Genomic DNA, 53,618 nt, shown 5'->3' with positions numbered 1-53,618 from the left:
CAACTGCCTCCAGTACGTCCACCTGCAGAACTGTGTGTGACACCGTGCTCTGCAGCACAGGAGCTCCACAGGGGACCTTTCTGTCAAAAATAAGGACATTTCTAAGTGACCCCTAACTTTTGAACAGTAGTGTAAAATGGGAAGGAAGTCGTAGGGGTTTCATTATATGGCTTTCATTATACCTCGTGGGCCACACTCCAATCCAGAAGGTGGCGGTAATGGACCAATAAGAGTTATTTTCTAACCGCCAATGAACTCCAAGAAGGAGAACTACAGGAAGCAGACGATATGGCATCTTTGAGAGCGTCCAAGTGGAACTAGCTTTGTTTATACGACTGGAGCTTTGCATAAGGACACTTTCAGTGAAAGCCAAAGTCCAAGCAGATGCTGGACATGATTTATCTAATTTTGATTTCCGCGTTATCTGGAGTAGTGTTTACGTTGATATTACAATTCTCGTTGCTATACCGGAGGAGCCCCGAGCCCACAGAGCGGACAGTGCAGTATGTCAACGTAGTGCCTGACAACGCATTAAAGGATTACTTTAATACTCAGCATGTCGAGCCAGGCCTGCAGCAGCAGGACAGCACAGCATCCGCTGGATCAAAACAACAGGAGGCCGCCTCCAGGCTGCAGGAAGCGGCTGCCAGCGGCGGCAGCGAGTCAAGCGACGACACCAAGCCCGAGACGTGCAATTTCCTGAATGCTATCTTTTTGTTTCTGTTCAGAGAGCTGAGAGACACCCCCGTCGTGAGGCACTGGCTCACAAAAAAGATCAAGGTGGAGTTCGAGGAGCTGCTGCAGACCAAGACAGCGGGTCGGCTGCTCGAGGGACTGAGCCTCAGGGATATCTCCCTCGGAAATTCTTTGCCGGTCTTTAAAACGGCCAAACTCATGAAACCAGTGCATTTAAACGAGGACGGCATGCCAGAAGAACTCAACTTCGAGGTTGACATCGAATACAATGGCGGCTTTCACCTCGCCATCGACGTCGAGCTGGTGTTTGGGAAGTCAGCCTACCTATTCGTGAAGATGAGGCGCGTGGTGGGCAGGCTGAGGCTGCAGTTCACCCGCATGCCGTTCTCCCATTGGTCGTTCTCTTTCCTGGAGGACCCGCTGGTGGACTTCGAGGTGAAGTCACAGTTTGAAGGACGACCTCTGCCTCAACTTACGTCCATCATAGTCAATCAGCTGAAACGCGTTATCAAAAAGAAGCATACTTTACCTAACTACAAAATCAGGTATGTTGCGGACGTGTCATGTGTGTGTATATATATGTATGTTTATTTTTTTTAGCTTTCATCATAGAGCAAAGGAAATACTGTAAATGAGAAGTAGAAAAAAACAAAATCAATGTAGAAATACTGCATTGACGTACATACGTAAAAACCACAACACATGGAATTGTAATTTTGTAATAGATTAAAATATACAGAAGATGCAGAATTAGTTCACTGTAGAGTTTGAGAAATTTAAGAAAATAGCTTAGTTGGTCCTACAATTCATCAAAAAAAAAATCAGTTTAAGTGAAACATGAAAGCTGGCAATATTTGTAAAAATGTTGTGCTTTAACAATCAGATGATGGCCTGATAAAAACCACAAACATTGTCACTGACCAATTATGATATCCAGGTAATATGCACAATTTTTAGAATTTAGGTTTTGCTTTTCTTTAGCAATGTTTGAGGGATGTAGATGTTTAGTGATTGCAAATAGGATTTTGTAAAGATGAGTGAATCTTATGAAATATCTTCTGGCAGCACTAACTCTAACCTGTAGTAAACTTGAATGAGTGTTTTTAATACCCTCCATTTTGACAACAACACTATTAACTGACACAGTTGGATACATGCTTACTCATCCACCCCCTCCTTCCCTTCCACCTATTACTACCTGTCATTGGACTGTGGGAGGTAAGCAGAGAAAACATACAGACACGAGGTAGAATATGCAAACTCCACACAGAAATGCACCTGATCGACCTTCTTGCAGTGAAGTGAGTGTATTTACAAGAAAATGTATGTACATTAAAAATAGTTAAGGATGACAAAATTTGGAAATGCACATATAGTTGAATAATTATGTTTAATGAGACAGCTTTGCTGTTTAGCAGTCATATTTTACATCATGACTGGTCAGTGAGAGGGTTTATATTGAGTGGTTATCAACTTGTACTTTAGCCATATGTTTTCGAAATAAAAGCACACATTTATAGAACAAGTCAAGTCTGTTCTATCTGTTGTTTTTATTTTCTTGAAAAAGATAAGATGTTTCAGCAACTGTTACATGTTTGTTGGGGAATTAAGTCAGCCTATTAGCATTTTAATATTGATGCATTGTCTTGCAACTAGTTTAAAACCACTTAGACCCCAGCATTTTGGGTGTGGTTCAGGCCTTTCCAATTGTATTGTGTAGTCTGTGTTGAGCTATTCACACCTAAACCCCCAGTACCAAAGTTGTTACTGCAGTGATTAATGCATTTTTGTTTTTTATGTTTGAGGGAACAGAGGTAATTGATTAGCACATGTAAAAGTTATACTAGTTCTTGTAGTTTTATGCTTAAACACTATCTGTAAATGTATGTCCTTTCTACATTAGGAATCCTAAATTCAGTTTACTTGGAATGTTTTCTGTCTGCATTTTCAGATACAAACCCTTTTTCCCATTCCAAGTACAGCCTCAGTTGAGCTTTGTTAGTGACTTGGACCTGTCAGTCCAGGACAGCAGACTGGTGGAGGGACGGCTTAGAGTTACCCTCAATGAATGCAGCAGGTAAGACCTGTTCCTACACACTACATTATACAACACTTAAACCCAGGGGTCACTAATATGGTACCCATGGGCAACACCTGCAAGGACCATGAGTTACATGCCTTTTCTAAAAATAGCTTAGCATAGCACCACCTTCCACAGAGCTACATCAATTTTCTTTGATGCTGTTCTTTATGTATAACACACTAAAAAGTGTTTTATATTAAATCATGATGAACTAGATAAAGCATTTCCATAAGAAAATGCACATTGAATGCTTCCATGCTGAATGTATTCATGAACAATTGCTGAAAGTAGCTGAAGAATGTAAAGCATAGATGAATGTATCTGAAGAATTAGGAGTTTAAACAGCCGAATATTTGCAGAAGAAGCTAAAGTAGTTAAATTTCAAATGGAGAAAACTTTAAAAAGATTTGCTGAAATTAAAGATTTAAATGAATGATGATGATTGAAATGAATGAAAATAAATGAAGTGTGTAAAGCTTTGCTTAGTTTGATGGAATATAGCTTAATGTATCAAAACATTATTATAATTGAATAGTCTTGAGTCAGCTGAAGGAATAGCTCAAAGTGGTGGAAATAGTCACTATAGCTGAAATTAGCCGCAGAGAAGGCAGTTGAATTTTAAAATGAGAAAAGTTGGCAATTTAGAGAAAACGTGTGCAGGAAATTGCTACAGTCTCATTAATTAATTCTAATTAGGCAGTCATAAGTAGAAATAGTGCTATTAAAGGTAAAGATTTGGATTGGTGCTTTTATTTTGAAAGGATGTTCAGGAGGTGTATGTCCTAAATTGCCAAACTGTAAAAAAGGCTCATTAAGTAATCATAATTAACCAGTCAAAACCAGAGATTTGGATTGACGCTTTTATTTAGAAAAGATTTGGTACAAGTGTGTGTGGGTATAAATTAGTCTCATTAAGTAAAAAATCAGAAATCTTAAAGTTAAAGTTTTACCTTGATGCCTTTATTTTGAAAGGATCTGGAGGTGTGTGCAATTGCAAAACATTCTTATTAATTAGCAGTCATTACCCATTCAGAGGCAAAAAATTGACTAAAAGAAGCTAAAAAATTGAATTGGTGCTTCTATTTTGAAAGGATGTGGAGGGAGCCTGTGCAAGTAATTGCAGTAACAGTATAGTAGTCTAATTAACTAGTCATACGAAATCAGTTGAAAGCAGAAATATTGCTATTTTTAGCTAAAGATCAGGATTGGGGCTTTATTTTGAAAGGATTTGGAGGAAGTAGATGTTGGTAATTAATAAACTATAAAATAGTCTCATTAAAGGTCCCTGCACATGCAGAATTCACTTTTTGGACATTCTGACACATTTATATGACTCCCTTCTTCATGTTAAGACACTCCTGTTTTTTTAGAAAGACACTTCCTACTTATTTCACATTTTGCGAGTTTATCCAATCTGGTTCAAGAAGCATCGGTTTCAAGTTTGGCGGACTATGTACGACTGCAATATTTTAACCACTCACGGAACCAGCTTCGGCCCTGCCCAGACAAACCTGGACCCCTAAATGTACCTGCAACATTGCGTTTCAGTCACTCACTGTGCACTGTAGCATAGTAGGTGGCGGTAATGCACTTTTGGTTGCCACCTGCCAGTTAGTTTACTCACTGTGACACGAACTCACATGGCGCCATTAGGGTTCAAAAAGTACTCCGTTGTTGGTTGTTCCAACCGGCATCGCACCCTTTTCATTTTACCAGCAGAGCAAGAAAAGAGAACTTTATGGATTAATTTTATTGTGAATGGACTGGTGCCAGCACCGCTGCCTAAATGCTTGTTCATGTGTGGACACTATTTCACCTCTGTCTGCTTTAAAAACGAGGGTATATTTATAACTGGGCTTGCGTTGAAGAAGCGCTCCGTTCCTACAAGATGTGACCCACTTGCTGCTTCCCCAAACGTAAGTACATGCTTGATACTTATTTGCTGTATGTACTCCAGAAGTTTCTTTGGTTATAATCTAGCTTCCCTCCTGTGTGTGGAATGCTAATTGCTAGAACCGTTGAATCCAACAGCTACAGCGACAGAGAGAGACAGTGTTGCAGGGTGCTGCCACGCAATTTAGATGAATCCAAACCTCTCCAGCATTTGTCCGGTTCGAATCGTGTGATGTATGGTACTGAGGTCATTTACTGAACTGCTAGCCCCACGTTAGCCGCTAGCGCAGTGTTAACATGGTGCATGGCCCCCTTGGTGAAGGGGGGATGTAAATATATAGACAATATTATTGTCTATATATTTACTCTGTATCCAGTTGGTCAACTTATTTTGATATTTTAGTCTGTTTATGGGTAATTTGCAATTTGTAATTCTCGTGTTATTGTGCAGATTATGTGGAAAACCTGATGGAGACCATCTTCAATAAAGTCCTGCCTGACCCAGGTCGTTATATGGGGGACCTTGTGAACATCCCTGTCCCACCGTCCCTCTGAGCAGAATTTGAGCAGCCTGACAGAAAGAAGGGCATTAATGCCGTAACATATCCAGCATTATAGTGCTGGTGCATTGGTTGACCATAAAGTTGGCTTTGACTCTTGCTGTTTCACAAACAAATGTTTTATAATATTTTATTATAATAACACAAAATAAAAGTCAAAATATTGAGTTATTTTTTATTTATTTATTTTGTATTGTAACAAAAACAGTAATTTAGTTATGGTATAGTTATTATCCACAGGTGGTCTAAATCCAACATAGGTGCCTTGCCTTGTCCCTCAGAAAACACTACCCTGATCCACAAGACCAGGGAAGATGGAATGACAATTGGACCTTTCACTCTAGAAGTCCCCAGTACCAGCTGACAAAACTTCTCTAGGCTAGATACCTGCAACGACTTGAGATACACACAGACATAGTACTGTCAAATTTATGAAGAAAAATTAACTAACTAACTAATTTCTATTAGTTAATTAGTAAACCAGAGTTCCCAGGTAGGTTATGGTGTGATTAATCTGTAAATAGTATAATGTTCTAATGTTCATTCACTGTTCCCACATTGACACTTAATTACAGACTGTGGTGGAAATTTTGCAATAAAGGCAGATGAGAGAGAGTTGTCCTTTTGTGTGATTTATTGAAATAATAAAGAAAATAAAAATAATGGGGAAAGCAAATAAAAAGCATGGATGTTGATCGTGCACATCAACAAACCAAAAACCAGCTGGGGAGATCAGTGCACACACCACGGAGGTGTAATGCAAAGAGTCCCCGATCCTCAAGTTGCTTCTGCCTTTTAACCCCTTTCTCTGGCTCTGGTGGAATGTCTCTCTGCAGCAATGGAATTGTTTGTGCCACCTTATCTTGCTGTGAGTGAGAATGTTTGCTTTCTCACTTCTGCATCGTCATGTCTTGTTATCCAAAGGAAGGAACAACGAGCTTTCAAGACAAGATGCATTCGCTTTAACAGCCTTGGGTCTGGTGGAGAGTCAGATAGGATGGAGCCAGAGTCCGGGTGTAAAAGACAAACATATATCATAAATTATTAGTCAGTCAAATGGAACATCAGATGTTTAGACTTGACGTACGTCAGGGCACAAGAGATTATTTGTTTGTGTAAGAATGTTCAGTATTGCACCTAACCAGCACATGACGAGTGTGTTGGATAAGAAACAGCACTAAGGTAGAATTTTTCCATTACAAGACAAATACAGCAAAATATAGGCTGCAGCTAAAGACCCCATTATGGAAAAATTATTTTGACACAGCAGCAGCACGAGAAAGACAAAAACGTCTAAAAATGAGTTTATATTAGTTTATCGAGCTATGCTCCCAAACAAGCTATAGTCATGTTATGAATATTCTGTTAATTAATTCAGGCTGCTTATTGGCAACCATTAGTATTAGCATTAGCAGCCGCTAATTGAGTTGGATATTATCTAAATCAATAAATTAAATTAAATGTGAAATTGCCATTTAGATGTACCTTGCGCCAGTCAAAGTGTAACCACCTCAACAGCCTGCCATTCGACTTCAAACATGTGGTTTAACTCCACTACGAGGACGAGAGCCATTTTTGCTGTGTAGCGGATTCAAATTATTAATAGTTTTATATTAATGCAGAAACATTAATATACCTTGAAGTTGGGGCACCAGGTTTGTTTTAAACCTGAAACCATGCAATCTAGTCAACGCCAGATGTCAATTCAATGAGTTACCAGTTATGAACAACAATAACAACTTTCTTGTGATAAAACCAAATCAGTCTCTTATGCTGTGAATTCTTGTCGCGGTTCAGTGACCTCTGCTTAAATCTGAAGAACAATGCACACAAAACCAGATTCCTTTTAACGTTTTATTAATCTAACACTACTGGATATATGAATAACATAATATGGAAATACTCAAATAAACAGAACAGAAAATGAGAGAACGATCAGAATGAGAGATCAATGAGATCAGAATGGGATGATGAACAGTGAATGAATCAATGAGTGAAAACCCAAAGAATGGTCAAGACCTGAGTGTGTGATGGCTTTGGTCAAGCGAAAGAGTATTTGTCTCTAACTAATTCAAATCTAAGGATAACTAATGATAATAATAATGTTTAATTTTAGCGCCTTGAGAAACACCAGACTTCTCAGAGGATCAGAGATGTTCGTCTTGCCTTAGTTTGGAGCTGTCGGCCGCTGTACAGCGTCTCCCTTTACCGGTTGGTTGAGCAGACGTGCCCTCTCTGGTCCAGGTGCCACGGCCTCTGGGCCAGGAATCGTCGCCCGCGTTGATGATGACGGCTCGGGGTCAGCAAAGTAACAGTAACTTGATGACTTTCTAACGTTACAAAATTTGTTGTTCGTTCGTGTTTCTAAGTTTACTTAGGTTTACAAAATTTAAGAACAAAGGAAAATTAAAGAAAAGTAGTGTGACGCAAAAAGAAAAGGTGACAGAAGTTTGAAGATAGAGGGAAATCCGATTCCACTAGGGTGTCACTGGTTTAAATACCCGTGGGGCAGTGGTCACTGCAGGGCGAGAAATTAGTTCAACCAGTGGTGAAGAGTTCCACCTCTTCAGATCAGGAATCAAACTATTTGATTTGGATTACTCCTAAATCTGGGATAACTAAGCTTTCCTCTTTTCATCAAGCTCAAAGTTCCATCACATCATAACACAGTACACATGTAACGGTCACTTTGGCACTCAAATAAGCAGAGAAGTCAGAATGGTTAACAGCAATATTAAATGCATAAATTATTATGGTCTTATACATGGTCCCTTACAACGCCGTAACAAATTAAATGTTATTCATGATGACTGGTCTTGTCTTATGTAACACCCAATAAACACTAAACATACACGAATAATAAATGCAAGCAAAGTCAAATTATAAATGACCTAATCTGGACATTACTAATTAAACAATTGTAACACTTAAAAATGTAATACAATAATGAGGATACCGAATTGTAGCTGGTGGACATAGTCTATGTGTATGTTGCACAGATTAAAAGAAGTAAAGAAGGTGAGTATCTGTATTTCAACTTTGTGCCTACACACAAAGGAAAGCATGGTGATAAGTTGAAGTCCCTTTGTAACTTTAGGAATTTCCTGGCAAATCTGTGGATCAGGCATTAAACATCACACACAAAACCAATCTAATATCAATTGAAAACATTTTGTCCACAGAATACAATGGAATCAGTTTCATGGAAGTTGGAAGTTCTGGTGCATCTGAACCAGAACTTGTGTCCAAATGAAGTCTCTTGTTCTTGAGCACATTCCACATTTTATGGCTGGTGGTCCCAGTTCTGGGAGAGACAGCTTCTCAGTGATAAATGTGACAGCCTGTATTTTCGGAATGATATGCAGAGGTGGAATCCTGTGAGATTTACAGGTAGATCAACAAAGTGGACTCATGGTTCTTTGATATGGACATTTGAGATGTTGGCGCCAATTGGTGCCTGTTGTGATAGAAACCAGTCTCCTGTGGTGGAGAAAGATTCAGGGTCCCTTATCTCTGGGTACTGGAAAGGACGTAGAAGCTCTTCAATAGAGGGATTTAAGTTCACATGTAGGTCAGGTTACCTCAGTCCAGACATGGATTGCTACAGCTGTTACAATGAATTCAGTGACCGTGACTTTTGATACCCATGGCGGATCATGGCTATGCACTTCCTCAAAGGGGTGTGGCGATCAACTTTGCTTGCGACACACCCCTAAAACAGAGCGTTGTGGACGATAGCTTAAAACACATGTTTTCAGACGGGCCGTGTGGGTGATCTACAGAGCTTTTTGGCATGAAAAGTTACAAACTCCTTATTGAGACATCAAGGTCCAATTCTTTAGGATTATGTAGCATGAAAAAAGCATGTGCATGAACCTTTAAGTAGTCATACTTAACCAGTCAAAACCAAAAATCCTCTTATAAAAGTTAGTTTTAGATTGGTCATTTTTTTTAAGTGTTTGGAAAAGGTGTGTGGACAATTGCTAAACTACAAAACAGTCTTATTAATTAGCAGTAGTTATCCATTCAGAGGCATAAAAATGACTAAAAAAGCTGCTAAATTGAATCTGTGCTTTTACTTTGAATGGATATGGAAGAAGCACATGTAAGTAATCGTTAAATTGTAAAATAGTCTCATTTACTACTCCAATTGAAAGCAGAAATATTGTATTTTTAGCTAAAGATCTCGATTGGCGCTTTTATGTTATAAGGATCTGGAGGAAACTTGTGCATGTAATTGCTAAACAGTAAAATAGTTTCATTAACTAGTCATAAGAAACTAGTTGAAAATGGAAATATTGCTATGTTTAGCTAAAAATCTGAAATGGTGCTTTTATTTTGGAAGGATATAGAGGACGCAGGTAAGTTTGGAAATTGTGGAGGTGTGGAAATATTCAGAATAGATGAAAGTAGCTACAGAGGTAGTAGAATTTTAAATTGAGTTAAGTTGGCGCTTTGGAGAAAGCATCTGCAAGTATTTGCTAAGCAGTAAAACAGTCTCATTAATTATTCAAAATCAACCAGTTAGAAGCAGTTTGGTGCTTTTAGTTTGAGAGGATTTGGAAAGGGGTGGGCAGTTGCTAAAATGTAAAATAGTCTCATTCATAAGGAGTCATTACCCAGTCAGACCCAAAACTAATGAATTTAATTGGTGCTTTCATTTTGAAAGGCTATTGAGGAAGCATCTGCAAGTAATTGCTAAACTGTAAAATAGAAACCATTAACTACTCCAAAATAAACCATAATAAATAACATAATAAATAAATTTAAAGCAGAAATATTGCTATTTGTAGCTAAAACTCTGGATTGGTGCTTTTATTTTGGAAGGATATAGAGGAAGCAGGTAATTGTAAAATAGCCCCATTAACTACTCATAATTAACCAGTTGAAGCAGAAATATTGCTTTTTTATCTGAAGATCTGGATTTGTGCTTTTATTTTGATAGGTTATAGTGGAAGACTCTGCAGGTAATTGCTAAACAGCAAAATCGTCTCATTAACTGGTCATAACAAACCAGTTGAAGGTAGAAATATTGCTATTTATAGGAATTTGAGGAGCTGTGTGAGCTAAACTGTAAAATAGTCTCATTAACTAGTCCCAATTACCCATTCAAAAGCAAAACTAGTGTTATTAAAGCTAAAAATTTGGATTGGTGTTTTTAATTTTAAATGATTAAGAGGTGTCTGATTATTAATAAATAATCAGTATATTATTATTATTAATAATAATAAATAATCAGTTTAATTAATTAATCAGTAATATACAAAGAGCTGCTACACTGAGCATCAGGAGTGTGACCTGTCAGCCATTGTCATAGAGACAAAAGGCGGGAAAATCAGAAATTCAGTTTCATTCTGCTTTGTGAAAGCAGAGTTGCATCCCTGCTAAACAGGCTTCTTCTTCTCATAATACCTATCACAAAAAAACAAAAACTTTAATGATCAACTGGTGTGAGTTTTAGGTTTTAAGACTAAAAATTGTGGCCACAGTCGCAATTTCAAAATGTAGTACTTCTGCGTTTCTCCTAAAAATTCTCAGACAAATGCATTAGAGTCAATAGGAAGAATTCTGGAACTTTGAAGCAGATACGGACTAAAATATAGGTATGAGCTGCTTCAACGCTGCTTAACCAGGCACATCATTAGAAAGAAGACAAGTATGTATACAAAGTATACAAACGAGGGAAATATGTTCACAGAGTAAAAACTGTGGCTGCCGTGACGAGTTGCAGTGACATAATCTCTGGCTTAAAAAACATAGCCTCACACTCTAGCTGTGACATCACTCACTCTACAGTAGCTCATGCAATACACACTAATGGAAAGGCTAAAAATTTACAAAAAACGACTATATTTAAACTGCTATAAATCAAAAACTATTAAAGATATTCAAAATCTGAACAGAAGATAAATAGTTAAATAGTTGAAGATTGTTTCAGAGTTCAGCTGGAGAGTATTTGAAAAAGGTTTTTCATTAATTTTGAAAATAGGTTAATAACTTGAAAAATATGAAAGATATGGAAAAGGTAAATGATCCGCACCAAATTTGAAAAAGCTACATGTTTGATTATTTGAATGGTTTCAGTAGCTTAAAGTATGCAGGACTAGTTAAGTGCAGAAAAACATACAAAAGGACTATAACAACAACAACAACAACAACAACAACAACAACAACAACAACAACAACAACAACAACAACAACAACAACAACAACAACAACAACAACAACAACAACAACAACAACAACAACAACAACAACAACAACAACAACAACAACAACAACAACAACAACAACAACAACAATGCTTTGAAGCATTCACTGAGACTATAAAGATTCCAAATAACAATGATAAGATTCAAATCTCACACACACATATACGTATGCACAGATGCGAGCCTTGCTGCAGCACACTTTACTTCCTCTGTTCTAAGTCTTAGTGCACTTAGAGGTGCACCCTCTCTGATCATGTTGTTCGAGGGAGTTTTTTTTTAATTGTTTTTTTTTGTTTGGATTCATACTTTTCCTTATCCGTAAAGCTGGTGTGCAAGAGTAGACGATACACCAAGCAAACTTTGGTTACACCAAAATATTTGACCTCGACAGAAACGTCAAGCTTCCCCAAAAAAATAAGGAGGAAAACAAGGGGATGCAGAGGACATTAAAAAAATTAATGGAGGGAACAAACACCGAAGAAAGGCGATGCGCAAAGAGGTGAGAAGATTTAAGCTGCATCTTTCTTTTCTGATTATGGGCAGGGTGAGGTCACTGAATAAATGAAATGGATGAACTGACAGCACAGAGGAGAAAATTTTTGCTGAGTGCAGTTTGATGTTTTTCATGGAGACCTGCCCCAGAATCCAGCATTATTATGCTGTGCCGTGCACTTTGACAAGTACTGATTGGGGAGCCACCTTGAATTAAAAGAAGAAAGCCTTCAGGTCCGGGGACAGGGTGAGGGGTCTATGGACAGGGCCAACGAACTTAATAACTTCTTTAACAGATTTCAGGTTGGCCCTCTAAATTCCCCCTGCTCACGATAGGCCCCCTTCACATCACCCACAGGGATCATCTACCACTTCACACACAATCACAGCAGATCAGGTAAGAAAGAGCTGAACAATCTTCATCCAACAAAGACGGCAGGACCTGATGGAGTCAGCCCAAGGGTGTTTAAAGTCTGTGCTCCCCAGCTATCTGGTGTCCTCCAATACATCTTCAACCTGAGCCTGCAGCTGGAAAGAGTCCCTCTTGGGTGGAAAACGTCATGCCAGAGACTTCAATGACTTCAGACCCATGGCCCTGACCTTTCACATCATGAGGCCTTTTTGAGAGGCTGATCTTGGACTCCCTGCGTTCTCTGGTCAAACCCTCAGTCAACCTCCTCCAGTTTTCATATCAACCACAACTAGGAGTGGATGATGCCATCATACAATCTTACTACAACCACTTGGACAAGCCTGGTGCCTCAGTGAGGATCATGTTCTTCGATTTTTCTACTACATTTAACACCAGCCAGCCTCTGCTCCTGAGAGAGAAACTGTAGGACATGAAGGTTGAGCCCCCCAGATCTCATGGATCATGGACTACCTCACCAACCGCCCCCAGTACGTCCGCCTGCAGAACTGTTTGTCTGACACTGTGGTCTGCAGCACAGGTGCTCCACAGGGGACAGTCCTTTTTTCCTTTCCTCTTCATCCTGTCTACCTCAGATTTCAGGTACAACTCAGAGTCCTGTCATCTCCAGAGGTTCTTTGATGACTGTGCTATTGTAGGATGTATCCAGGGTGGGGACGTCACAGAGTACCAGGGAGTGGTGGACAGCTTTGTGGACTGGTGGGGACAGAAGCACCTCCAATTGAACATCAGTAAAACTAAGGAGCTGGTGTTAGACTTTAGGAAATCTAGGAGTGCTGTCACCCTTTTCACTATTAAAAAGGAAGAGGTAGAGGTTGTGACAAGGTACAAATACCTGGTAATGTACCTGAACAATAAACTGGACGGGAAAAATAACTCTTCATCTGTGAACAAGAAGGCTCAGAGCAGGATGTACTTTCTGAGGAGGCTCAGGTCCTTTAACGTCTGTAGCACCGTGATGAGGATGTCCTATTAGTCTGTGGTGGTCAGTGTTGTGGTTTATGCTGTGGTCTGAGGCAGCAGCATGAATGTAGCAGACGCTAACAGACTGGACAAACTGATCAGCAGGGCTGGCTCTCTTCTACATCCTACATGCTGTAGCTGAGGAGGAGGATGCTGGTCAAACTCCTCTCTATCCTAAACAACACCTCCCACCCCCTACACAGTGTGCTGGCTGGACAGAGGAGCACCTTCAGCCAGAGGCTGATCAGCATTAGGTGTTCCACAGAATGCCACACCTTCCTACCAGTGGCCATCTGTTCAATTCCTCCTCCCTCTGTAAGTGAAGATCTTCATCCAGGCAGTATCAAGTATAATAAAACTGTAGCTAGTAATTAGAAGTATTTTTTTATTTATATTCAATCCACTTTTATTTTTATGCGCCAAATCACAAGGTTATCTCAAGGCACTGTACAAGGTAAGGTTTAGGACCTTACACAACTAAACCCAACAAATCCCACATTCAGCAAGCCTTTAATTACATTTGACAGCAACAGTAGAGAGGAAAAACTCCCTCTCTAACGTGGAAGAAACCTTCAGCAGAACCAGGCTGGATATAGGCTTAGTTGAACAATGGAAAAATGATGGGAGGTTATTAAATAGAAGAGATAGAAGGAAACAGGACCTCAGTGTATAAATTAAGTCCCCCTGCAGTCTATGTCCATTGCAGCTTAACTACATAGGAGATGGTTCCTGTGACTAACACATATTGCCAGTTACCTGAACCATCTTTAACTATACACTTTATCAAAAAGGAAAGTTTTAAGCCTGATCTTAAAGGTGGCAAGTGTGTCAGCTTCTCGACAGGAAGCTGGTTCCACAGGAGAGGAGCTTGGTAGCTAAAAGCTCTTCTTCCTATTCTACATTTAAAGACTCTAGGAACCACAAGTAGCCCAGCGCTCTGAGAACGAAGTGTTAACCTATTCACACTCACATTTACACACTGATGCAAGTAGGGAGGGAAGCCTGAGTTATCTTTTTGTATGGGGACCTGAGAAACGGGAAGCTGTGTTTAATCATATTGATTTTGTTCCATATTTATTTTACTGCTGTTGTCTTACATCAATCCTTTTATTCTTTAGTAGATAGGCAATTCACAAGTTTAACAGACCGGAGATGGAAGGCCCAAAAGCTTTTGGAAAAAGTGTGTATTATGCCATAAATGTCCAGTAGAGGGTTGTATATTCCCATTTATTTAATGTTAAAGCATGGCAAGAAAACACTTAAATATTTTGAACTATAAAAGCGTCTTAGTATTTAAGATCATTACTTATCACTACTAGTTAGTACAACTATTTCTGAAGCATTTAGTAACATACAGGTAATTTAAAGTTCTCTGTGCATGTGGTAGTAAAGGATTAATTTTTCAGCTGCATTGGAGAAGGAAACTACTCTGGTGCATTGATATCTTAAGCACCACAGGGGGCAGTAATGGCTATTGACAACATGTACTGTTTTTCTCTGCCAGTCAGGTTCAATGAACGGTTTTGATGCAATGTTTTATTTTGGGGCTCCCGAATAGGAACACAATTAGAGAGACAGAGAAATTATTTAGTGGCCAATAGAGCTAAAAGGATACATTTATTAATTAAGTGGTAAACAAGCATTGTGCTAGTGCTCTAAATGGTAATATCTTGTTTAATTATGAAAATCAACACAAATTGACTGAAATTGATAGTCTCATTTTTTTGCATGATTATTTATTTTACTATACTTGAAATTAGTAATCATCAGAAATAATGAACACTAAATATTGGAACAAACAATCCTCTATTGCAGCAATTACAGCATTGCAGACCTTTGGCATTCTAGCTATTAATCTGGTAATCTCCATTGGCCTTCTGACACAATGAGCAGACACATTGTACCATTACAGCACTGTAGTGATAGTTGCTGGAAATGGGCCTCTATACAACTATGTAGATATTGCATTAAAAACCATACATTTGCATTTAGAATACTCATTTACCACATTAGCAATGTATACAGTGTATTTCGGTATAGTTTAAATATATTGTCATTGTAAAAAAACTCTTTTCTCTCAAAAAGACCCCAAAGCTTTGAGTCTTTGATTTTAGATTAGATTTGTAATTTCTGATTTTATTAGGGCATGTCTCTCAAGTCCATTTTTGTCAATTGTTTCTTCTGATCTTCATTAACACACTTTTAACCAAGCAAGGTTTAAGACTTTACACGACAAAATTATAACTCCATAGAATTATATAGAAAACCCAAAAAATACCACTTGAGCAAGGACTAGGCAACATTAAAGAAGAAAATTTTCTTTTTTAATATAAGGAAACCTCTGTCAAAACCAGGCTCAGAATGGGCAGCCTCAGCTGCCCACCCTGGTACCTCACTGGTTAGTGGTGAGAGTAAGAGCAACAGGCAGCAAACAGAACAGAATAACTGTAGAAAGTTAGAGACTGTGAAAAGACACACAAAGTTAACCACATAATGCCACAGTGGCATATACTGAAGGAGCAGCCTAAAATCCTACATGAATCACAGCAAAGCCTAGCCAGTTCAAGACGTGTTTTTGTTGGCACCTGTGCTGAACTGTTGATTTCAGCAATGTCAAAGTGAACAACGCAGCTGGTTTGTTAATTCCCCCTAAGCGCCTCCTGAGATGGCTTGTGCAGAGGCGAACCAAGTGGAGCAGTGAGGGAAGTGTCCACTTCTCACAGCCCAAACCTTTAAAAAAAGTGTGTTTGTGTTTTGTTTTTTTTTCCACAAATGCTTTGGTTCACAGGTGTGTTTTGTTTTTGTTGCAGACTGTTTATTCTGGGCTCGTATGATAGAGAAACTCATGTTCATTGCACCCTGGAGCTGAGCAGCCAACAGTGGAAGGAGAAGGCTCGCAGCTCCATCAGAAAGGTGGGCACTTATACCTTTTGAAACTTTAAAAGCTTTTTTTTCTAGTTTTAGGAATTGCACTTTTTAAAGCTAAATATGCTTTTTTGTTAAAATAAAATCTGTATAATGGCAGGGATGTTAACTCTCACTGATGTTGCAGCTGTCATGGTAAACACTCTTGCACCTATATAGCAGGTTCAGGTTCAGAAAGGTTGGTGATCCGTGGTTTATGGTTATCGGTAATGCCAAAATGAGGAAAAGATAAAATAGTGTCAAAAACCAATTAAACTGACTTATTTACCAGCGGAATTGCAAGTGCATTGTTACCACTGCCAATAAACAAAATTTACAATGAATAGAACTGTTTGCAGGTTTCCAACAATGTAACTGGCGAGTTGTCTTTAAAAAACGTTCCAGATACAGTCTAATAAATATTTTCTCTGCAATTGCTACATGTTGTAGCTATCATTCACTGTTGACAATTGTCCCATTGTTGGCATTTTGAGGAGCAATTTTCAGGCTTATTTGAAAATGACTAATGACCTTTTAGACTAAAATGTCAGCCATTATTACTGGCTCTCTCTCTATCAAAGCCTGATGCTCTTCCTGCCACATACAGCAGGAAGGGAGATTGTTATGCTTCAATATTTTCTATATTTATACAACATTCTCCTGTATTCGTTTCCCATGTTATCTTTAAAACTATTGAAGCCAAAGTTGCTGTCTTAGTGTTCTTTCCCCTGCTAGTGTAGATTGCATCTACAATCAGTGTTTTCAGTACTGCAGTAGGTGATATTCCTCTATTTGTGGGCCACTCTGCTCAGACAAACAAATGTCACAAAAATAATTGAACAGTTCAGAGTTGAAAAGAACCAAGAGTGTCTAAAAGAGAACACTGCAACTCTTAAAAGAAGTAAAACGGAGGTTTGGACAACTACTGTATACTGCAATCAGATCTCCTTTTCCTTTTCTACAATCCCACTCTGAGGATACTCATTGTGGCCACCTGTGTTCAGGATCTTGACATAAATCTCATGACTATAGATGAGAGTAATTCAACTGGTACATCATCTTCATCATAAAGGCCACATTACCGCTGTTGATGTACCAATTCATCTTTATTTCTCCCTCGATTTTTGAACAGCACCTCAAGATACTTCAGGTTCACTCAGTAACCAAAGTAAACTCCACTTATGTAATGTCCTAACGCAGGGTTTCTTTGTTAGAATATTGTCAAATTAATCCTTCTTCCCATAGTGCATGTATTATCCAGGGAAACAATGCATCTACTTAAATTCCTTGAAAGTCTTCTTTGTCGAGGACAAAAACGTATTCCTTTTGAACAGGAGCAAGAGATATTCTTTCTTTTTTGACAAAAAAAAGTTTTAGTATTTTTCAAACTTGCTTGTATCCATATGCTTAGCTTGCTTCTATTACATCAAACTGAGGACACAATGTTCATTGCTGCCTGTTATTTCTCAGGTGCCACGATGAAGACGTAATTAGTGTTTTTTACTTCAGCTGTCGGTAATTCTGTAATGTTATGCCTGATCAGTGTATATTTACAGTAGTTATAGAAATGACCACAGGAGCAGGCATATAGCACAGAAGCAGGTAGCAGAGCACCCTTGTTATGGAATTGTTAGTCACTTTCATGGGATACAGATATGTTTATGACTTACCAAACTAAACCCTGAGCAACTGAATGTGTAGTAGATATGGGCAATAACATTATATATGATAATATAAGAAAAAAAACATTTTATCAAGAATTGCAGCTTGCAGACAGTGGTTAATACTGTAAACAAAAATTAAGAGCATTTCCCTTTTATTCTTAAAATGAAATACTGTCACCAATGACACTATATCTTAAAGGGATACGTCACAGCTGAAATGCTACTTGTGTTATATTGGGTATATATTGGATATTTTATTAACCAAATTGTTCAAAATGTTTAACATTTATGGTCTATGTCCAGAGAAAACAGTAAAAAGCAGCAGTATTATCTGTTATCCGGCTAAAAATGGTAAAATCCTACAACGCAGTGGTGGGAATGTTCTTTATAAAGAAATCAACTGAAGATCATCAGTGTGATAAAGCATCTCAAAGTTTACTCTTGTGTCGACATGGAGTGGATCACAATTACAGTACATCTAAGACGTAAGGCACATCTAACTATGTACAAAGTATCCACTGTAGGACTGAGGACACAAGACGTGTCTTTATACCCTGTTACAAACCCCCACATGAGCTCTTGACTATTCTTTGATATAGAGTGCAGTAAGCCCCCCTTTACTTCCTTAACAATGTTCCTGTGGTCACCACTGTGAAACCCCCACCATTTGATAAGCAAATGCTTGATGACCCCCCAGGAACAACCATCAGCATGTCATGACAAACCCAAAATTTCCCACAACAGAAAGCCCTGATCTCTGATGAACCTCCCGGGCCTTCCGTGATTGCAATATACCTAACCCTGCGGGGTGTGTTACTCCTCCAGTTCACAGACAAACTTTGGGACATTGCTTTATGTTTTTACCAAGAAGTTGTATTTTAACAGTTGTTAGAAGGTCACAGAATCTTTATTTAGTGAAAACCCTCTTCTTTTCTTTATCCGCTGTTAGTGGCTGGCAAAACAAGACGTTTGTCCCTTCCAAGAGTCTCTGTAACGATGAGCGGCCGGCAGATATGGCCCACAATAAATGAATTATTGAGTTAGTATTAGAGTTGCTGCCAGCCAAACTAATGCACAAGCTAGCGTTAGCAACAGAATCTAATGCTACTCCCAACAGTCCAAAACACGACAAGCAGCAGGTCGTAACTTTACTCAAACTTCACAGTGCAAGCTAAAACAATAATTGTTCGAATACATTACTTACTCAGTGCTCATTTCACTGTTCTGTCCCGGCTGTTTTTTTTCTGGTGTTCTTTTGGTATCCTGAAGCTTGTTTCGAAAGCTACTTTACATGCAGCACAACACTAATGATCCGTAACACACCACTTCCCTCTTCAACAGTAGAATCCACAACTTTATCCAAGTAAAAACGGCAGCTGTAGATTCATTACATTATATTCGGTTGTGTTTCTATTGGGGCGTGGTGCAGAGACATAATTCATCTGTCTCTCTGCTGCGGGCTGCCAGCTCTTTGCAGGCAGCCTCGTTCTCCTCTGTATGACGTAACTTGTCTACGCTGCACCTATACAATTTACCACGAAAATCAGACTGTACTAATACACAGTAGAACTCGCCCATTACTGGGGCAGGTACAGAGAAAGCCAGGACGCACTAGTTGTAGTCTGTGAGCACTGGAAAAGTCACCAGGGGCAGTTGAGAATGACATGTTTTACGTCATCTTAAGCTGCCCTGGTGATGCATTTATAATTTGTCTGCATTGATATTACTTTTTAGCCGGCATTATATTTGGGGCAACACAACCTGCAACAACTTTTTCGCAACACAACCTGCAAAAGTGTACACCAAGGCTGAAAACTGAACAGTACTGGAAAGGTATATGGGAGAGGGAGGCATCACACAAGACAGAACAAGACTGCAGAGTGCGACACACCAACCTGTGCACAGCCTGAATCGACTACAAGAAAGCCTATGACTCAATGCCACACACATGGATCACTAAATGCGTGGAACTGTACAACATCAACAGAACTCTAAGGGCCTTTATTGCAAACTCAATGAGGTTGTGGAGAACCACCCTTGAAGCCAATGGGAAGCCACTTGCCCAAGTATCCATCAAATGTGGCATATACCAAGGAGATGCACTGTCCCCACTGCTGTTCTGCATAGGTCTGAACCCTCTCAGCCAAATAATAAACAAGACTGGCTATGGATACCGACTGCGGAACGGGGCCACCATAAGTCACCTCCTTTACATGGATGACATCAAGCTGTACGCCAGGAGTGAGCGAGACATCGACTCTAGATCCACCAGGATCTACAGCTCGGACATTGGGATGTCATTCGGGCTCGAGAGATGTGGGAGGATGGTGACAAAGATAAAACGATCAAGAATAAAGTGATATATACACTCTATTCTCACCCTCCGCAGGTGGTCTCATCCACTTTCCAAGCTCGGGTCTACCAGAGGCCAGGGACCTTGAGGGTTCTGCGCAGTATCCTTGCTGTTCCTAGGACTGCACTTTTCTGGACTGAGATGTCTGATGTATTTCCAGGGATCTGGATTCTTCTCTGAGCCCTTGGTATTTCTCTAGTTTCCCATGTTCCTTTTTCCTGATGTTGCCATCGCTTGGTATCGCCACATCCACCACTACGGCTTACCTCTGCTCTTTGTCCACCACCACAATGTCTGGTTGGTTCGCCATTACCATTCTGTCTGTCCGTATCTGGAAGTCCCACAGGATCTTGGCTCGCTCGTTCTCTACCACCTTGGGAGGTGTTTCCCACTTTGATCTTGGGGTTTCCAGTCCATACTCTGTGCAGATGTTCCTGTATACTATGCCAGCCACTTGGTTGTGGCGTTCCATGTATGCTTTCCCTGCCAGCATCTTACACCCTGCAGTTATGTGCTGGACCGTCTCAGGGGCCTCTTTGCACAGTCTACACCTTGGGTCTTGTCTGGTGTGGTAGATCTGGGCCTCTATGGCTCTGGTGCTCAGGGCCTGCTCCTGTGCAGCCAGGATGAGTGCCTCTGTGCTGTCCTTCAGCCCAGCCCTTTCAAGCCATTGGTAGGATTTGTTGAGATCAGCCACTTCAGTTATGTTCCAGTGGTACATCCCGTGTAAGGGCTTGTCCTCCCATGATGGTCCCTCTTCCAGCATCTCATCCTCTGTTCTCCACTGCCTGAGACATTCACTCAGCACGTCATCTGTCGGGGTCTTATCCTTGATGTACTTATGGATCTTGGATGTTTCATCCCGGATAGTGGCTCTCACGCTCACTAGTCCTCGGCCTCCTTCCTTGCGGCTAGCGTACAGTCTCAGGGTGCTGGATTTGGGGTGGAACCCTCCATGCATGGTGAGGAGCTTTCGTGTCTTAACATCTGTGGTCTGTATCTCTTCCTTTGGCCACCTTATTATTCCCGCAGGGTATCTGATCACTGGCAGGACATAGCTGTTTATTGCCTGGGATTTGTTCTTGCCATTGAGCTGGCTTCTTAGGACTTGCCTTACTCGTTGGAGGTATTTGGCTGTTGCCGCATTCCTTGTTGCCTGTTCAAGGTTTGCCTGTGGTATTCCAAGGCACTTGTAATTCCTCAAATACTTGTAAATCCTCAATGTCTGCTATTGTTCCTTCTGGGAGTGAGACCCCTTCTGTGTGGATTACCTTGCCTCTCTTTGTCACCATCCTCCCACATTTCTCGAGCCCGAATGACATCCCGATGTCCGAGCTGTAGATCCTGGTGGTGTGGATCAGCGAGTCGATGTCTCGCTCACTCTTGGCGTACAGCTTGATGTCATCCATGTAGAGGAGGTGACTTATGGTGGCCCCGTTCCGGAGTCGGTATCCATAGCCAGTCTTGTTTATTATTTGACTGAGGGGTTCAGAACTATGCAGAACAGCAGTGGGGACAGTGCATCTCCTTGGTATATGCCACATTTGATGGATACTTGGGCAAGTGGCTTCCCATTGGCTTCAAGGGTGGTTCTCCACAACCTTATCGAGTTTGCAATGAAGGCCCTTAGAGTTCTGTTGATGTTGTACAGCTCCAAGCATTCAGTGATCCATGTGTGTGGCATTGAGTCATAGGCTTTCTTGTAGTCGATCCAGGCTGTGCACAGGTTGGTGTGTTGCACTCTGCAGTCTTGGGCGACTGTTCTGTCAACCAGGAGTTGGTTTTTGGCTCCTCTGGTATCCTTACCAATGCCCTTCTGTGCTTTGCTCATATATTGATCCATGTGCCCACTTATCTTTGCTGCGATGATGCCTGACATGAGCTCCCATGTTGTGAAGAGACAGGTTATTGGCCGGTAGTTGGATGGGACTGTACCCTTTGAGGGATCCTTCATTATCAGGATCGTTCGCCCTTCGGTTAGCCATTCAGGGTGAGTCCCATCCCTTAGCAGCTGGTTCATTTGTGCTGCCAGGCACAATTGCTCGTGGATTGCAGTGAGCTTCTTCAGCCAGTAGGTGTGGATCATGTCAGGGCCAAGTGCTGTCCAGTTTTTCATACCTGAGACTCTTTGTTGGATGTCTGCCACTGTGATAGTCACTGGATTCTGTTCAGGGAGGTTGCTGTGATCTTCCCTCAGATCCACCAGCCACTGTGCATCACTGTTGTGTGATGCCTCCCTCTCCCATATCCCTTTCCAGTACTGTTCAGTTTCCAGCCTTGGTGGGTCTGCCCTGCCATTGAGAGTACACTTTTGCAGGTTGTGTTGCGATCAGCCGGTTTATCCGTCTGGCTTAGTTGTCTCTGGTGTATCTCTTTAGGCGGCTGGCCAAGGCTTGTAGCCTTTGCTTGGCAGTTTCGAGTGCTTCAGGTATGGGCATCTGGCTGTACCTCTTGGGCATTGGTCTTTTCATTGCACCTCTCTGGGCCTCTGTCATTTGGCTCACTTCCCTCCGAGCTGCCCTGATTTTTGCCTCCAACCTTCGCTTCCATGGTGGAGATATATATATATATATATATATATATATATATATATATATATATATATATATATATATATATATATATATATATATATATATATATATATATATATATATATACACACACACACAGAGTACAAAGAGTACAGAGAGAGTACAACCAGCTGCTGAAACCGAACAAATCAATGAGGTACAACAGCAGGCAATAATACAATTAGGCACCACACAAATAAAAAAACATAGATATACATTAGGCCAAAAACTTCTTACTCAACTAAATAACTGCTGTACTGTTGTTGACAGTTAAATTTGTATTAATACCTAGAATATTAATAGTAATAACAATAATAATAACATAACTACCACATATAATATTACAACTACCATAATCATACATTATAATAGTGATATTAGTAAATGGCAGTACTTACAGCTAAGATCAGGAAGTCTGTTTATCGGTTCTGGTGTTGAGTGTCCCGCTACAAGGTCAGTAAAGCTGTAACGTAACTTTATTCACCAAAATGGTAAGACAGACGGTGGTGCATGAACGCCACTTGTGATGAGAGGAACCCAACCGCCGCACCCAGACCAGCGAGTGGAGGGGAGAAACTTAGTGGCCAGGGAGCCCACATACCTTCAGTTTTAGGAGGGCAGGCATAGCAACCTGAGCCTCCCACACAGATCTCCCAGGCAGAGCCGCCGCATCCACAGAGACGACACCAAGGTTAGAATGGACCATTGTTGGGTCAACGCCGTCCACCCCAGGAGAACTAGAGGCAAACACCCCCCCAGTTGAACGGGTCAGCCCGAGAGAATGGAGCAGAGGAACCCCCATGCCCAGAGAGGGGCCCACCCCCAGTCCACCACCCCCACAAGAGTGACCTGGGGCCCACCCCATCAACCTGACCGTATCCCCTGCCGCCACGTCTGACCTGCAGCATGACACCGGAGTCGGCAGAAAAAGACACCACCGAGGCAGTGGATCCATGCACCCCGAGTGGGGAACAGACACACACACACACACACACACACACACACACACACACACACACACACACACACACACACACACACACACACACACACACACACACAGTAATCGCTCCATCAGTAGGACACCCCTTGCAGATCTAAGTGAATGAATGTGGGATAATATAGTTGGGAAGCAAGGCACCGGGGTCCACAGAGCCAGGTTCCCGATTGGCTCTGCCACCTATCCCACTGTCCCCCACCACCTCCCGGCAAGGAATGGGCAAGCCAGATCCAAGGGTCAAGGTACTACTACCCAGTGCATCACAAGCAGCGCAGCCAAAACCACTCTCCCTCCTCTATCACATCTTCTCACCTAAGAATGCTCATACTGTGCTCAACCCGTGTTGTCCACTCAGACCAATATACATACTGTGCAGCTGTGCAGGGAGGTACAAACCCAACTCAGGGCCCAATGAGGACCGCAACCCGGGTAGCACCTCCCACCATCTGACCCCCAACACTGCCCCCCTGGCCGCAGGCATGTGCAGCAACCAGAGGGAGTCGGACTGCTAGCGCGTGGTGTTTGGTCCATATTACAGTAATTACTTCATGCTGTCTAATAAAAGCAGCTAAAAGCAGCTAGAGGTTCAATAAATAGCTCAAATAGTGATGGGGAAAGTGGATGAGTTCTCAATGCAGAATTTATGCAGATTAGCTAATAGAAACTTACAGTTCACTCTGTCACCGCCCATAATTCATGGTGACATAATCAATTAAGTTGCTCAGTCTGTTTATATTGTTTGTTGACTGTCTACCTTTAGTGATGTTCTCTTTCTTATTAATTATTGAATGGATGGTTTGTTTTTCCTCATGTCTTTTAATTGGTTGGCTAAGAATTTACCACATTTGTTAGTGTAGTCAAAGTTCTCCCAAAGTAACTGATCTATATGAAACTGAATTTTGCGATCAATTATATAATTTAATTTCAGCTTTAGATTTCTTAGGTCTTCTAGGACATCATTAGTTGGAGAGGCAGCATATTTAATCTCTAGAGGTTTTATTATTTCTAATTCAAGTAGATTGTCCTTTTTTTTTCTTGTGTGATGAATATGAAATTATTATACCACGCATAACTGCCTTCCTAGTCTCCCAAAGAACACAAGGTGAGGTTCCTGGTGTGTCATTATTTTCCCTAAAGATGGCCCATTCTCTCCTCACATAACTAATGAAATCTTGATCATTGAGTAATGATGTATTAAACCTCCAATTCCTGGTTGATGGTGTTACTGCCTTAATCAAGGAAATGTACACAGGTGCATGATCACTGATTGTAATAGAGTGAATATTGGTGTCAGAGACATCTTGTAAGACTGAGTTATTTTTTAAAATGTAATCGATACGCGAGTGAGAGTGGTGAACTGGAGAGACGAAGGCGTATTCCCTGGATGTAGGGTGTAAAGAACGCCAGGTATATCAGAGACCAAAATCATTCACGTACTGTCTTAAGATCTCTACTGATTGAAGTGAAGTATTCCTTTACTATTTAGGTACTTAAAGGAATATAGTATAAAAAAACACTAACTAATTGAATAAAGAAAAAGCTAGCTGGCACAGAAAAAAACAAATACAGAGAACAGAGAAAGAGAAAGCTGCAAAGAGAATGCGAGATGTACACAATATAAGGACGTAATAAATTAATGAATGGCATTGGTGAGAAGTGTATAGACTTATGGGTAATGATTATTGCACATCACATAAATATCACAGGAAAATACCACTGATTTCAGTTAGTGAGTGATACACCAAAGGTAGTTAACAGTCCTTTTTTGTAGGGTCTGATTGCAGCAGGGAGGAAAGATCTGCAGAATCTCACCTTCACACAGTGAGGGTGGATCAGTCTGTCACTGAAGCTGTTTCCAGAGCAGACAGTGGATCCTGCAGTGGGTGAGAGTCATGGTCCAGAATAGATAAGAGTTTAGCCAGAAACCTTCTATCCCCCACCTCCCTCCTCCTCCCAGAGATGACCCTATCAAGCTTTTTCCTGTCCCTCTCCCTCTTTTTCCTGCTGCTCAGCAAACCACACCGTACATATGGCTGATGTCACCACATCGTCATAGAAGGTATTCAGGGGTGACCCCTTCACTCCAGAAGTTCACAGGCTCCTCAGGAGGTAGAGTCTGCTTTGACCCTTCCTGTGTAGTGTCTCAGTGTTATGAGGCTAGTCCATTTTTTTTGTAGATGCACAACCAGCTACTTATAAGAGACCACTCTCTCAATGTCCATTCCCTGGATGTTCACTGGTGAGATGACAACAGACTGCTGACAGAGAATCTCTGTAGAACACCGCTGTCTGTGTTGTATCTGAGGTCTGCAGTGTACAGTAGAGGTTGTAGACAGCCAAGACACAGGCAGGAGATGCATGTTGTCATGGTCAGCTCCCCTGTATGTAAATCAACAATAAAAGTATAACACAGCAGCACTTATGTACAATATGGATAACTAAAATAAAATACAAGCACAGAAATGCAATCTGGAAAAAAATCACATTTTAGGGACTTACTGCTACTAATTCCTAAACTTTTACATGCGTACTCTCCCCCTTGCTCTTCCCCCTCTATACCAACTACTGCACCTCAGGGGACCCATCTGTGAAACTCCTGAAGTATGCACTGGCGAATAAACCGGCGAATAAAAATTATTCTAATTCTAAAAGTACACAGATGTTTGTGATATGATACTATACTTTCTCTAAAATGAGGAAGTACTAGCCTGGGTCTGGCATTATGCACAATTTTTTTTTCAATATCAAATGTTAAAACTAATAGTTACTTTTTCTATATCAAATGCCACCTTTTAATTACTAATTCTAAAATATACATTGAAAGAGCACACTTTTTAGGTGTATCGTATGTACAAATATGATACAATCGTATGTATACAAGATATGTACATGATATGGCACTTTTTTATTATGTAAAGCCAGTATTATCCTAGGTGGTATGATATGGCACACCCCTACAGTAGCAGTACTGAGTACAAGACAGCCCTCTCCAAGTGGACTCACTTCAAAGCACCTGTGTTCATTCTTTGTTATTATTGAAATACAGATGCAGATTCACTGTGGCATTTGGGCCTGAGTTATCAGCCTTCTCCAGTCTGCGTGTCCTCAGCATGACTGTTATATGGATTAAAGGCTTTACCATCTGGAAAAGGTCAATTTGCCATCTTTCTCTCCATTTTCCTTAATGATTCTTAGTTGTTTGCCTCTTGCCTTTATTTTGCCTCACTCATTACACTGCTGCCAGTGTTGTCATTGCAGGTCGTTTACTATCAGAGTTTTGTTGCTGGCTAAGTATTATCTCAGCTCATCATTAACTTAGGCTGAAAGGTTTTGACATTTTCAAACTCTAGGGTCCTAGTTCTCTGTTGTTGTTTGTTCACGTTCTAAGAAGTTATGGACCGTGACTGTGAGACACAAATACTGTATGAACCTACTTCTATAAAGACTTAATCTCCATTCTCTTTCACATCCCTGCCTTGTTAATATAGTGTTGCCTTCAGCAAGCTTCGCTGTGGAAATTGTATTGCAAGATAATAAACAGCGCTTTAACTCCAGGTTTAAAACGTTTTCAGTTTCATGTTGCCATGATTGATAGTGTCCAGATTCTAAAATGTGTCTGCTATAACTGGACATTGTGGCATAAGAACAGAAGAGGAAATTAGTAAAAATGCAGTACACCACAATAAATCATGGTCAACATTTCATGCACATTTACATGCACATTTTGTCTTTTGCTAATAGAAATGACAAATGGTATACACCCACTTGCAGTTCCATCTACAGTTTTCTGGAAACTGGCCTAAGGTACGATATGACTTAATTGATCCCTCAATAGGGAAATTCCTGTATTTCAGCAGCATTAGGGCAGTACTGAAACAGACAGAAGAAAAACGAAAAAAAAACAACAACAGTAATAATACCCAATAACTGCAACATTATTAACAGTGCAAAAAAAAACAACAACAAAATACCAGTCATAAACATACTGGATTTCTTTTACATACAGCAGCAACAGGGCAAGAAAACACTGTCATATGGATGATGGAGACCTCAGACACTACAAAAGGACGGATTGTGACAATTGTGTGGTTATGTTATGTTGTTGTTGTGTTGTGTTATAAAGTCTTATGGCTGTAGGGAGGAATGACCTGCAGCAGCGCTCATTCTTGCACTTTGGGTGCAACAGTCTAGTGCTAAAGGAACTGGTCACTGTTCACACTCAAAAAAGAACATAACTGTGACTCTGAATAGGGACCAAGTACCATACTGACTTATGGCCAGGCTGACATTAAAGGACCCTGATCATACAGCTTTTCACTGTAAGAATATTGGACTTCAGTGTCTCAATAAGGTGTTTGTAGGATTTCATTCCATAAAACCCTGTAGATCGTCCACACAGCCTCTGTTAATGTACGGTTTTCAGTCACGCTCAGTAAACAAGCTGTTTTTAGGGGCGTGTCACAAGTGGAGATGCTCGTCACACCTCTATGCGGAGGCGAATGCCTGAGGTGCTGTAAGTAAAAGGCAGAAATGCTAGCGTGAAATCTATGTATGAGCATGTAAAACTATATCCAGCACAGCAAGTTCTGATGTAAGCGGTGGCACCACTGATTTAAACTGCTGCAGTTTTGAACCGACCCAGAGTAAACATAGGAATAAACGTGTTGTAGCAATAATGAGTGGATCTTGTCCAGTTCTGTCGTCATGTCATAGAGTTCAAAAAAAGGCTGCTGTAAAACGAATTGCATCACCCACGATTATTATGGCTACGACCACTGAAAAACATTTATTAACAAATTATGGCATTTTAAAACACTCTGCTCTGCGTCATTACAAGGCCATGCGGCGCGCTGAAATTATATTACTATTACCACAAACCATTATCAAGGAAATATGTTAAGCCAATATATTGTATCTCATGTTAGAGCGGTAATTTTTTTCATTCAGCTGCAGGATTAAAAATCTTTAGTCTGCGACGCACCCGTTGCACCATGGCGACGCAACGATACTGCAGTGAAAACACTTGTTTTGTTGCGGCCTTTTTTCTCTGTCACCAAGCTATCAAGGCAGATGTTTTTTCCTCAATGTCAAAATGTAATTAAAATTAAATGTAAATAATAAAAATAAAGGTTTTGCATTGGTGCTATATAAATAAAACTGAGCTGACTGGGGGTGTATGTCTGTGACAGGCAGGGACTACGAATAGTTTTGATCTGAGAATGGGACAATTTTTCTTGTTTTATAACAGGGACCCAAGGCTTTCAGCTAAAACTGGCTTTCTAGACAATTATGACTGTCCTTGATTGGTTAAGCTAGTAGACTTGACCTGAATATGGCAATTATATAAGTCACTTGAGTATTTGAATTTTAAGAACTATAGTTTTTGTGTATTCTGTATATTAAGGCTAAACTTTACATTTTCAGTTACATTCTGTACGTTTTGACCTTAATCGTCTTATGCTATTGTGAAAAAAGCAACGCTTGGTCTGTGCATCTGCACAATGGAGACCACCTGTGAGCGGGGTAAATGAAACCCTGTCTCTCACTCTGTCAGGCGTGTTTGCACATCTGCTCTGTCAATTCACCGCTAGCCTTGAGTAATAATTCTTGTTGACAGCTTGCACGCACGCACGCACGCACGCACGCACGCACGCACGCACGCACGCACTATTCCTATTCCTCTTTTATTGTATAATATTACATCTGTTTGCAGCACATACAGTGCCATTTGTATCCGGGTGTTGTATGTGCTTAGACCTGACAATAATGTAGTTTCATAGAAGAGGGTGAAGTGTCTATGAATATACCATGAACCAAAACTAGGATGAAAGTGGAGTATTAAAGTAAATACCTTTCTAGGTTGGGTCTATGCTTGTATGAAAATCATTTGGAATGCACAAAGGACAAATACATTTTTTGTCTCAGTAGATAGTGAAACCCTGGTTGATCTTGTTTGATGAGATTTAAATGTATTTGTAGATTTACTATAATATTATAGCTACTACATGTGAGACCTGTTATTTAATCATAAAAGAAACAAATATTCTTGTGCACACCTCCTAACATGTCAGATTTAGAATGCCCTTCCTATCGTTTCCTCAACCCTTCACACATGCAACACCATGCAGGTTATTTTAGCATTTCTAAGTAAATAATACATACACAAACTGGCACATACCCTCCCCTGTGGTTGTTTGATGTTCCACTCAGAGTGTCTTTAATCTGCCCCCGGACACGTGATGAAAGACAGTTGGTTGTCAAATGACACGCATGCACACACTCCACACTATTGTCTCTCAGCTACACCATTCACCCCACTTACTGTACATGTCATCCTTACTTTCTGCACAAAACAGCTGTTAGCTAATAGCTGAAAAGCAGTCATACATTTATACTGCTTTTGAAGTAATGAGTTTTGTTTTACTACTATTAATGACCTGTGTACTACTACTTGTTTAAATAAATGTGGTAATAACAGCAGCGGAGGTAATTCAGTATAGCTGAGCTTACAATGGGTTGATAACCACTTAGATGTTGTATTTATTTTTCAGACGGACAAGCAATGTGAGGGCTTTGAGGGTCTGTCTATCTTCTGGATAGCAACAGAACTACTAGGAAATGCCAGAGGACAGACAGGTTAATTGCACGTAGGAGTCCAAGTTAGGTTATCAAGGCAGGCTGAGAGAGTTGAGATCCTCCACTGGCAAAAGAAACAAACAAAATATAATAATGATATAATATTGTATAGTGTTGCAGAAGTCAGAATTGATTTGTTTTTTCTTTAGACAGTTAGGTACCTGTTTGACATGTAGTAATGTTTAGTTTTTGTAGCAACGTTGCTGTATTGGGAAAAATTACCTGATCCATATTTCTAATATACTGGATTAACCTCTGCCACTAATATCCTTTAGGTGTACAAAGCTATTTCATGTACTTTCTATGCACTTTGAGATTAATGAAACATCAGAGAACCTTGCAACGCACTGTATTTAGAAGTGTGGCTCTGAAATATTTCCATTTTTAACAACTAAAGGCACTCTTTTCATTAGACTGGAATTTCTGACAAGAAAGCATGTATCATTTCACAGTGACTGTCCTCTTCAACGATGCTGCCAAAAGCCCCTCCCATGTTGCAAAGCGCCCACAGTCCCACATTATCCTTTGTACATACAGCAAATCTTTTGCATATAGGCAAGTCCACCTTGATTCTTAGAGAAGGATCTAAATAAAAAAGTTACTAATTACACTGTAAAATAGGTCGCTGTCAACATTTAACTCGTAGTTTCACGGTTTCTCACTTCACTGTGTGTCTCTCTGTGACATGAGCGCAAGCTATCTACAATATTTTTTTGCTTTTTAGAATAATGGGAAAAACATTTTAATAAAAAAAAAACTCACTGCTATCAATCCTCTGGCTTTGGCTGTCAACAGATACCACCGGAAGCTGTCACAATCTATATCTCAGCAAAAATGTGCGCGTGAGAATATTTATTTCATGTTAACTAGGGAGCTGCAGGGGTCTCCAACTTGTCCTGCTGGCCTGAGACTTTGACATCCCTTCCTTAAATCATGTTGTGTTGGTAAAGATGATAATACTACAGCTTTCCCTGTTTTCTCTGGACATAGATGTTGACATAGATGCAAGTTCTGTTGCCATTTTGGCAACAGAAGTTGTTCTGTTGCCATTTTGGCAACAGAACTTTAATCCGTGAACTATGTCTTTAAGTGTCGGATTTGTTTGCCAGATCATTCTGGACATTCATCATCTGCAACTGACTACATCAGTTTCCATGACACACTAGTTGATTGACGTCACATTCCTAATTCATTTCCTCCTTGCACTGCCATTTTTAAAGTCATTTTCTGATCCTGTTTGCTGGTCAAACGGTGAAAAACAGATTAAATCCATGAGAGGTTGGTCCTGCAAGCAGTTAGTTTCTAATCGCATCTTCCAATCATCAATTTGCTTCAGAGAAAACTCAATAGACAATGTGCTTGTGCATGATACACAGGACCACAGTCATATTACAGCTTTGTTAGTGTTTTTATTTTATATTTCAGAACACATAGGCATGTTTTCCCATCACAGAAGGAATTACCTGTTATTGGCGGGTGTCCAAAGTGCTCCGTTTATGTATGTATGCATGTACGTATGTATGCATGTACGTATGTATGTATGTACGTATGTATGTATGTATGTATGTATGTATTTATATATTATACAAACTGAGGGAAGAAATTATTTGAACCCTAGCTGATTTTGTAAGTTTGCCCACTAACAAAGTAATGATTGGTCTATAATTTCTATGGTAGGTTTATTTGAACAGTGAGAGACAACAATGACAAAAAAATCCAGAAAAATGCATTTTAAAAAAAAATATAATTTGAATTTCCATGAAGGAAATAAGTATTTGATCCCTTTGAAAAACTTGCTTTAGTACTTGGTGGCAAAACCTTTGTTGGCAATGGGAGAGGTGAGTCGTTTCTTTTAGTTGGCCACTAGGTTTGCACACATCTCAGGGGGGATTTTGGCCCACTCCTCTTTGCAGATCCTCTCCTAGTTATTAATATTTCGTGGCTGATATTTGGCAATTAGAACCTTCAGCTCCCTCCACAGATTTTCTATGGGATTAAGGTCTGGAGACTGACTAGGCCACTCAATGACCTTAATAAGCTTCTTCTTGACGGGTACTGTGTTTTTGGAGTCATACATGTAGGTAGCATTCCTCCTCCTCCAAACACGGCCAGTTGAGTTGATGCCAAAGAGCTCAATTTTGGTCTCATCTGACCACTTTCACCCAGTCTTCCTCTGAATCAGTCAGATGTTCAGTGGCAGACTTCAAACAGGCCTGTAGATTTACAGTAGTCCAGCCTAGAGGTAACAAATGCATGAATCAGTTTCTCTGCAACACTCTGAGAGAGGATGCTTCTGATTTTAGCTATATTTCTAAGATGAAAGTAGGCGGTTCTAGAGATTTGTTTAATGTATGATGTAAAAGAGAGATCCTGGTCAAAGATGACACGGTGACAAGGTTCCTCACAGTAGAATCTGAAGCTAATGTTATGCCATCCAGGGTGGCTAGCTGACTCAATAGTGTCTCTCTCAGATTTTTAGGCCCAACAATAAGAATTTCAGTTTTATCTGAATTTAGTTGAAGGATTTGATGTCTTTTAAACAACTCTGAATTTTGACTAGTTGATCCGTTTTATTTGGTTCCAAAGACATGTATAGCTGAGTATCATTTGCATAACAATGAAAATTAATAGAATGCTTCCTAATAATTTAACCTTTTTGTGACTGCCCTTGGGGGTCACCTTCAAAGTTTTCCCAATTTTTTGAACTGACTGACCTTAATTTCCTAAAGTAATGGGCACTCGTTTTTCTTTACTTGCTGCTTTTTTCTTGCCGTAATGCAAATTCTAACAGTCTATTCAGTAGGACTATCAGCTGTGTATACACCTGACTTCTGCACAACACAAGTGATGGTCCCAACCCCATTTATAAGACAAGAAATCCTACTTATTAAACCAGAACTGAAATGGGTGGCTACTTTGAAGAACCTAGAATAAAAAAAATGACATATTTTCAGTGGTTTCACACCTTTTTGTTTTGTTCACACCTTTTTAATTCTATATATATATGTATATATATATATATATATATATATATATATATATATATATATATATTCTCATGACTATGAAATTTGTAGATCCACACTGAGGGCATGAAAACTATATATATATATATACTATATATATAACTATATAGATATATCGGATATAGATAATAGAGAATCGGGAGTGGATAGAGAGAGACCGAGGAGCGATCCAGGGAGCAGAGATAGAAGAGAGAGATAGAGAGAGAGAGAGAGAGAGAGAGAGAGATAGAGAGAGATATAGATATATATATATAGATAATATATATATATATATATATATATATATATATATATATATATATAATATATATAGACGTCGCCCGGTCTAACAAGGTCTGCGTCAGGTGTTGGGGAACCAGAGCACCTTGACGAGCAATGGGCTACTGGAACAAGAAAGAAATGGCTAAGAACAGAGAACTGTTGGAATGCTACTGCTCAAGTAACCCTAGTCAGAGGGGTTACATGAAAAGAATGTGTGGCGAATGGGAACGGAGAAACCTACATTCAAGACTGACTGCGAAGCAACTAGTAGCTCAGTGTTCCAACATCCACAAACGGCAACTGCTATCACAACTTGAGATTGACGAGATACAACACAGGACGCCATCTCCCCAACCGGAAATTGGGTACGAAGCCCCAATAGGCACAGATACGCTACCCCGAACTCCACTACAACAGCTAAGTGAAGTACCATCAGAAAGTCTCATGGAAGATGTGAATGCAGCATTGAGAGTGATCCCTACCACAACAATCACAGAAACCAATGAGCTGATATACGCTTCAGCATCAGTGATCCTAGAGGTGCTTGGCTATAAGAGCAACCATGGGAGCCATGAGAAACAATACCCACCATGGAAACGAAGGTTGGAGGCAAAAGAGATACACCAGAGATAACGAAGCCAGACGAATAAACCGGCTGTTCGCAACACAACCTGCGAAAGTGTACTCTCAATGGCAGGGTAATAACAGCGGAGCAGACCCACCAAGGCTGGAAACTGAACAGTACTGGAAAGGGATATGGGAGAGGGAGGCATCACACAACAGTGATGCACAGTGGCTGGTGGATCTGAGGGAAGACCACAGCAACCTCCCTGAACAGAATCCAGTGACTATCACAGTGGCAGACATCCAACAAAGAGTCTCAGGCATGAAAAACTGGACAGCACCTGGCCCTGACATGATCCACGCCTACTGGCTAAAGAAGCTCACTGCAATCCACGAGCGCCTGGCAGCACAAATGAACCAGCTGCTAAGGGATGGGACTCACCCTGAATGGCTAACCGAAGGGTGAACGATCCTGATAATGAAGGATCCCTCAAAGGGTGCAGTCCCATCCAACTACTGGCCAATAACCTGTCTCTCTACAACATGGAATCTCATGTCAGGCATCATCGCAGCTAAGATAAGTGGGCACATGGGTCAATACATGAGCGAAGCACAGAAGGGCATTAGTAAGGATACCAGAGGAGCCAAACACCAACTCCTGGTAGACAGAACAGTCGCCCAAGACTGCAGAATGCGACACACCAACCTGTGCACAGCCTGGATCGACTACAAGAAAGCCTATGACTCAATGCCACACACATGGATCACTGAATGCTTGGAGCTGTACAACATCAACAGAACTCTAAGGGCCTTCATTGCAAACTCGATGAGGTTGTGGAGAACCACCCTTGAAGCCAATGGGAAGCCACTTGCCCAAGTATCCATCAAATGTGGCATATACCAAGGAGATGCACTGTCCCCACTGCTGTTCTGCATAGGTCTAAACCCCCTCGGCCAAATAATAAACAAGACTGGCTATGGATACCGACTCCGGAACGGGGCCACCATAAGTCACCTCCTCTACATGGATGACATCAAGCTGTACGCCAAGAGTGAGCGAGACATCGACTCACTGATCCACACCACCAGGATCTACAGCTCGGACATCGGGATGTCATTCGGCTCGAGAAATGTGGGAGGATGGTGACAAAGAGAGGCAAGGTAATCCACACTGAAGGGGTCTCACTCCCAGAAGGAACAATAGCAGACATTGAGGACAGTTACAAGTACCTTGGAATACCACAGGCAAACGGCAACCTTGAACAGGCAACAAGGAATGCGGCAACAGCCAAATACCTCCAACGAGTAAGGCAAGTCCTAAGAAGCCAGCTCAATGGCAAGAACAAATCCCAGGCAATAAACAGCTACGCCCTGCCAGTGATCAGATACCCTGCGGGAATAATAAAGTGGCCAAAGGAAGAGATACAGACCACAGATGTTAAGACACGAAAGCTCCTCACCATGCATGGAGGGTTCCACCCCAAATCCAGCACCCTGATACTGTACGCTAGCCGCAAGGAAGGAGGCCGAGGACTAGTGAGCGTGAGAGCCACTATCCAGGATGAAACATTCAAGATCCATAAGTACATCAAGGAGAAGGCCCCGACAGATGACGTGCTGAGTGAATGTCTCAGGCAGTGGAGAACAGAGGATGAGATGCTGGAAGAGGGACCATCATGGGAGGACAAGCCCTTACACGGGATGTACCACCGGAACAAAACTAAAGTGGCTGATCTCAACAAATCCTACCAATGGCTTGAAAGGGCTGGGCTGAAGGACAGCACAGAGGCACTCATCCTGGCCGCACAGGAGCAGGCCCTGAGCACCAGAGCCATAGAGGCCCAGATCTACCACACCAGACAAGACCCAAGGTGTAGACTGTGCAAAGAGGCCCCTGAGACGGTCCAGCACATAACTGCAGGGTGTAAGCTGCTGGCAGGGAAAGCATACATGGAACGCCATAACCAAGTGGCTGGCATAGTATACAGGAACATCTGCGCAGAGTATGGACTGGAAACCCCAAGGTCAAAGTGGGAAACACCTCCCAAGGTGGTAGAGAACGAGCGAGCCAAGATCCTGTTGGACTTCCAGATACAGACAGACAGAATGGTAATGGCGAACCAACCAGACATTGTGGTGGTGGACAAAGAACAGAGGAAAGCCGTAGTGGTGGATGTGGCAATACCAAGCGATGGCAACATCAGGAAAAAGGAACATGAGAAACTAGAGAAATACCAAGGGCTCAGGGAAGAACTGGAGAAGGCTTTGAAGGTGAAGGCCACAGTGGTGCCTGTGGTGATTGGAGCACTGGGGGCAGTGACCCCCAAATTGGAGGAATGGCTACAACAGATCCCTGGAATAACATCCGACATCTCAGTCCAGAAAAGTGCAGTCCTAGGAACAGCAAGGATACTGCGCAGGCCTCTGGTAGAGGACACGAGCTTGGAAAAACGGATTAGACCACCCGCGTGGGGTGAGAAGGGAGTTTATATATATATATATATATATATATATATATATATATATATATATATATATATATATATAAATACTGAATATTTTCAGTATTTATTTATGAATTTGTGAATATTTTATATTATATAGGTATTTGGCTGTTGCCGCATTCCTTGTTGCCTGTTCAAGGTTGCCGTTTGCCTGTGGTATTCCAAGGTACTTGTAACTGCCCTCAGTGTCTGCTATTGTTCCTTCTGGGAGTGAGACCCCTTCTGTGTTGATTACCTTGCCTCTCTGTGTCACCTTCCTCCCACATTTCTTGAGTCCGAATGACATCCCAGCGTCCGAGCTGTAGATCCTGGTGGTGTGGATCAGTGAGTCGATGTCTCGCTCATTCTTGGCGTACAGCTTGATGTCATCCATGTAGAGGAGGTGACTTAAGGTGGCCCCGTTCCGGAGTCGGTATCCATAGCCAGTCTTGTTTATTATTTGGCTGAGGGGGTTCAGACCTATGCAGAACAGCAGTGGGGACAGTGCATTTCCTTGGTCTATGCCACATTTGATGGATACTTGGGCAAGTGGCTTCCCATTGGCTTCAAGGGTGGTTTTCACAACCTCCATTGAGTTTGCAATGAAGGCCCTTAGAGTTCTATTGATGTTGTACAGCTCCAAGCATTTAGTGATCCATGTGGCATTGAGTCATAGGCTTTCTTGTAGTCGATCCAGGCTGTGCACAGGTTGGTGTGTCGCACTCTGCAGTCTTGGGCGACTGTTCTGTCAACCAGGAGTTGGTGTTTGGCTCCTCTGGTATCCTTACCAATGCCCTTCTGTGCTTCGTTCATGTATTGACCCATGTGCCCACTTATCTTAGCTGCGATGATGCCTGACATGAGCTTCCATGTTGTGGAGAGACAGGTTATTAGCCTGTAGTTGTATAGAACTGTACCCTTTGAAATCAGTCATGCCACTGTCCGGAAGACAGTCTACAAGTGGGGGATCCCAGCAAGTTCACCCCAAGAGCAGACCACAAATGGCTGAAAGAGGTCTCCAAAAAGCCTAAAACGTCATCTCTGGAACTACAGTACAGCAGGTAATGGCTATTGTGGATGTAAACGTGCATATCTCTACGATCATATAGAGACTGCACAAGTTTAAACTGCATTGGAGGTGTGCAAGGTAGAAACCTTTGCTCTCTAAAAAAAAACATTGAGTCCAGATTGACATTTGCCAGAGAGAATATTGACAAAGACCAGGACTTCTGGAATAATGTTCTTTGGACAAATGTCAAAAATTGAAATATATGGACACCAGAGTAGGCGACATGTTTGGCATAAACCAAAGAGAACATTCCAGGAAAATAATCTGATACCAACTGTGAATCATGGGTGAGGAAGTGTCATGATTTGGCGCTGCTTTGCTGCAGCAGGACCTGGTCAGCTCACCATCATAGAATCTGTTGTGTCTGACACTAAAGCCTTTAATTTTTGTATTCCAATCTGACTGAGCTTTTATAAATCCAATAGGTGTAAATTATCCTTTAATGAGATGATAAAATTCTAAATATATAAATTCCAGACATTAAATGGTAAATCCCAAAAAGAACTAAAATGATCTAAATGCACAGTAGTAAGGTTCCAGAAAATTAGTAACTTCCCAAAGAGGTTAAAAGATATAAAACTCCCAAAGTGTGGAAAATAAACTAAGTCTAAAGCAAGATCCCAAAATTATTCTAAGTCTCAGCAGCCAGATCCCAAAATTATTAGTACCAGCCACAGGGTCTCAAAAAGTTCAGAGCAGTAAGATCCAGGGTCAACAAAGTGACAGAAGACAAGACAGACTAAGAATTTTTGGTCACAACATCACCTTATAAACCTGTTGCTCACGGGGTGGGATTCAGCTCCCCGGACGTTAGATCATCATCTTGACCTTTTAGGGTGTTTTTGACCATTATTTTATTATATTTTTACCCAATCATGATCCCAAACAAAGTGAAGACACCTGTTGCTCTGCCCGTTTCTCCCAGGGCGGGGCAGCTCCCCTCCAAACCTTCACTTTCCCAAGGTCAGGTTACTGTAGGTCAGGAGCTTGCAGCAGAAGCTGCACTCCTCCCACCTGCCTTATCTAGGTCAGTAAAACACACTGTAGTTTTAATGGTCTTGGTGGTACTACACTTCTGTTGCATAACAGGGTCTCCTCCTCACACACGTGACCCAGTGAGTGCTATTATCCACACGTGCCACAGTGGGTGCTGTTGTAGTACAGCAGGTGCCATATTATTTTGTAACATTGTTTCCTGAAATCTCAACGGTAATTACTTTATAAACTTTATGAATTTTTACACAACAAATACACCATAAATTCTATTGTGTATCAGGAGGTGCTTGAAGAAAATGTGAGACCATCTGTTACAAAATTAAAGCTGAAAGGGAACTTCACCATGCAACATGACAGTGACCCAAAACATACTAGTAAAACAACCAAAGACTGGCTAAAAATAAAGAAATGGAGAGTGCTAGAAAGGCCAAGTCAAAGTCCAGATCTGAATCCCATTGAGATGTTGTGGGGTGACTTGAAAATGGCTGTACCCTCAAATATCTCAGCTGAAAAAATACTGCGTTGAGGAGTGGGGTAAAATTAAGTCAGACCGATGTCAAGAGACTGGTAGATGGCTACAAGCAGTTTCTCATATAGTTATGTCAGCTAAAGGAGGTAACCCTAGTTATTAGGGGCTAGGGTGTCCTATCTTTTTCCTCAGTAGGAATAGGAAGTTTTGTGAAATATCATTTACAGAAGACCTTGAAAGGACCTTTCTTTGGTTCTAATTGTTTAGTCATATTATTTTTATGTCTTTGTATTGATCGAGATAATACAAATATACTGTATATTAAAAAATGTGACAAAATACACATGCTTCCAGAGGTGTGCTAATTTTTTTATGATTGTATGTAAACCTACAAGTTTCAATATTCATTTTGACCTGCCTCTATACTGCCAAGTCTGAAGAGATGTTCAGCTTTACACTGCTTTCACCATCAGCCACACATTAATGAATACTAGTGGTTTGACTGCAGTTGCAGACACTGTACACCATAGACAATCTGACCTGGATGTGGCTTTGCAGTACGTGCATAGTAAATATCTAAATGTTTACCACGTTGACCCCTCTCCACCACAGCATTTTAGGCACCAAGAGATGTATGTAGCTATAGCTGATAAGTGTATAGTTCTTTCATTTTTAGCAACTGTACTCTGCAAAGTGCATTGAGATGAAATCCATTTTAAATTGGTGCTATATAAATAAACTGAACTGAACAACGCTCATAGTAATGCATAGTAAGCAAACAAAAGTCCTCTATATAGAGATAATAAATGAATTAAATAATATTGTGCAGCAGTAGAGCTGGAATGATATAATTTTCCTGCAGACCTACGAATGAATATGTTTAAAGAGACAGCAGATGCACATTAATCTCTGTCTGAAATTAGATGAGAGGGAGGAGGCAAAATGTTTCTATGACATATGAGCAGTTGTCCTCAAAGGTGAAGAAAAACTAAAATGCAAATTAAGAAGTGGGAGAAATGGTCTTTGCTCATTCTAAACAAGTGGTTACAGTTTTAAAGAAAATTGTGTTTTCAACTACTAGGTATTAATCATTGCAGATCAATAATTGTTCGTGTTTTAAAAAGGAACAGTGTCGACAACAAAGCCGCTGCTGCTGTCCATACATGTGCAAATCAGGCAAACTCTCTTTTGTGTGTCTCCATAACAACTGCCTTGTTCTTAATGCATTTGAAACCTGCTCTTGATGATAAAAGGCACCTAAAGTTTAAGATTGAGCCATACACCACATACCAGTGTAAGATTAAACTTCATTAATTTACAAACTGCAGCTAATGTGCGAGGGTATCTAAATAATTCAATACCTTTTTCCAGTTATTCAAGGACAAAAATACACTAAATGCATTTCCATATTTTCCACACATAATGAGAAATTGCAATTATGTACCTCATACTGTACTTACAGAACAAACACAAATTATAGCAGCAGGGTAACATGGTCAGCATAGTGTAGTATTGCTTTCATTGTCATACTACTTTTAAAAATAGAATTCTATTTATAGATATTATATTTTTAACTAGAAAAATTAATTTCTCAGAGAAATTACGTGAGAGAGCTGTTCTGCTGCCGCAATAATGCCAAACCCCGATTAAGCTGCTGACATAAAATTGTTGAAATGTGTGTGTTGGTAATTACGTATCTGTTAGTTTTTAAATAGTCATAATTAATCATTCAAAGGCAAAGACAGTGCTATTAAAGCTAATAAATTGCATTCATGCTTTTATTACGAAAGCATTTAGGGGACGCAGATGCATATGTAAGTAATTACAAAACTGTTAATCAATCGTTAAGTAGTCATATTTCATCATTTGGCTGTAAAACCAAAATATTAGCTTCAATAGCAATATTTTTGCTGGTCAATCAGTAATAAGCATGAGGGCGGCACAGTGGGTAGCACTGTCGTAGCGGGAAGATACTGGGTTCGATTTCCGCAACCTCGCATATGGGATTAAGCGGTATGAAAAATAGATGGATAATAAGCATGGAACTGCTGAAGACACTAAGCATTAGGAGTTTGACCTGTCAATCAAACCTGCAGCTGCACCATTGCCATGAAGATGTAAGGTGGGAAAATCAGTGGGAGCCGGCTGTTCTGAATCATACATACATACATACATACATACACACACACACACACACACAGAGTATGTGTATATACACACTCTATTCTCACCCTCCGCGGGTGATCTCATCCACTTTCCAAGCTCGGGTCCTCTACCAGAGGCCAGGGAGCTTGAGGGTTCTGCGCAGTATCTTTGCTGTTCCTAGGACTGCACTTTTCTGGACTGAGATTTCGGATGTTTTTCCAGGGATCTGTCGTAGCCACTCCTCCAGTTTGGGGGTCACAGCCCCCAGTGCTCCGATCACCACAGGCGCCACTGTGGCCCTCACCCTCCAAGCCTTCTCCAGTTCTTCTCTGAGCCCTTGGTATTTCTCTAGTTTCTCATGTTCCTTTTTCCTGATGTTGCCATCGCTTGGTATTGCCACATCCACCACTACGGCTTTCCTCTGCTCTTTATCCACCACCACAATGTCTGGTTGGTTCGCCATTACCATTCTGTCAGTCTGGATCTGGAAGTCCCACAGGATCTTGGCTCGCTCGTTCTCTACCACCTTGGGAGGTGTTTCCCACTTTGACCTTGGGGTTTCCAGTCCATACTCCGCGCAGATGTTCCTGTATACTATGCCAGCCACTTGGTTATGGCGTTCCATGTATGCTTTGCCTGCCAGCATCTTACACCCTGCAGTATATATATATATAAATATATATAATATATTAATATATATATATTATATTATATATATATATATATATATATATATATATATACTGCACACAGGCAGGTGTGTGGTTTACTAATATATGATAAAGAGAGAAATGCAATCACTAACCTCATCACTCATCATCACTAATGTCTGCACAGCTGAGCAATCATGCTGCATGTTGGTTTGCCTGTTGCTCGATGATTGGGGGCAGGGAACTTGTGACACCATCTAACATGCAGGGAATATAAATAGGAAACTTACTAAAGGGTGTGTTACTTTAATTGCTATTTTTGTTTTATGAAGTCATCCAAAATTATTTTATAGTATAAATGATATAATATGGACAATTGTAATTATTTTGTGGTATTTCCTGAATTTACTACTTTCATAATAATGTTTATTAGGTAACTTCACATTACTGAACTACAGTAGCTGAACTACTTCCTTTAATAAATTCTATATCCAAATGTTTCTATTTCCAAATGTAGATTTCACACTGTGCCTATTGTGTCCAAGAATATGTACTACAGGATACGCATCACAGCCTAATAAAGGCCCACATAAACAGAAGAGCTGTTGTTGGCCATGCAGCCAACCCCTTAGCCCACTGCACCCTCGTCACAAGCAGAGCTACTAATAGGATGTGGCATAGAATTGCTGTGCAATTGCCTTGCAGCGACTTGTGCCCTATAACCATAAACAAATCGATCTGACATGTGGTATTAGATTAAATTAACAAGCTGCACAGTGACAGGGAAAAGGATTTATAGAACCCCACTCCATCTCAAGCACACCCTATTAGACCTGCTGGAAAGCATGATGTTCAAGCAACAAGAGATGGTGCCTATCTCAAACTAGGGTTTAAGCCTATGCTGCATTGTTTTAGGTAAGGACAAAGACAAGTTTGTGTTTGTGTAACATTAATTAAGTACTCAACTGTAACAGCTATAACAGCTGTAACAGAAAATTTTATATTTTGATTAAACATTATCTTTACACACACACGTAGTTTTAGGAAGTGATCGTTGATCTACCAGTTTTCTTTCAGTCCCATAGTATTCCTCTATTCCACTCTTACTCAAATTCTCAGTAATAGCTGTCTGAACATTTTACACAGACACTAGTCCTTGGGATCGAAAAAAACTCCACCAGGCTCTAAGGCAGAGGAACAGAAAGAAACTCTACTAATTGAATGTTAGAGCATAGAAGTGAGATTTGAAATTAGATTTTAAGATCTCAAAGGAATCATATTGTCCAATGTCAGCAGGAAGGCAGCATGCTAGGGAACCTGCCTATGATTTTTAACTCTAGGAGTCAACAAGATCTCTGCATTCTTAGAGTGGAGAGCATGTTGTGGAAATTAGTGTGGAATGAGATGGGTATGATGGAGCACTTCCACTCAGAATTTATTATGCCATTAGAAGTACACTGAAGACTGATCATCTCAGTATTCTTTGAATATAGGAGCAAGAAATTATTTGAGCTCTGATTTTTGGAGCAGACTGGTTGGATTTAGAAATCTGAGAAGGCTTCTCAACCTTTACCAGCAGAAGTATAGCCATTACTGGTTGTAGTGTAATGGGTTTATGATTTTGAATAATTTGCCTAGTTAACAGGTTAAATGTAAAGTGAGACTGTATTGAGCCAAGGACTAAGCCCTGAGGAACTAAATTTTTCACTACAGTCAATAATGGCCTAGAGCAGCGGTCACTAACAGGCGGTCCGGATCTGGACCCAGAAGCTGTCCAATACTGACCCAGAGATACAGACCAAACCGAAAAATCTGCGGGGCACCTTAATTTTGACTGACACGGCTATTTATAGTATTTATTTTGTGGATGCAAGAACACATAGGCCAATTGAATGCGAGTTAGGCAATCCCCACGTGACTTCACATAACCAATCGATTCTGTGGTGTTCTGTGGTGGTGATCACAGGTGGCAAATTATGCCACTCAGTACTGGCATATGAGAGACGTTTGAGGTTGAAAGGGAATTAGTAAAGACAGCGAAAACAGTTGTGTGTAGCTAGCAATAAACAAAGGGGGGGATACAGAGAGGGAGAGGCACAGACAACAGAGAGGGAGAGGCAGCTTTCCGGGATCTATGGAAAGTCATTTTTGTAGTCTATGTATTCTATTGCTAGTCTATCTACTGAAAAGCTTAACGGTCGCATTATAACTAAGTAAGAAGCAGATCTGTAAGTCTGTGTTTATTTACAATAATTTACTAGCTTGAAAAGTACAGTTTCAGTAGAATAATAGGCTTTGAAAGCAGACTGAAAATGTTCCAGATTGCTTTTGGAAGTTACATAAGTAAACTATATGAACATGTTTACTGACAATTTGGAATTTCTAGTTGTGCTAAATAGTTTGCACGTTAACATGCCACTGTGTTGAAAACAGTGACCATGAAACCATTTTTTTGTTACTGTAACACCCAAGACATGTTTTTCTTAGACTTGGGCCTTGCCATAGTAACCAGGGTGCGCTGCATAGATTGGATGAACCATATTTTCCCAGCTATATAGCACACACAAATTTAAGCCGCACCCATTAGAATTTAAATTAGAAAAAAAATTAATATACTGTATAGACCACACCTGTCTATGAGCCGCAAGTGTTCATGTTGTAAGATGAGATATTTACATAGAAAGATGATACAGAGAAATATTTTTGTAACATTTAATTAAAAACGGTAAAAAAAACTTTTGGCTGGTTAAAAAAAAAAGTACTGCAGCGTACCACAAAAAGAAATTGATCACTACCACTGCTTTCTGCGCATTAAAACCACTAAAGTTATAATACTTTCTCGTCTTTCTTTTGCTGTTTTGTTGATGTTTTCCTCGGAGAAAGCTGCTGCCACAGACTACTCCGTGCCCTGATAGGCAGACCTTTTCGACTGTACTTCTTTTAAGGTGGCTATTGTTTTGGGTTTAGTTGAGCGCATCAACTACTGCATGGTTTAAGGCAGAAAGAAGAATCCACTTCGTTAGCTCTGTCCATCCAACGCAGTCAGCAATTCTTAAAAAAAATTAAAAAAAGCTGAACAGCACACTGAAGATTCTCAATGCTACCACATAATAATGACTAAGGGTGCATACAACACAAGCCTCAACAGCTTTCAGTCGGGTCTGCATGGTGTAAACATCTCACCCGTGTTCAGTGGCATGAAGCTCATAAGCCGGTAAAATCCACAAATTAGCGACACCGTATTTTAAGCCGGAAGGTTCAAAGCGCATGAAAAAAGTAGCGGGAATAGTCAGTAGTCAGGAATCTCTGCCCTAACTAAGGTTTCTGTAGTCTGTAGGTACTCTTCTGGCATTTAAAATAATTGGTTCTATTTTAGCGTGTCCGCAAATACACAATATGTCAATAATGCTGTTCAAAAAATTAAAAAAATCCAACCTGCAATTCAGGTTTAAATGACTTGATGTTGTAAGGTTGCATGGTTATCTCCACTATACACACAGTGACATTTATATATTATATGCAGACAGACAGACATACAGAGAAAGCCACTAATTAAAAAGAAACAATACATAAAATCACAAAGACACAGATTACAGGAAAAGTGTCATTAAACCCAATAACAATAGATGCAATAGAGTGCATAGTGCAATTGTCAATGTTGCGAAATTTTGCTAAGGTGTAAGTCCCACTGTTAAGGTGTAAAAGTTTTCAATGAACATTACTACAACAATACAATGCTTGTGAATTGGCTATATTTAACTTCAGTGACCGCTCCATTGCTGCAGGAGTGTAACCAGAATCAGACCTAGAGTCTGAAGAAGCAACTAAGGATGTACAAACTTTAAAATGCAACAAGACATTTTTTAGTAGTAAGTACATGTTTGTGTATTATTACTGCTATGTACAAGTAAATGTACTGTAACTTATGAACACTGACTTTACAATGTGACCTGTAAATAGTGAGCTTGATCCCCGTATATTGTTATATGCAGACAGTGCTGGTTAAGCCTCAATATAAAGCACTCTTATTTGAAGAGACTTGGGGAGAGGTTGTGGGAGTATTAACAACTGTGACTAGGAGCAAAGTTAGATGTTTTTCTGTTCTTAATGTAAGGGACAAAACTTTAAAGCAGTGAAAGCTGTTATTTGAACATATTAACCTTTCATTTTGTTTTCTGTAGCTGTACGGATAAAAAGGAAGTTGGATTTGCTAATACACTTGGCAAATTGCTCCATTTACATCTGGCTGGTTTGTGGTTGCTAGGTTCTGTTTCTCTTCGTCTTTCCTAGAGACACGAAAACAAGAGCTGGCTGTTGTTTTTGTCAATGTTAACAAGGTTTGTTCATTCATTATTGCTTAACCCTTATAGAAAGCACCACTACACACGATTTATACTGTGCAATTCAGAGAAGGCCCAAACAGCTTTTTCTCCCAAGAAAGTCAGTGATGAAAACATTCATCACAAGTTGGCCTTTAAAATTCAAAGATTTAAAGCAAAAAGGGTGAACTAAGCACAAGAGCCTGCACTTTATGATTCTCTTACATGATTGACAGTCTGATGTTGCCAGGTGCCATTTGTGGTACTCAATTTACCGCATAGTTACCTGAACTGACTGCAATTAGTATGGGCTTAACAATGGATGAATTTTTTGTCAAGACATAAACCAAGATGTTCTGAGTATCTTATTTTATTCTCAGGGCCTTACCTAATCTACCATATCCTGGCCACGACTTGTTCTCCCAGCTTTACAGTTTTTATAGATAATCTGCTTGTACAAGGCCAGCCCTAACTTAATCACTGCCTTTCACTGGCACTGTAGCAAATAACAACATGGTAAATTACAGTCATTAGTCTCTGTCTATCCACATCATTTGTCTCTTATTTTCTCTCCTAAAGCAGGACACCTGTATAATTTATTTGACGTTCCTCTCTCTGTCTTAGGTCCAATAATGGACCCAGTAAGAGAACAATCTCTGTCAGTCATAAATAGTGCTTCGATTTCTGGTCATAAGTTTTCATCAACATAGGAACATTGAATTATCTTGTCACTTTACAAAAGCTGTCATTTCACAGCCAACCTGTGAGTCACAAGGCAGGGTGACACCACATTGCAACAGGTGTATTATGAGAAATATGACTTGCATTGTGCTGATCAGCTGTTATTTAGGTAGCCGATGGTGGGGTTTCATTTGAGCTTTTCTTCTGCGACAGAATTTTTGAGTCCCAGTAAAGCAAAGTAAAGTGCAGTCAGCAGACAATATTGACGTGCTTGTTTTTGTCTCTTTAGCCCTCATTCACATTTGTATTGAACAAAATTTGCATACATGTGAATATAGAGTCAGAGTATATATACCAAAATCTAGGTACCTATTCTCTCACGCTTTAACTTCCATAATTTGTTCCACACCACAGTTCTAAATGTGAAATAAACTTGTATTCTATGTTTAACAGAAGTTGGTAAACTTGGTCAGAGGGGCCTACACTTTTTTTTGCAGGTTCTAAAAGAGCCTCTACATTCACATAATCCACACAATGAGCAACAGTAATCCTCTAATTTTTCAAATTCTACCATTAACCAATACCTTGTATTCTGACATTTATTCACTGAGTGGTTTGTGAGACCTTGCACTCAGTAATTTGTAGCAATTACGCCGTTATTGAGAGAATCAATTCACTGTTTAAGACGTCTTCCATATAATGTCACCATGTCACTTCTGGTAGAGATAGGAATGACAGGAATCCAACTTATTCTTATGTTAGTGACGTAATACTGGTGATGGTTGTGCCCACACCAGTTCATAAAGCTGTCCTCTACTTTTTGGTTTTCTGTGATGTCTCCAGTTCAAGTTCAGCTCAGTACATGGTCTTGCAGAACTAAAACTCAACAAATCCCACATGTATGTATGTATGTAAAGTGTGAAGCCAGAAGGGTGTTTAAAGTTAAGCACACACTGTCAATAACCTTGTAACCTGCATATAAACATGCAAAAATCCTAATAATATATGTAAATCAATAATACATAATAACTAAATTATTGACCTTCTTTAATATTGAATATTAACAGTAATTCATATTCAATGAAACCCAACAAAACATATTGCAAGCAAAAAACTGTCAATAAATTCATAATCTAAAATGTACACACAAACCACACCTGTTCCTAGTACCACATGCTCTGTTGACCAAGACATATTAAAGATTCTTTTGGTAGAGCACAGTAGACTGTAAATGTATAAAATACATATTTTTGTGTGAACACAACAATAATACTGGTACACAAAATTAGGTCAAAGTCAACGCAACTCAAATGATGTAATCTATTTTCTGTTGTTTTTTTTTTTACATGCAGACAGAGGTCATCAAGGGGCCATGTGGTAGCGTGGGAATGACATTCAGACATGTTGCTGCTAGTGAAGGAGATGCAGTCCAAATCAGCATTGAGACAGTCACACCCAATTCCCCTGCAGCTTTGGCAGACCTGCAGAGGGGTGATCGCCTCATCGCTATTGGAGGTTGAATATTACTTAATTTTGTTTTTATGTGGTAAATTGTGGCAGAGATCATTTTACTGTGCAAATAACTATTTGTAAAATATTCATACTGTTTACATGTTCAGAAAATGTATTTCTTGTTTCTGTTGACAGGTGTTAAAGTAACATCCTCAGTTAGTGTGCCCAAATTGCTGAAGCAGTGTGGAGACAGGGTGGTGGTTGTTTATGAGAGACCGGTTCGTCACCAGACTCCCTCTTTGGGAAGCCTAGGAACTCTTCAGGAAGGTTTTGGACAGCTAGAGGAAGCCGGTTTAGTGCACCAGCCAGCGGGCTATGAGGAAGACCCAGCTCCTATCACCACACTATCGGACATATCTGACGGCAAAGACATGGACTCTGAGTTTGAAGAGTTGATTGTAGATTCTAAACCTAGCCAGATATGTGGCACTAACAACAGTAACACAAATGCCATTGATACTAAGGAAGACTTCTTACTTGGAGTAAACCAAAGCCCCAAAAGGACTGTGGTCAACTTGGCTTCTAAGCCCCTTGGTACTATATCACCCATTCTAAACCGCAAGTTAAACCTGGTGGGTCTCCAGTCACCACTGAAACCTCAGCCCAAAGAATCACCAAAGCCCTCACCACATAAGACTATTATTTCTTCGGGGGATGGACTTCAGCGCCCTGCAGTACCTTGCCCACCTGCTCCTTCTCGACCCCCAGTCCCACCAAGACCCTATATAAGGTTAACATCAGCCTCCTCAGAAACGAGTCTTTTAGAAAGTGTTGATTCTCTTGCATGTTCTAATGTTGCTGTTTCTTCAGTAATGAGTACCACTATCAGCACAATAGATAAAAGTTCAGAAAAACTCTCTATTACTTGTGTCACTGAGGACAAAGCTGGTCCTGAGAGAATATGTGTCAAGCAGGCTGAGATAAAGCAGTCCTCCAGGCCGACAGAGTCTATTGATGAGGTATGTGGTGTTCCTACCACTGTTTCTTTGAGCAACAAGGCTGATCAAGCAAAGGACAAAGCTTCTGAGAGCTCCTGCAGCACACGGGACAGTCTGGAGGACCATTGCCTTTGGGAATCTACAGAAACATTGTTTCGTAACCAGGCAGCACAATGGAACAAGGCTTCCGTGGTGTTTGAGGTGGAGAGCAACCATAAGTTTCTTAATGTGGCTTTGTGGTGCAAAGATCCCTTTAAGTTGGGTAGTTTGTTATGTCTTGGTCATGTGAGCATCCAGCTGGAGCATATTTCACTAGAATGTATGGCCACATCATCGTCAGAGTACCAGAGTACTTTTAGGTTGTGTCCTCCAGAGCCCAGAGCTAATGTAAGTCGCACTGCGTTACGGAGCCTCAGCGCCCACAAGGGGTTCAATGAGAAGCTGTGTTATGGAGATGTTACTCTAAACTTCTGCTATTTAGCTGATGGTGAGTTTGAGTTTCCAGGGGGGCTGGGAGAAAAGGAGAGAGAGGCGAGTCTCCATGATGAGGACACAAAAGAGAGGGAGCCTATCGCTACAATGCAGCGTGATGACTTAGCCTTTGGCACAATACCGTGCCAGGAAGTTCGGCACAATTTTCAAGATACACAGTTTCAAAACCCCACCTGGTGTGAATATTGCAAAAAAAAGGTTTGGACTAAGGCAGCCTCTCAGTGTATGATCTGTGCATATGTTTGCCACAAGAAATGCCAGGACAAGTGCCTTGCTGAAAATCCTTTTTGTGTGGCATCAACTGAACGTCGTGGGGCTGACCCTGAAGCCAAGTCCACCATAAACCGAGCCACAACTGGCCTAACTCGGCATATCATCAATACCAGCTCACGCCTGCTTAACCTCCGCCAGGTGCCTAAAACACGACTGGTTGAGCAAGTAGCTGATGTGGTGCCTGGACCAGTTGAGCCCTCTCCCAAGCATACCCCCAACACTTCAGACAATGAGAGTAGTGATACAGAAACCTACACCAGTGGTGCCAGCCCCTCCAAACAAGCTAGCAGTAGTGGAAGAAGTAAACTTGTACGCAAGGAAGGTGGTTTGGATGACAGTGTGTTTATTGCTGTGAAGGAGATAGGTCGTGACCTGTACCGTGGACTGCCCACAGATGAGCGTTCCCAGAAGCTGGAATTAATGCTGGACAAGCTGCAGCAGGAAATAGACCAGGAGTTAGAACACAATAATTCCCTTATGCTCGAGGAAAGGGAGACCATAGATGCCCGGCACAAAGCTCTTATTAGCGCTGGTCTGGCCAAATCTGGGGAGAGGCTCCAGGCCCTCACCCTATTAATGATCCACTACCGAGCAGGTATTGAGGACCTGGAATCAGTGGAGAGCACTTCTCCATCAGAGCAGCAAGGCTTTAAAGGTAAAGGAGATGGTCTGGAAGACGATTCCCTGATGGGAACAGAGGTTTATGACAGTGACATATGTAGCCCTGTGGAGGTGCAACTGCTAGATGACATTACTGAAGAGCAAATTTCTGTGGAGGCACTCCACTGATAAGACTAGACACGAAAGACAAAAATTTAAAGCTATTAGCACAATCTTGTCTAGTTTATTGATTAATTAATTAATTTTACAAGATTTGAGTGATTGAAATGATTTCTTTCCTTAGGACTCATTATAATCATATCATTTATGTTTTGATTTGCAAAATGTGATGTTGTGTCCATGCTCTAGTCAGGGTTGCCTGAAAGCTACACTAGTATCTGCCATTGATTGTGCTGTACGTTTATTTTCCAGTTTTTCTATTCTGTGTTGTGTCATTATTAATTTGTGTTTTCATCTCACATGTATCTTCTTTGACATTTGGACTTGTGAATAATCTGCATCTGTGGTCCAGTCTGAATCATTATTTAATTTCTTGAAATTCTGTATTTTTGCTGAGTATTTGACTGTAGCATAAATAACAAGTTTCTATTATTACTTAAAAAGCTGATCACTATAAAGAGGCAAAAAATGTGTAACTTGATAAGACCTTTTTGTGGATTAAGGCATTTATTTGGGAAATTGTGTAAGATTTGCCTTTTTGTCTAGAATATTTTTTTCATTTTGGTCTCTCGTGTAACCAGTCATAGTGTTTTTGGAAACTAAAATTGGAGCATGGCAAGACATTCAAATATTTAAAAATCCTTGGAAAAGGTTAAGGACATATTTCCTTTACCTTTTGTTTACAGTATGCAGTAACTTGAATGTAGACCTATTCCTAAGAGTAAACCTGTTTTATTTAATTACGTAGAAATATTGTTTGTGTTAAATTTTTCTTTTTCTTTTTTTTAAGGATTTTGTCAAATTGTTTTAAAATTATTCTTCCTACTTCTAAAATGTAATTAAGGCACATGACTTAACGGTTAAATTTAAAGAAAGCACACAATGTACTTTTTAAGGGTTTTTGATTGTATGTTGCCCAAAATCACTTCTCGCTTTAACATTCTCCTTGACTTAACTGATATAAAATGTTTCTGTAAACATGTAATTGTTAGAATCTTTGCTGCTAAACTTTTATCATGACTCGTTTTCTTGCCCAAATGAATGCATATTCTGTTTTCTGCTGCATTTTCATCTGTGTTTGAAAATATCAAGCAGTGTTGTGAGCTATAATGGAGATACATCAGAACAGATTCGGATGACTTTGATAGCAGATACAGTCATAGTGATATTTCCTTCAAAGTCAATGCATGAACCTGAACCAGGAAGTCCACTTAGTCTGAGAAAACTGGTTTAAGGGCGTATCAGGAGTTGATGCGTTATATCACTCATAACATAAGTGCATAACTAAAATAATACAAGGAAACAAGTTTAAATAATAATTAATTATGGAATACATCATGTTTTCTATCTACCTGGTGATAACTAGATAAACCTTACAGAGAAAACACTTGACTTGGGAATTTATATATGACTTATTAGTGGCAGTGTTAGCCTGTTCTCAGGTGGTTTAAACAAACGGTACTAATTGGACTTGGTGGAATATTTATTTTTTTGTATATCCTAAGTACAGTCTTGCTTGTGATATGGCATCTAAAGGACTTTTTAAAATGCACACTAGTGGACTTTCCAGAACTTTAGTAGTATTTAGAAGTAAATTGCCCTTACAGCACAGTCTACTGTGTATAGGAAAAAAAATGTATGCACAAGATTTCCTTTAAGGAGCACTAGATGTGAGGGAGTGGCAAAATTGCTTTTTGTTGGTGATTGAATTAGGTGAGTATAATAGTAATAGATTAGCAGTTGAAATTTAGCCAAATGAGGGCCAAATGTATTTATAAGAATAAAATTGCAATTAAAAAAAACTACAATTTGAAATAAGTCAAAAGTCAAAAATTTAAAGGTTTTTCTAATCAAATATGAGTGATTATTAGATAAGCGCTTAACTTTCTATTTCTAATGGAATCGAAATTTACATACAACTGATAACTGCCCATCTGGCCTATTTATTCCAACCTTGGAATGTCCAATGACATTAGAGGAAAAAGTTAGAGAAAATTTGCTAATAAATATGTAGCCCATGCGGGGACTGGCATTGTCGGTGTTTCTAAGTAACTCTATTTTGGTGCAGTGCTTTTAGAAGTTTGTCACATTGTTTGAACTAAGTAGTCTGAGTGTGCGTTTGTCTGGAAAGCACTGGTTTTACTTTTGCTGCTGTTGTTAAAATGTATTCTCCCCCAAAGTGTAAGTGCAATTGTGTATGTGATGGGTATTAATCATACTTTTTCTGATGGCTCATCTGATGCAGCATTTATGTACATAACCTAAATAAAGAAGTAGTTTAAAATGAATTTCAGTCATTGTTGTATGGGTTAATTAGCGTACATGTGAACACACACACACACACACACACAAAGGTGTGAGCAGGTTTTCCAACGTAAACACATTCCTATCAGTGCTGTGCTTTCGCTGCCTCTGCTGCTAGCATATGCCACCTTAATATCCTGCTTTACCTCCACTCTTTTTATTTGACTTAGAAGCAACAAGCTGGAGGCAAAAAGCAA

General features: G+C 40.3%; 1 protein-coding gene across 1 annotated transcript; it reads left to right on the top strand.

Annotated features, from left to right (window-relative positions):
• Nucleotides 1-251: 251 nt before the first annotated feature.
• On the top strand, nt 252-53,405 carry pdzd8 (PDZ domain containing 8). The gene is made up of 5 exons (XM_029175544.2): nt 252-1,241; nt 2,648-2,773; nt 16,140-16,242; nt 48,475-48,637; nt 48,770-53,405. Exons 1-5 carry the CDS (start codon nt 385-387, stop codon nt 51,124-51,126), a joined length of 3,606 nt encoding a protein of 1,201 aa, XP_029031377.1. The 5' UTR covers nt 252-384; the 3' UTR covers nt 51,127-53,405.
• The last annotated feature ends 213 nt before the right edge of the window (nt 53,406-53,618 follow it).

This window comes from Betta splendens, chromosome 15 (genome assembly GCF_900634795.4).
Source record: "Betta splendens chromosome 15, fBetSpl5.4, whole genome shotgun sequence".
In the NCBI taxonomy this organism is placed as follows: Eukaryota; Metazoa; Chordata; class Actinopteri; order Anabantiformes; family Osphronemidae; genus Betta; species Betta splendens.
The sequence above is the reverse complement of the archived record's forward strand: the minus strand, read 5'-3'. Positions and strand labels throughout refer to the sequence as shown.

What these genes read in the sequence shown, in the direction of transcription:
- pdzd8 (XM_029175544.2), top strand. Translation starts at nt 385, where the DNA reads ATGCTGGACATGATTTATCTAATTTTGATTTCCGCGTTATCTGGAGTA. An exon ending in TTACCTAACTACAAAATCAG is followed by an intron (nt 1,242 to 2,647) that starts GTATGTTGCGGA and finishes CTGCATTTTCAG; the next exon opens with ATACAAACCCTTTTTCCCAT. An exon ending in CTCGCAGCTCCATCAGAAAG is followed by an intron (nt 16,243 to 48,474) that starts GTGGGCACTTAT and finishes TTTTACATGCAG; the next exon opens with ACAGAGGTCATCAAGGGGCC.